This window comes from Ahaetulla prasina, chromosome 6, assembly GCF_028640845.1.
Source record: "Ahaetulla prasina isolate Xishuangbanna chromosome 6, ASM2864084v1, whole genome shotgun sequence".
Classification (NCBI taxonomy): Eukaryota; Metazoa; Chordata; class Lepidosauria; order Squamata; family Colubridae; genus Ahaetulla; species Ahaetulla prasina.
In genome coordinates, this window is record NC_080544.1 from 68973878 (window position 1) to 69036112 (window position 62235).

The window sequence follows — 62235 nt, forward strand, 5'->3', positions numbered from 1 at the left end:
GTTTAGCTTGAAGGTATCCCTGATTAAATAAGAAAAGATCTTTCCTCAAAACGATTGTCATTTCAATCAACAATGCTAAACAAGTGGAAATGGCAGTTCATTGCCCCCTATTGGAATGCCAAGTAAGTGCACTTTCTTGGAATTCCCAAGAGTGCATTTTTGGGGAAGAAAAGGAAGGTTTTCCTATATAGAAGTCTCTGAGGGGAGACTTAGTGCATCCTCTTCCAACAGCTGACTCTGTATGTGATACTCTTGGAAATGAATTGCTCCTTTAGTTCAAGCAACTGCCTATGTGTTTATTCCCGGCTCAGAAACCGTTCTGGTGATATTTCTTTCTAAATGTAGGAACATTATTCCTCTGTTTACGTGAAGCTGAACTATCAGTTATTTCTTGCTTTAAAAGTTACTATGAACCTACAAAGGAATTGTTCCCAATTGTGTTGATTATTGTAGTATTGGAACTATGATGGTACTATAAGGAGAAAAAAAAAGAAATGTGGAAAGATGTCTACAATTTGGAAAAGCAATGGAATAACACAGGAAAGAAATTGTTATCCCTGCTTTCCTGCAGGAACAGCAAAAGCAAAATACATCTTTCAATGGCTGTAATCCACATAGAGCATCATTGCCAACTCACTGCAATCCATATTAGAATTTTTGAAGTTGGCTTAGAAAAAAAGCAACAGCAGCATGGGAGCTGCCTAGGATGCAGTGTAGAATTGACTTAAATGTTTTGGCCTCCTTCTACTGTCTGTGCTAATCAGCAAAGAGAGTATGTTAGTCTAGTCAGTAAGCCAGATACAATGAGGTCTAGCACTCTTTCCATGAGCTTTTCAACCAGTTTTGTTGAAAAGAAATCAGTATGAGATACAAATGTATTTTCATCTTTTTTTTCCTTTTTTTTACAGCTTTAGCTTCTGGAACCAAAGGGGAATATGTAGTGATTGTTGTGTATGTCTTTGTGTAGAAATGGCTGTTATATGCAGACAGGAATTTATTAATTTTGTCAACAGGATACCTAATTTTATAGGCAACTAATATGCTTCATCAATGTTAATTCAGTTAAGTTATGATTGGCTAGAAAAGGAATATGAATAAAAATAAGTGAGAGAAAAGACAAAAAAAATAGAAATCCAGATGACACCTGAGTAAATGAAAAGGAGGGAAGGAGGGGGAAATGAAAAAAGAGGTACTATATAAATGTACATTAAGGATGATTTATGTCTAATCAGCAAAATAGAAAAGACATTGAAAAGAAAATGTGGGTTAATATAAGATTGGGGTTGCTCGAATACCATCTTGATAAAATAGTGAATTGAAAATGGACACAACAACGGAGAGGGAAGGGAGAGAAGAGTAGAAGGACAGGTAAGAAGGAGAGGAAAAGAGAGAGGAAGAGAGAGAGAGAGAGAGAGAGAGGAAGAAAGGGAGGGGAAATAAGAGTAGGAGAGAAAGTTAGAAAGAGAGGAAGAGGGGAGGATAGGGGAAAGGAAGGGGAAGGAGAGGAGGGGAAGGAGAGGAGGAAAGGAGAAAATTGAAAAGAATAGAAGAGGGTAAGAGGGGAGAAGGAGAGGAATGGTTGTTGTGGAAGAAGGGAGATATGGAATGGCAGAAGAGCAACTTTGAATGTATTTTAGAGTTTTAGGATGAAGAATGAACCAATATGGAAACCAAAAGATAATATGTATGATAAGAATGGTTAAAGAGATTGTACATTTATATATGTTTTATGAGAAATAAAAATATTTTTTTTAAAAATGTTAATTCAGTTAAAGTAGTTATTTTACCCTGATCTGCTTTATTGGAGAGGTGATGGTTATGGCAGGTATATATTCATAAAGCATATATTTAAGAAGTTGGGGAGAGAGAGGAATTGCCAAGACTGCCAAGATAAACTAGGGAGGCATTGCACAAGATTTTTTTTTCTTCTGCATAAGATGAAAGAGACATTCTGCTCTTTCTTTAAGAGCCAGTTTGGTGTAGTGGTTAAAATTCTGGCATGGAAACCCAGAGATTGTGAGTTCTAGTCCAGTTTTAGGCATGAAAACTGGCTGCTGCCCTTGAGCCAGTTAGTCTCTCTCAGTTCACAATGTTGTCATTGTGGGAAAATAAGGAGGAGGAATATATATCTACCTTGAGTTGCTTATAAAAATAAGGTGGGATAAATCTAATGTAATGTAATATAATATTCTATCTGGTGTTCCCTTAAATTTAAAATACTTTTCTTTCACAATAAACATGATAACTATAAAATTATAAATATTGGAAATAGGACTTACTTTCACATATTAATGGGACAGGAACTGGTAGTTACGAATGTTCTGGTGAACAGAAACTTTTGCATTCTACATGCCTGGCCTAATTGAAATGTCAATTAAGCATCAAATGTGCTTTAAAGCAGGGGTCTTCAACCTTGGCAACTTTAAGACTTGTGGACTTCAACTTCCAGAATTCCTCAGCCAGCAAAGCTTCTGAGAGTTGAAGTCCACAAGTCTTAAAGTTGCCAAGGTTGGAGACCCCTACTTTAAAGGATACAATTCAAGCAGGCTTAGACTGCCTGACCCTTATTTTATCAGAGGAAAGTAAGATCATCCCTGATTCTTATTGGGATGGCAGAGTGGGGAAGGTTAATATTTGCACGCCTTTTCTTAAATGCACTTGGAAGATAGCACAATACTTTCCTTTTTTTATACACACTCACTGTATTATCTAAAAGGAGTCAGGGTTTGGCAGCCGTAAAACAATAAATTTCACACTACAGATTATTAGAAAAAGGAGTGGTGATAAAATTGTTGAAGCCTTAATGGTGTTATATAAATCTGTGGTATCACGTTTTTGGCATTCTATATTTGTGCTGTAGTGCTGGAAAAGGTGCCAAAAAAAGAGCAATAAAAACTAAGGTGTTGGAACAGTTTCCTTAACAAAGAAAGGCTAAAATATTTAAGGCTTTAGAAAAATAAAAAAAATAAGATAATGTACTAGTAGTTTATAGAAATAAAGATACATGGTGTGGATAAAGTGGACTTTTTTTTCCTCCCTCAAAGTAGAACCTAGAATTTTCTGTGGGAAAGAATGAGCAGCAGGATACATAACAAACAGCAAAAAAATATTACTGCACATATGATTTAACTGACGGATCACCTGCCCTAATTTGTGATGAAGGCCACCAAATGGCATGATTCCAGAGGGATTAGAAAAATTTTTGGATGATAGAATATTTGTCATGAGGATCATGTGTGGGGAGAAACTGGGAGGGAGGCTATTGCATTCATGTCCTGCTTAGAGACATCTGGGAGGCACCATTCTGCTTCTTATGAAAATGCTGCATAATTTTTTTCACTTTCATTTAATTGTATGATTCTATCCCCAAAATCTGTGAATGCATAATTGTGAAAAGTTGGTTAAAACTAGTTAACCATGTTTCACATCAATACCTGTAGGTTTATCAATGGAAGTGTCTCATCTTCCCTCCTTTGCTAATTGATCTTTTCATTTTTCTTCTTAGGCTTATATATCACTTTCCAGTACTTTCCAGACCTCCCTATGTGATTTACAGACTCAGCATATTTCCCCAACAATCTGGGTCCTCATTTTACCTACCTCGGAAGGATGGAAGGCTAAGTCAACCTTGAGCCTGGAGGGATTTGAAATGCCAAATTGCAGGCAGCCAGCAGTCAGCAGAAGTAGCCTGCAGTACTGCACTCTAACCACTGCATCACTGTGGCTCATCATTATCATTTTAGCCATTGTCTATCCACAGCAGGATGAAGGCCTCTTCCACATGTTTCCATCCAATACAATCCTAAGCTTTCTGTTGCCAAGTGGTCCACAATACTTGCCGATGTCATTGATCCAACTTGTTTTAGGTCTCTTTCATGGATACTTTTTTTCAAGTGGGATCCATTCTATGACTGTCTTGGTCCACCTGCAATCAGTTTTTCTTGCTATGTGACCAGTTGTTACTCAAAAGTAACAACACCCAGAAAAGAGGAAATGCCAGATATCCTAATGGAGGAAGAATCAAGTGATTTCATAGAATCAATGAAAAATGGCAAAGCTTCAAGAAATGATTGTGTTACTGTTGAAATGCTGAAACTGGCAGTCACAGTTTACACAAGATACTAGCAAAACTGTAGTCAAGATGCCTCAGAGAAGAAAAGATACCAAATGCATAGAAAAATGCTGAAGTGATTCTTATACAGAGGAAAGGGATTTAAGATTTAAAGAATTATCTCCCGATAAGCCTTCCTTCAGTCATCTACAAGATTTTCATCAAGATAATAGCAAAAAGAATATTGAGAACATTAAATGATGCACAGCCAAAGGAACAGGCAGGGTTCAGAAATGGCTACAGTGCAATGGATCACATCCAGGTTGTTCGGCAAGTCATTGAAAGGCACAACTACACAATTTATTTTTTTTTACATTTATACCCCGCCCTTCTCCGAAGACTCAGGGCGGCTTACAATGTATAAGGCAATAGTCTCATTCTATTTGTATATTTTTTTACAAAGTCAACTTATTGCCCCCCAACAATCTGGGTCCTCATTTTACCTAACTTATAAAGGGTGGAAGGCTGAGTCAACCTTGGGCCGGGCTCGAACCTGCAGTAATTGCAGGCTCTGTGTTCTAATAACAGGCTTCTCTACTGCCTGAGCTATCCCGGCCCCTACAATGCCTCCGTGTATGGCTTTCATTGACTTGCCGAACAACCTGGACGAAAAAGCACTTGGCTCAGTATTCTAGCAAGCAATAATTAATGTCTTGCTCAGCCAAGGCATAGACTCTGCTTACATAAACTTACTACAATCAATATAAGAAAAAACAATGGTGACAATTTGCCTTAATGGTATTAAAGTGGAAATCAACATAGGACGAGGTATACAACAAGGCGATAGAATATCACCTATCCTTTTCTCAGCCTGCCTTGAAGAAGTATTTCATAAACCAGAGTGGGCAAAAGATGGAATAAAAATCAATGGTGCCTATTTAAATCATTTCAGATTTGCAGATGATGTTGTTCTCTTCTCATAAGACCCCAAAGAACTACAAAACATACACAAGAGCTACACAAAGCAGAACCATTTGGCTTAAAAATAAATCTGAGAAAGAGCCATGGATCTCACTGGAAGGTGATACAACACAGAAAATTGAACGGTGTGTTAAATGTGGTTAGCAGGCATTTGGCAAACTAAGCATAATTTTTAAGAACAGCCTCTTCCTATGTCTGAAGAAAAAAGTTTTTGATTAGTGTGTGCTACCTGCTCTAGCATATGCTGGTGAAACATGGACACTAACCTCACAATCAATACAAAAGCTATGAGTGGTGCAAAGAGCCATGGAAAGATTGCTCGGCATTACAAGACAAGATAGAAAGACCTGCACATGGATTAGAGAACAAACGGAAGTATATGGTATCATCAAGAGGGTAAAAGAATTGATTGTTATAAACAGAAATAAAACTCCAAAAACAATTAGGTTGTCTTTATAGGCTACATTAAGCCATAAATCTGTGATTTACATTTAAGCCTGCATGTTCTAAAATCCTAGTCTGTAAAATTAATTCTTTATTCAGTTGTGCAAACCCAGAAATTTAGGATAATAAAGTAAGTCATGTGTGATGATGTCATAGAAGCGTGACATCAGCCAGGACTCTTGGGATGAAAAAAAAACGGAATAATTCAGCTTTCTACCCCCCAAAAAAACACTGTGATATTATGAATTTTATGATGTTGAATGAATTTGTTTATCACTGCAGAGTTCCATATGTAGTTAGAATCCACACAGAGATATGCTTATCTTAGAAACACCATCCATTCCCCCTAACTATCTTGCCTGGAAATTAAGCCCTTATTAAATGTAACTTTTCTAAAACATCTCAGAACTGGAAATCTATATTGTACAGCATTAGTTTCTCGCAGTCTGTTCCATTAAATGAATATTTTCTCTAAAGCTGAAAAGCTACATTTTGAAATTAATGAGAACAAGGATCATTATAATCCTGTTAATTGAGAAAAATAGCTAAAATACTTATTTGCATTTTTAACTGCTATTTTCTGTGTGCTTATACAAATGTTCACACATCAGGAATATTCTTTATAGAATGATAAGCAGGCATTCAGAGTTTTGCTGTTCTAAGATGTTTATTGCTGAATTCATCCTTCTGGGATTCATCAACTTGGTAAAAACATCTGAACAATCATTATTGATTACCAAAAACTTGATTTTCAAGTGTAATATATGGATTCAGGATGTATTACTGCAATGAATACAAGCACAAGTTTCACAAAAACCAAGCATAAAATTATCTATCGTCATCATCATTTTAGCCATTGTCTATCCACTGCAGGAGGAAGTCTTCTTCTGCATGTTTCCAACCAATATGGTCCTAAGCTTTCTTTTGCCAATTCAGCCCACAATACTTGCTGATGTTATTGATACATCTTGTTTTAAGTCTCTTTTGTGGATGTTTTGTATCAAGTGGGGTCCATTTTATGACTGCCTTGGTCCACCTGCCATCAGTACGTCCTGCTATGTGACCAGTTGTTATTCAAAAATAACAACATCCACGAAAGAGGAAATGCCAGATATCCTAGTGAAGGAAGTATCAAGTGCCATAAAATCAATGAAAAATGGCAAAGCACCAGGAAATGACTGTGTTACAGTTGAAATCAAAGTTTCACAATTCATCTAAAGATGAATTCAATTTAGTATTATATGGGTATTTATTTATTAGATTTTTTTTATCCCATCTTTATGTCATCTTTCTCCAGGTTCCTATGAAAGAACCCAGAGGCCAATAGGAAGCAATCTAGATGGGAGCATGAACCAACCAGTTTCCATGAGAGCCTGGCTTAACAGATTCTTACACCAGAGCTAGAAAAAAGCAAGTGAAATTGAAGCAGGTCCGAGTTTCCTTCTCAAAAATAGACTTTTTTCTGTTGTTTATTCCCTTCAAGGCTAAACTGTCTCAGTTTTTTCAATCTCTCATATGAATCATTAATTTTAAAAAATATTAAGTTCAGGCCTGAATATTTTGCCCTTTTCTATTTATTGAGGATTTATTTATTGATTGAAAATTTATATAGCCACTACTTTATGGGTTATAATCCTAGGTGTTTTACAACAACATAAAACTGATACAACTCCACATATATCCCATCATAATACTACAACTTCTTTTTGGTACTCTTTGGCTTAATCAGTTGTACAGAATGCATGAGCATGGGTGTCTTTTGTTCCTTAGACATTTCTAAAGCTAGCTTCAACAACTGGCATCTGCCTTCCCAAGCAGAAGTCAAAACTATGTTGAATAATTCTAAGCATTATTTTATTAACATGTGAAATTAAGGCTATTATATGATAGCTTACACACCCTTTGAAGTCTTCTGTCTTTGGTATGGAACAATCCCATAGTGTTGGGCACTATGTTGTTTTCCAGGTTTGTTGGCATAGTTTGGTTAATCCCTCACAGAGTTCTGTTTTATTGCTTGTTATAGTCCATCAATTCCTTTTGATTCCAATTTGATCAGAATGCTGATATAACTTCATCTTCTAGCACTAGAGATTCTTGCAAGCAGAGAATATCTTCTAAGATATTATGATCATTGACATCTGTACAGTGAAGGATTTCAATAAGCTCTTTCCATCTTTGATAGAGTTTCTCTGAATCTGTTACTATCTGTCCATTAGTAGATACCAGTTCAAGTTGGAATCTCCTTCTGAGTCCAAAGATCTTTTAGGAAGTCTTGGGGGTTTTGTGTGCCTGCTTGTATCTTTCATGTCTTTACAGATGCCATAATACTTCTTGTCTCCTCTAACAGCACTCTGCAATTCTTTGTTCATTCCTTCCTTTGATCTTTATTTTTCTTGGTTCAGGCTTCTGTTTCGTTCTTCACAATTTCCATAATTTCTTCTAACATTCCATTTGCTTTCTTCTGTTTCTTGGTCTTTGAGCAGTCTCTTTTCACATTCATCCTGAAACATTTTCAGCTTCATTCTATAGTTCCTCTCTATCAGTGAAGCTCAGGACTTTAAAGCAGTGGTTCTCAACCTTTATAGTGCTGCGACCCCTTTAATACAATTCCCCATGATGTGGCGACCCCAACCGTAAAATTATTTTTTTAGGCAGCGATCTCAGCGCGCCTTAGCAGCCGCTGAAGGGGAAAAAAGCAGCAAACTGTTTTTTTGAATTTATCGCGCCTGAAGCTGTATTGGCTAGCGATCTGAACTGCTTGCGATTGCCTTGAGGACGGAGGCATTAAAGCGGAGACTCCTCCCCTATTAAGTTTATCACGCCTGAAGCCAGATTAGGCTAGCGATTGGGAGTGATTGCAGCTGGCTTGAGAGGGAGACATCAGAGCAAAGATTTCTCTCTTTTTTAATTCATCGCACCTGAAGCCGAATTCGTGATTCTTCGATTTGCAAGTATACTTCCATATTTCCGATGGTCTTAGGCGACCCCTGACAAATCATCATTCGACCCCCAATGGGGTCGCAACCCACAGGTTGAGAACTGCTCCTTTAAAGTAATTATGTTGTTTGACTTGAAAATGGTAACACATGCTCAAGATCACATCATACAAACTGGTTGGCTTTGTTCTTCTGTTTTAGCTTAACTTATAACTTAAGGATAACAAATTCAAAATGTTCCAAAATCTGCTTTTGGCTACATCTTTGCTCTTCTAACTAAGCCCTTAAATATGATAATTGGTCATAAGGAATTTTTTCTGTGCCATCGTAACTTCTAGCAGCTACTAAATGAATGGTTGAAAATCAAGGATTATCTGCAGAAATATTTATGGTCCCAAGCTACAGCAAAGTTGCTTGAAAAAGATGAGCTGGTAGTAGTTAAAGCTTGGGCACTCTGTGATCAATTATATGAATTTACATTTGATTAATGAACCTGGGCTACAGAAGCACAAAAAAATTGAACTGTCCTTCACTCACTCCCAAAAGCCAAACATCATTAAACATCCAGCTCTAGATAGAGGCCCAATATATATTTAGAAAGGATTCTTAAGTTAGCACACTCTCATCTCACTACACTGGCTGGCTAAATTAGGTCACTCATAATTGCTAATCCATATTGCCTATGTTTCTTCTCAGACTTTAGCTGGCCTGGAAGACTGCAAAAAGGATTGTTTGAGACTTCAGCCTTTTTCATGCTTAGCCTGAGTGGGCAAATTTAGTCAAGTATGCAAAACATCACAAAAATGGGGGAATGCAAATATTGTGCTGTTGCTGTTACATCTTGGAAGATGTAACAGTCAACTTCTAAAGATAGTTGACATTGCATTGTGAATTGTTTGAGATGACTTGGACAATGTCAAAAACTTCCATTTCTAAAGAGCATCCAGTTCATTTCTCTCCTTTTTTGCTTTTTTTTTATTTTCACTGATTTTCTATCCAAACTAGCTCACCCTAAAGCCTTGTTTTAAGTCCAAGCATTGGTTTGTCAATCAAGGAGAAATCCTTTTAGGGAATGGGCAAGCTTCACAAAGTAAATTCTCCGACAGCAACAGAGGTATTAGCAGGATTTATGTATGGGCAAGGATTTCATGCTGAAAGGGCAGCCAGAAAAGGAAGAGGCTTAAAGAGGACACGATCTGAAACTTAACCCCCCACTCTCTCTCTCTCTCTCCCTCCCTCCCTCCCTCCCTCTCTCTCTCTCTCTCCCCCTCTCTCTCTTTTTCCCTCCCTCCCTCCCTCTCTCTCATATCTCCTTCAGGTTTGGGAAATGAATCTGTCCTGGGAATTCCTTTCAAAACTGACTTGTAACCTGCTGTTAGGTCACATCACTATAGAACACCAACAGCATCATCCAGAAGCTTGTGTGTGTGTGTGTTTGCATGCATGTATGGGTGGGTGCATTTGGATATAGGAGGAAGCAAAAGGTGCACAGCATTTGTCCTTAGAGACAATATAATCAGTAGTTATAAGGGAGAAGAGGCAATGATCTGATGGGGACAATGGAGTTTCCAAATGTTCATAGTGCAGTTGCTCTACAAATGCTTCTTGTAGTCCAATCTGGGAAGAGACACACCACTGCTGTGCAGAAGCTGCGGGAAGACAAACAGGGGGGAAGCCTTGTCCTACAGCAAAACCAAGGTAAAAAAAATTGCATTGACTGGGGAGTTTGCAAGGAGGGGTAATCTGTACATCTCCCTTAGCAAGAATTATTTTAGAGAATGAGGGGATTGGGGAATCAAAGGGAAAAAAGCAGGCTGGGGTTGGGTTTTTGTTTTTGTTTTTGTTTTATTAGCTTGTTTTGTTTTGCATATATATCTGGCTAAACAAGAGTTTAACCAAAAAGGAGAATATTTCTTAGTCTTAGCTCCTTTCACTTTTCCTTTAAGTTTTATTCTTTTCTGCCAATCTTTGGATGGAAGCTACAGGTAGTGTGACTGCTGTTTTAGTAGTGTGTAAAGTGGCACATGGTTCTCTGTATGGCAATGGGCAGCTGGGAGCAATACAAGCATACAGCACAACATAGGGCTAAGTGCAAAAGAATGCATTGTAGCTACTGTTGCAAGGATTATGAATGCAGATAGTCTTAGCTCAATGGGAGATTTTATCAGAGCTACCGGATCGGTGCTGTATTTTTTTTTTCTATATCTTTTTATCTACCATCTGGATTTTTCCAGCACAGGCCTGACAGTCCTAGATTCTGTACCTCTAAAGTATGATGCAGAAATCACCCTTAATTTGCAAACAAAGCCAGTGTGGGAACAGCCTTAAATGGACAATGATTCAGTAATTCTATTTCCAGCTGCTGCTATAATAAACAAAGAGAAGAAATATTTCATGTGTCTTTATAAATATGACTGTATTAGTGTGCATAGTTGTGATTAATAAAAGGGATATCAGAGTACGACATTTATAGTTTCATTCAAATCAAAAGCCTAGATTGTATTTTGCAGAGGGTATAAATTTTAATAGTGACTTAGCAGATTTTATAGTTGCTGCTGCTATTTTGATTTTGGAATGAATTAGACAAAGCTTTTGTTCCTGTTCGTTAGTTCATGAATACTATTCACTGATTAAGTGACATGCCACTGAAGTTTATATAGGTTTCCTGTATTATTCATTTTACTTCATAATAACTTTCCTGATGAAATAGTTTAAGGTGAGAGGAAGTCCAAAGTCTCCCAGAGAAATTCATAACTGAGAAGGAACTGGAACCTGATTTTCCCTTTCCTTAACCATTAAGTCACATAAGTTCCTAAAGCTTGTCCTTTTATCCATTTTGTTATGGAGAGGTGCACAGCGTCCACAGGGTACAGTAAAATAAAAGTCTCACTTTTATTGCAGAGTTGTGGTTTCCATGTTGGCTTTTTTGACCGTACCTAGTGGATACCCCTGTAGGGGTGATATGTGTTTAAAAAGAATTAAAGCCATGGATGGTAATTCAGTGATTTCATCAGAGCTAATATTGCTGTTTTTTTGTTTGTTGTTGTTCTGAGAAGGAGAGAGAGAGAGAGAGACAGAGAGAGAGACAGAGAGAGAGACAGAGAGAGAGAGAGAGAGTGAGAGAGAGAGAGAGAGAGGATGATAGACAGACAGACAAACAAACAGAGAAATGGAGAGAGAAAGAATAAGTGAAGGGTGGAGGCTGGTTACACAAACTGAGTTTATTTAACCGAACAGAGCCTTAACATAGGGATTCTGTTCTGAAATAGACCACCGAATTTGTAGGCGAACATGCGCACACACAATGCTACATTTGTAAAAGTGATGTGCACATGCAAAACTATCCTCCCTCCTGCCCCACCTCTGCCACCTGCCCCAAGCTGGAAAGGTTTGCCTTAACACCTTTATTTTTAAGATTAACTTTGCAAAAAGTATAAATTTAACATTTTAGAATCACAGGAACAAAAGCACCAACAATTTGCTGCTGAATTTCAGCAACATAATCTGCAGAACTAAGGCTGGGGCCTTGGGCTGGTCATCCCATCTTTTATTAATCTTTAGTGGGACCACTCTTAAATCACCCGTGTATACTTTCAGACATGTAGTTGTGTATGATTATCAAAAACTGAGTAAAGTTTTGTCCTTTGTCACACTATTAAAACCAGAGCAAGGTGTCTTTCCATGCAGAGTTAAAACAGCTGTGTTCCTAAGACAACTTGTGTGATTGAAAGACTTCTCCAGTTGCTTTTTTGTGTTTTGTACAAATATATTATCTACAGAGCTAGACATGGCTTCTCTTGTGGATATAAGCAGAGGCTATGCACACAAACACGTGTGGAAACAACTGGAAAACATAGACCTTTCTGAAGGATGTGAGTGCTTTAATCGTTCAAAGAGAATGCTCTGTTCATATCATCTCTTTCAAATATCTTGCATAGTCCTAAACATTTTTTAATCCACCAGATAATTAAATTGTGAAATTCACAGCCAAAATTATGTCGAAATAATAGCACATGCATGAATGAGATGGTGGTCTCTGAATTTGATATATAAACAAAAATAAATAAATGATGTCATTCTTGCAAATGGGACATTATGTAGTGACACAAGTATTGATTATGGTACATGCATGTTAACATTTGTTCCCTTCTACCCCTCTGAACTGCTCATTGTTCCAACAAAGACAGTTTTTAAAGCAGACCAGTTAAATTCATGGAGAATAGAGCTATCAATGGCTTCTAGTCTTCATAGTTGAATCTTATCTCTGGAATCAAAAACAGCATTTCTTAAATTCCATTTGATAAGGATCAACAGTGGAAAAGAGCCATAACCTTCTTGTGAACTTCCTGAATGCTTCTGTTAGCCGCTCCATGATGCCATCTTTCATAGTAGGGATCATAAGCAGGAACCATCTCCTGTTGTGGTGATAGATTTATCTGAGTAAGGATGCTTTGTCCTGGCTTTCCTCTATGCTTTGCATTTGGAGAAGGTTCTCTATATATTCATGACATAAGGAGGATAGATCAGCTTCGAACAAAACTGTGGTTGCCTAGCCATTCCAGTGGCAGTATAAATAACTCATGAAGAAAGGCTCATGGAATACTATAGCAGAAAGACCTTTAGTAGACAAATCTACTAAAGTCTTCACATGAAGGGAATTAAAGCAACTGGCTAAGAATGATTCTTTATTCTGTTTTCTATTCTACTAGTAAACAGGAAGAGGAAGCAACATGCTGACTGTATATAATATGAACAGATTGTTGGTTTGAGACTGTTGTTTATAAAGAAAATGTATCACTTGCAGTGAATCAAACCATTTTGATGTTCCTTCAGCAGCTGATTCAACCATCGCTCCCTGTGGTCTGCCTGGGTCAGCTGCAGCAGGCAGGATCAATCAAAGCATGCCAGGCTATGTGTGTTTGTTGCCAAACAAGGAAAAGCCACAGCAATGGACACAGTGGAAGATTTTCCCTTGAGCCAACACATTTCAGCCATGGTCAACAGGGAGATTCTGTTATTGTGGTCTCTTGCCAGCCTTTTGATTACAGATACAAACTAATACAAACTAAAGTTAAAGAAAAAAATTAGCTTCAGGCATCAAATCACAAGAAGTTAGTACCAAGTTAACCAGGAACATTATGCAAGTTTATTTGTTAGTTAGATTGTAGGGATTTACATCAACTTCCACCACCTTGTAAATAGTTCCCAAGAATAGTTGCATAATTACTTATTAGAAATATTCATGCACTTAGTATGAAGGTGTCAACAAATCAATTTTGGGTATTACAGTTTGATTACAGTACTTATGAAGTTTGACACCATGAAGCAGCCAGTGCTCTTACAGTATTTCTGAATGCTCTGAAGTAATTCAGATTGAGCCTTACTGTAGTTAAACAAGCACATGACTATCACACGTTGCAATGATAATTTATCATTCATGGCCTGAGCTATGCCAGTCATAAGTTATGTAGTACCCAGAATGGAAAATGCGTTTTTGGAATGCTGCAGCTTCTCTTCGATGATTATCAGTATACAGTTCTTTGAAAACATATACTGCTTAATGCATTTCATTAGGGAGGCTGAGTGTAGGGATGTTATATTATTCTGTACTTTATTTTGATTTGTGCATTAAAATATAAGATTTAGAAACAGAAAAACACATTTTAGCACTTCCCATATGTTCTTCCAATGCACAGAGAGATTCTCTTGGTAAACTAACTCCCTTAATAGAAGGTTAAAGTGTATGAAGAACAATTGAGGGAGCTAGATATGTCTAGCCCAGAGGTCTTCAAACTTGGCAGACTTGTGGACTTCAACTCCCAGAATTCTCCAGCCAGCTGTGCTGGCTGGACAAGTCTGAGAATTGAAGTCCACAAGTCTTAAAGCTGCCAAGTTTGCAGACTCCTGGTCTAGCCTATCAAAGAGAAGGATTAGGAGGACATGATAACTGTCTTCCTGTACTTGAGAGGTTGTCACAGAGAAGAGGGGGTTAAATTGTTCTCCAAAGCACCAGAGAGCAGGACAAGAAGTAACAGATGGAAGGTCGTTAATGAGAGATCCAACCTAGAAGTAAGGTGAAATTTTCTGATAGTGAGAAGAATTAATCAGTGGAATAGCTTACCTCCTGTACTTAGTGGCTGCTCCCTCCCTGGCGATTTTCAAAAGTACACTGGACCACCATTCAACCAGGGTGGAATAAATTTCCTGCCTTTCACAGGGGATGGGACTAGAAGACCTTGAAGTCCCTTCCAGCCCTGTGAATCTATGTTTTATGCTCTGTGGCTACCAGTTTGCATGGATCTATCCTGCATGTACACAATTACACATATCAAACTTTCACATGGTCATAATTAAAATGCCCCTCCTTTTTTATGACCTATCTGTGCAACTTGATTGCTAACAAACCCCAACATTCAGAAAACTTGCCTATATTTGCTCAGCCTAGCACTATCACACTTTAAGGAGAGTGTTAGTTTTTCCGTCAGAAAATGATACTTGGAGGGAAGAAAAGCAGGATAATCCACCAATCCTCTTTCTTAACTTGACACCCCCCCCCCATTAAACCCTAAGGACAGCATCATTCCTTAGCCGTGTTATTGAGGAGGGATAGAAGTCAGTAATTAAAGCAGCACAAAATATGCCCAGCCAGGATAGAACTGCCATCTGATCTAGTCACTAAATAAGGCAAATTTAAGAAGTATAGTCCTCGACTAAAAAAAAATTGGCTTACCTCCAAAACAAAACAAATTTATTATTTTAATCAAAGATACCATTCTCCCCTGGTAGAATTAATAAAATAAAATTTGTGCAATGCATTTTGACTACCACAGTAGTTGTTGCCATACTTTCACTGAGGCCACACAAAATTTGGTTTTTGTACTGATTGTAGCATAGTTTGAACCTATGAAAGAAAAGGATTAGTGTAGTATACTTTTGCATCAGGAGCAGTATATAATCCTTTCACAGATTCCCCTTAGAAACCGCAATAAAACAATACATGTTGGGTGGTTTCTATTTCCTAAAGTCATAAGAGCAGAGGTGTTCTGTTAGTAAGTGTTTGCTGTATCTGCCCTGTAATAAAGTCAACAGAAATATACTGTGCCTAGCTTTAAAAAAATACCTTTCTTAAACACAGGGAAGTTTAACCTGTGCAAGCAGTGTGCAGATTGCCATGTGCCTCTCACTGTTAGGGAGGGCAGTTCCAGGAAGGGGTGCTAACTTTGGTATTCAGTATCATTCAACCTTTTAAGGATTGTTTTTTTGCCTGGTCAAGCCAGATGATAGTAAATCTGTAGTGAGCACAGAGCACCTCAGTTTTTGATTTACTGTTAGTATCCATGATGAGAAGTGGGTTGCCCTTCCAAATTAACAGAACCAGGCCGTTAAAGAAGAATGTTACTTCCAGCCAATTTGTAATAGCTTACTTCTATTTTGGGCACTCCTGTTCTCAGGTCTACCTACTGTGTCAATTTAGAGAGTAAAGAAGATGACCTTGACAATGTGTGTGTGTGTGGGGACTGACAAGAGGTGAAAAATATTTTAAATCCAGATAACATTTGGAAGTGGCTTAGGCTAAAACCAGGGTGAGAAGATACAGCAAATCAGATTTGCAAGGTTCTGTTATTAGTATAGCCAATCTCAGCAAAAGTAGTTTTAGTCTTCCTGGGGAATTGATTTCTTGATTGGTGTATTATTATTATTATTTATTAAATTTTTATACCGTCCTTCTCCCGAAGGACTCAGGGCGGTGTACAGCCAACGATAAAACAAAATATATACAATTAAAACAACATTTAAAACATAGCAGATTATAAAGGCTGATAAATTAAAAATTTAGATTTTAAAATTTTAAAATATTAATAAACCCCAAATTTAAAATTCAACACTATTATGCCAGTCCCGCTTGAATAAATAGGTGTGTTTTAAGCTCACGACGGAAGGTCCGAAGATCAGGCACTTGACGTAAGCCAGGGGGAAGTTCATTCCAGAGCGTCGCTGCTCCCAGGAGTCGCTGCCCTACTCCTGGGGGCCGCCAGCCGACACTGTTTGGCAGACGGCACCCTGAGGAGACTCTCTCTGTGAGAGCATACGGGTCGGTGGGAGGCATAGGGTAACAGCAGGCGGTCCCGTAAGTACCCGGGTCCTAAGCCATGGAGCGCTTTAAAGGTGGTAACCAAAATCTTGAAGCGCACCCGAAAAACCACAGGAAGCCAGTGCAGACTACGGAGTAGTGATGTTACGTGGGAGCCGCGAGCGGCTCCCGTTACTACTCGCGCAGCCACATTCTGGACTAACTGTAGCCTCCGGGTGCACCTCAAGGGCAGCTCCATGTAGAGAGCGTTGCAGTAATCCAACCTAGACGTAACCAGAGCATCTGGTTAGACGTAACCAGAGTGTACCCAATGGGACTGACAACAATCTTGCAAATCTGATTGTATTGAACTTAAAATATTTTCACATTTTGTTGCCCTTGCAAAGGATCTTTCATATCTCTATCAAGGTTATCTTCCTTACTCTTTACAGTTGGGATATAGCTGGTAGTATGGATCTTAGACATGTTCTCTGTGTAGACTCAAGAAAATTTTTCTGCCAGTGAAAACAGAGCTTGGGAAGCCCACCCGCGGCCCATTTTCGCTGGCAGAGACACTGTGGGCCGGTCCTTCACTCTTTCCATGGCAGCCCCTTGGTCGAGATCTAAGCACCCTGTGGGCCAGATCCAGCCCCCGGGCCTTCAGTTTGACACCCCTGCATTTGATCATTTGAATATATTTTCCAAGGCCTTCTTCACTACTTTACCAAGCGATACTTCATGGAGTATTTTTGACTACTTATTCCTTGTTCCTTCCTGTTGGTGGTTGTTCATAAAAAAAGAAACTGTCCACCACTAAATATCTTCATTGTTTATTCTAAGGATATAATAATGCATAATATATATGCATTATTTTGCTAGCCTGTCAGCATATTCTTTTACCAAGAAAACCACAAAGAGAGAAACATTCACATGCAAGTACATAAAACTGGAAATAGTATTACAAATGTTATATGTCATCTGATTTGGCTCTGAGATAGGGAAACTATATTTTAAGAGTAACCATTTTGTAATGAAAAGCAAGCTTGATTCAGTATGGATGCTGAATAGAATGCATTATGTAATATAGTCAACATTTAAACTATTCAATGTGTAACTTGCTACTGTATATGTGGCTATGTGTAACCAGGTAACTTGTATACACTTAAATAGTCTCCAACAGAGGAGGAAATATTGCTCCTCTGTGAGAATTTAGAGGAATGTAGATTCTGGTTTCAGTTTAGTTCAGTTTAGTTTTTTAAATTTTAATCTATGTATTTTTAATGTTTTAATATTTTAATTATTTTTAGGCCTTTTAAACTAATTTTTAAATTAATTTTTAACAGGGTTTAATCACCCTTGCCTCATTTTTAATTTTTATATGCTGTTTTTAGAGAGTAACATGGAGCAGCAACAGCAGGAATGTTTTCCTTCTGTGGTTTTATCAATGAACCAGGACTGATAAGATTGTTTGGACCTTTTACTTTTTCAGTATAAGTATTTTTTTTAATAGACCTGTGATAGTCAGGCAACAAATTGTAACAGGCAAACCTCTCGGAGACGACATGGCTGCGACAAGGCCAAGACAACCCCCAAAAAATTGCTTTTACCGGATAATGGACATTGCAAGTAAGACTCCTTTTCTCTTTTCTTCCCACTCCCTTCCAAACCAGCCTAGCCTCTTACTGGATTGGGAAGAGGATGATGGCTTCTCAGTGGAGGAGGGAGTTCCAGCTACAGTAGGAGCTGGTGGGGGGGGGGAGACGGACAAGAATAATATTAGCAACAATTTTAAAGGAAACTTTAAAGGTCACCAAGAATTGCCTACTAACAGCACAAACTGTCTCTGCCATAGTTGACCAGCTCCTGGAAGCAAATGGAGAAATTAAAGAACTAAAGAACTAATGGGAAAACATATAAATAAGCTAGATGAAGAAGCAAACAGCAAAGCTCACATTCCAAAGGTTACCCATGATGTTTGGCCATCCTGTATGGACTGGGGGTCTCAGGGCGGAGAGGATACAGTGGAAAGGATGGTCTTGCAGAAATGTGGAATCTTATTCCAAGTTGCTAACACCCCTCTGAACAGGGGCAGATGGCATAACAGGCAAGTGATTTTGATTTCTCTATCCCAACTCTTATGCTGCAGGGTATATTCCAACAAGTTAACAGAGATTTCTTGGCTCCCTGACAGACAAGGCTGAAAAAGAATATTGCTAACCTTTGGGCAGATTGTTTTGCCATCAATGCTATTCAGGCTTAAACCCCTCTAAAGAAACTTTGTACTTGGCCAAGACAGGAAACTTTGTATTTGGCCAAGACGGGTATTTCACACCACCCAAATTCAGTCCCTGTTAAAGTCTGGGTAGAGAGCCAAGACAGTGAGAGAGGTCGACATCCCTTGGAAATTGCAAAATACTAATGGCCAAACAAACAAGCCCTCAACTAACAAGGTTAGAAAACAATAAGGACAATAAAAAGGAATATTTAACCTACACAATGGAAAAGTTCAGTTCATGGATGACAAGGAAGAGCTAGTCCACCAGTTTGCACACCCTTTGCCCAGGAGACCAAGAGAAAATACTAACGAAGATTGAAATAATTGGTCATATGTTGAGGCTGGCAGAAAACTTGAATGTTTTGCTTCCTTCTGGCAGTTCCTATGTGGAATTGTTATCAAGTCAGGCTTCTGAAAGCACTCAAGCCCCAATAAATAAAAAGAGAAGACACACCAGTCCAAAACAAAAAGGAAAGGAAAGGGACATCTAACAGGACTTAACAGTACAAATGCTGCATAACGGGGTAAGTTCCCATTACTTGTCCCAGCTTCTGTCAACCTAGCAGTTCGAAACCACCTAAAGAATGCAAGTATAAAATTAGGGACCACCTTTGGTGGGAAGGTAACAGCATTCTGCGTGCCTTTGGTGTTTAGTCATGCCGGTCAAATGAACATGGAGACATCTTTGGACAGCACTGGCTCTTTGGCTTTGAAACGGAGATGAGTACTGCCTAGAGTCAGAAATGACTAGCACATATGTGCGAGGGGAACCTTTACCTTTAGCTTAGAACAACTAGACAAGGAGAAGGAAAGTTGGAGTACCTGCCCACCTAAAGAAATGTCAATCTTAGAACAAAAGCAGAGGAACACTGGCAATCAAGATAAAGAGGAGCAACAACAAGATTTGCAACTCACAAGGAAATACACCGAACCTCACAATAACTGTGTCTCTACAGGAAGCATAGTTAATATCGACCCAGCTCCAACGTCAAATTGACATCCAGCATTCTTACTATCTAGCCAACCAACGAAGCCAGACTACCTTGCCTCCAGGAAACCCATACAGATGGTGACCTGGAACGTGGCTGGCTAGAAAGAGATGGTTGATAGTGCACTTTCTCTCTAGATTCAATGTAATAGCCATTCAGGAAACCTGGTTAACCTGGTTAGTGGACGAACCAATACAACTTCCAGGATTCCAGGGATGGGCCTACCCAGCCCAAAAAACAAAGGGAGACTCTCTGATGGGTTATGCTTATAAAGCAAGAATTGCAATGTCAAGGGGAGAAACTGTACAATGAAGACAAGTATTCATATTTCCTAGCTGTTAAATTTGGATATGAAGAGTTTGAGTTAATACTGGTAAATGTGTATATTCCTCCAAATACTTCCTGGTATTATAACTCTGAATACTGGATAAAGTTATCCTAGTCAACATATCTGTATTGTACCTTCAGTCCAGTGGTGGGATTCAGCCAGTTCGCACCACTTCGGGAGAACCGGTTGTTAACTTTCTGAGCAGTTTGGCAAACTGGTTGTTGGAAGAAATCATTAGGGCAGAGAACCGGTTGTTAAATCACTTGAATCCTACCACTGCTTCAGTCCATAATGGTATTACTAGGAGATTTGATTGCTAGGTTGGGTTCTTCTTTATATGAGTTTGACCAGAAGAAGGGAGTCCCAGGGAAGTTTTTTGATAACCATACTCAGTGGCTTTCAAGAGACTACAAAAATAATGCTGCTGGCTTGCTCCTAGTCTCCTTAATTTTTTAAAGGTAATCTCCAAATCCTGGGTGGTAAGGATAAGAATGATATGAATCCTTACACATACCACTTGGCCCATTCAAGCAGTGTGCTGGATTTGTGTGTCAAAAGAGACAAAGTTGACCTCTTCTCAGAGGTTAGGGTACACTATAGTTTCGATAGCGATCATCAGCTTGTAAGTGTGACATTGCGAGGCCACTCAGATTTAAGACCATATAGCATGGCTGACAGATGGCTCACCAAAAAGGTAGAGATGACCCAAAATAAAAGGTTAATTTGGGCTAAAGTTAATACTAAGGCAATATCAGATTGCCTTAAAGCAGAGAATGCTATCAACTGGGCTAGAACAATCCAGTCATTTACTACTGACTGGCTGTCAGCCTTCAGTGCATTCTCTAATCTTTGTAATATCCTGAAGAAACCTAACAACTAAACCTTCTACAAAAAGAACCCGAGTGGGTAGATGCTATTGGTTTGATCCTGAATGCCAGTAGCTGAAAAAGAAATTGAAGGCAGCCATGAGGCTCACCCAGATGAATCTTACTGCTAATATACAAGCTGTGATGTTGCATATAAGAAGAGAATATTTAAAAATTATAAAATTAAAGAAAAAAAGTCCCACCATCTTAACTTGGGCAGAACTTGAATTGGCTGCTAAAAGTCATAACACAGCAATATTCTGCATTCAGTAGCAGGAGTTCTAAAGGAACAGAGATTTGCATTTGATATACCAATCTCCGCTGAAGAATGGGACAACTACTATCAATTACTGCAGGTTCAAGCCCGGCCCAAGGTTGACTCAGCCTTCCATCCTTTATAAGGTAGGTAAAATGAGGACCCAGATTGTTGGGGGGGCAATAAGTTGACTTTGTAAAAATATACAAATAGAATGAGACTATTGCCTTATACACTGTAAGCCGCCCTGAGTCTTCGGAGAAGGGCGGGGTATAAATGTAAACAAACAAAAAAAAAAGTCTGTTTGGCTCGACTGAATATGTAGAGAAATTGCCTCTAAGCAGTGAACAAGCACCCCCTGAAACCCTTCCTCCTTGACCACCGATCTCTGTAAAAGAGATACAATCTATTATTAAATGTCTTGTTGTTGTTGTTAGTTGCAAAGTGTCCAACCCATCGCGACCCCATGGACAACGTTCCTCCAGGCCTTCCTGTCCTCTACCATCCTCTGGAGTCCATTTAAACTCATGCCTACTGCTTCAGTGACTCCATCCAGCCACCTCGTTCTCTGTCGTCGTCCTCTTCTACTTTTGCCCTCAATCTTTCCCAGCATTAGGCTCTTCTCCAGTGAGTCCTTCTTTCTCATTAGGTGGCCAGAGTATTTCAGTTTCATCTTAAATGAAATTTAGACATTAAATTAAATGTCTAAAGAGCAGTAAAGCCCCAGGTAAGGATTTTCTACCAGCAGAAATATTTAAGAACTTCACTGATTGGTGAAGTCCATTATTGACAGGTCTATTCACACATATAAATAATACCTGCCATATTCCAGTTGGCTAACCCCATATATAAAAAGGATCCTAGTAATTATAGACCCATCAGCAAAAATATGTGTGAGGTTCCTTCTGAACAAAATGGAAATTTGGGCAGAGGAAAATCATATTCTTGTAGAAGAACAAGCAGGCTTTAGACAAAGCCGATCTACCATTGACAGCTGCTTTGTTCTGAACCATCTAATTGCCAAATATGCCTATAAGAGGAGACCCCTATATTCAGCCTTTATAGAACTTACAGCTGCATTTGATATGGTAAGTAGAGATGTACTGTGGCATGACAGGTTCAATCTTAAAATTAAACCTAGACTACGAATCCTAATTAAAGTCCTATATACAAATACTTATTTAAAAGTGTGGTATGGGGCTAAAAGAGCCCTGACTAACAGGATTCACACAAGGAAAGGGGTAAGGCAAGGGTGCATTTTAGTCCCATTACTATTTAATTTATACATCAATGACTTGCCAGGATTAACAAAAGACCCTATGATGCACATGCCAATGATCCTAAATAGAAATTGTAACACCTTGCTCTATGCAGATGATATGATCCTATTATCATACTGACATACTGACATACTGACAACAGGATTGCATATAGCTAATAAAGAGATTTAGCTACTACTGTCAGGATAACTCCCTAATTATTAGCAAATCCAAATCAAAAATTATGGTGTTTAGTAAACATAATCAGAGACATAGATGCAATTAGATGGGGAACCAATTGAACAGGTTAGCACCTTCATATACTTGGGTATAACTTTTTCCAAGGATCTTCGGCTTGTAACCATCAATGGAGCACACTTAGAGCAAAAGCTGACTTGAATCTATTACTCAAATTAAAGAATCACAGTTACACAGGCTCCCTAGTATCACTAATCAAAGAATATAAAGCTAAAATAATCCCTATGCTCCTAATCGGAGCTGTGGTTTGGGGTTTACACCCTATTACAGCTTTAGACCAAGCACACTTAGCACCCAAGATGTATTTTGGGTCTGGGCCATAAGACATCTGTTGCAGCAGTCAGAGTGGAACTGGGAATCTACACAATTCACACACTGTCTAAAATTAGAGCTTACAACTATTGGCTCAAAATTAATGAGATGGAGACAGATAGATTCCTTAAGCAATGTCTCCTGGAGCAGATAAAATTGCAATCACAAACCCTCTGGATTACTAAATTGACAAATTATATAAAGAGCTGTGGTCTCCCTGTCCCCTGTGTAATAGGAGAACAACAAAAGGTATTTGGAAGCCATACGGGTCTGGATGGGGAGGAACGGGCTCAGACTCAATCTCTCCAAGACTGAGTGGCTGTGGATACCAGCGTCCCAGTACAGTCAGCTGGTTCCACCGCTGACTGTTGGAGCCAAATCATTGGCCCCTATGGAGAGGGTCCGCAACCTGGGTGTTCTCCTGGATGCTCGGCTGTCGTTCAAGGAACATATGACGGCCGTCGCCAGGGGAGCCTTTTATCAGGTACGCCTGATCCGCCAGTTGTGCCCCTTCATAGACCGGGATTCTTTGTGCATGGTCATTCATGCCCTTGTCACTTCCCGCCTGGACAACTATAACGCTCTCTACATGGGGCTCCCCTTGAAGAGCACCCGGAGGCTCCAACTGGTCCAGAATGCGGCTGCGCAGGTGAGCTCGTGGCTCCCACATAACACCTCTCCTGCACAGGCTGCACTGGTTGCCGGTGGTCTTCCGGGTGCAATTCAAGGTGTTGGTAACCACCTTTAAAGCACTCCATGGCTTAGGACGGGCTATTTACGGGACCGCCTGCTGCCACTGATAGCCTCCCACCAACCTGTGCTCTCCCACAGGGAAGGTCTCCTCAGCCAAACAATGCCAGCTGGCGACCCCCAGGGGGAGAGCCTTCTCTGTGGGGGCACCTACCCTCTGGAATGAGCTTCCTCCGGGGTTACGATCACTTCCTGACCTCCAGACCTTCCGACGCGAGCTCAAGACTCTTTTGTTTCACCGCACAGGGCTGGCCTAATGTGTTAATGGTTTTTTTAGTCAGAGTTTTATTATTATTTTAATTAGTTTTAACGTTAGCCAAAATTGAATTAGATTTTTATAGTGTCTTTTAACTTTATTTATTAATATTGTTTTACGTTGGCTGTAAACCACCCTGAGTCCTTCGGGAGAAGGGCGGCATAGAAATTTAAATAAATAAATAAATAAATAAATAAATAAATAAATAAATAAATAAATAAATAAATAAATAAATAAAGAGTTGCCCAAAGAATGATGAATATAGAAGCGCAAAACGACTTAGCTATACTTATTAAGGCTGGTAGCCTGAAATGGCTGAGCAAATATAAGCGCACCTTCCAAATAGACAACTATTTAAAATCACAATTGCCAAAACTTCTCAGGGAGACATTTACCTGAACAAGATTCAAACAGCTTGATACAATGGTTAGATTTGGGAGATTCCATTATATCTCATACATGAAGAGGTAGAAGATCTGACTCATATTTTATTCGATTGCTGTTTATAAAAGGGGGCAACAGATAAATACCTTGATTCACACATTAAATGCATGGCCCAGTGGGAGGCCCATATTAAAACAACATACCTCATGGGTAGCCAGAATCTGAAAATGACAGCACAATCTCTGACTAAAATGGTCCGACTGAGATCGGCATATGTGGGCCTGATTGGGGTAGATTGCAGGGGTGATAAAGAAATATAATTTTATGTCATTTTATTCTAATTTACATGTTTATGTATTAAATTATTGTATTTTATCCTATAACTATTGTATTTTACCCTACTCTCATTTTAAACTGTTTGTTTAGAATTTTATTGGTAATATGTGTTTGAACCTGTACGTTGATATGGCCTATAGCTGCAGACCCATATCTGTGGGCACTCAAGCGTTGCCCTAGCTCAGCTGCAGCATGCATGCGCGCGCCCATATTTTCTGTGAACCAGTGGTGGAATTATTTGAATCCCACCACTGGTTGGAATGCCTTGATAAAGATGAGAATTTCCAATGGCAGATTCCTGCAAGTTGAATGAGAATCAGCCTGAAGAGAAAATATAAGTAAGGAATTGATTAAGGAATTGGAATAGTCTCCCAAAGGAACCTCTGGGAGAGCAGTGAATTTTAAGTGTGGAATGTATGAGGTAAGATATTTAATGATTTGAAACAAGAAACTAGAAATGAGTTTGTAAAGTAATGGCCACTGCTTTTGATAATTGAATTGAACTGAAATATGAGAGCCAAGTGAGATGGCATTTTTTATTATGGTTGTTTATTACCAATGGCCACTTCTTATTTAAGAAATCATGCCTTGCCTCCAGGAAAGCTTGCAGAATTTTGAGGTTTACAAAATTAGAAATAAGATTTTACCAAAAAAAATCTAGAAAGATAGAAAAAGAGAGTGAGGGCAGGGCAGGCAGGGGTGGGGAGGGGAAGAGAGAGGAAAGAAACAAGCAGAAATGAGAATTAAGCACACTCAATAATAATTAAATATGGAATATAGTTATGAGGCAACAATATAAACCAAAGTTAGGTCTAGATCCTATTTGTTTCTACTCACCCAATTTCACACTACTTCTGTCACTTAATTTATATTTTTTCTTCCTCCAGGGAATGTTTTTCGCAAGCAACAAGTCATTACAACCTGCTCACCTCAAGGTAGGTGGCAAACTAGTCACAAATGAGCCGATAGTTCCCTATGTTTCTGCTGTTAAGTTCGGGAAGTAACGAGGCTGGAGACCAGGGTAGTGACAACAGCTCTTTAATATATGGTGAACCCAGCAACCTGGCTGGGGAAAAACAACCCTTTATATACTGTTTAACCGGCGGCTTCAACCAATCAGCAACGTGCTTGTTTCCCGCCTAAAATATTTAAAGATACATAACACTCCTCCCCTCCCAGAAAACACTTTACCATTATTTACATATTATTTTTCGACGTAGTCACGCAAATAACCTGGGCGTCTCCTAATTCTTTCAGACCTGCGCGGTTCAGTTCTGGGTGGTGTTTTGAGCTGGTCGGAGGGGCTGTTTGCTCCTCCCAGCTCTTTCTCTAGGCCATCGGGCCCTGGATTACTTGCAGACTCTTTTTCTTGGCCATCCGGCCTTGGATTACTTTTGTAATTTTCCCTGCTGTTTCCATCGGGAACCTGATGGCGTCGCTGGACCTCCGGGACCTCAGCTAAGTCTTGCGCCTCCCCCGGGTTATGGTCAGCTGTGGGTTCAAATAAGGAGTGGTCATTATCTGTCTCATTTAGCTCGGGTTGTTCAGCTATTCGTTTCCTTATCTGATCTATGTGGCGCCTCCATACTCGGTTGTCTTGTAATTCGACTAAGTATGACTTTGGACCGGTTGCTTTTATGATTTGCCCTGCGAGCCAACTTGGGCCGTCCCCATAGTTTCGGGCCCACACTCGGTCGCCTATGCCCATTTCTCTCGTTTTTTCTAGTTCCCCCTTGTAACCCTCTGGTGTGTAATGGGGATTCAAACGGTCAAGTGGGCACCGGAGCTTCCGTCCCATCAATAGTTCGGCTGGGCTTCTGCCTGTGGCAGTGCTTGGGGTTCTGTGCTGTACGGCCAGAAAGAAATCTATCTTTGTTTGCCAGTCACCTGGCTTGAGCCTGGACAATGCCTCCTTAGCGCTCCGGACGGAACGCTCTGCAAGGCCATTCGACGCAGGGTGGAAAGGCGCGGAGAGGGCATGTCGGATGCCCTCCTCTGCCAAGTATTCCTCAAACTGGGCTGCCGTGAATTGCGGCCCGTTGTCGGACACCAGAGTGTCAGGCAACCCGTGGGTTGCGAATAGGTGGCGCAGGGCTGCGATTACTGCCTCGGCCGTAGTGGATTTCATGAGTATGATCTCTAACCATTTAGAAAATGCGTCGACAACCACTAGGAAGGTTTGGCCGTGGAAAGGGCCAGCAAAATCAATGTGGATTCTTGACCAGGGCCCTTGGGGTTTTCCCATTCCTGACTGGGGCCGTTGGGGTAGAGGTCTGGACTCTTGGCAAGCCTGGCATTTCCCTACCCTCTCAGCAATCTCTGAGTCCATGAGTGGCCACCACACATAGCTTCTTGCTAGCCCCTTCATCCTTACGATCCCTGGGTGACCCTCGTGGAGGAGGTCCAATACCTTTCCCCTTAATTTCTCCGGGATTACCACACGATCACCCCATAATAGGCACCCCCCTTGAGCCGAGAGCTCATCACGTTTTTTTACAAATTCCTTAAACCGTTCGCCCGGCGCAGCGGGCCACCCTCTTTGTACCCAACCGAGTACAGTCCTTAACATAATGTCCCGGTAGGATGCCCGAGCCACTTCCTTAGATGTGACTGGGCCAGAGTCCAAAGAGTCAATAAGCAGGATGGGCGTCCCCGGAGTGGGGTCTTCGATCGCCCCTGGTAGTGGGCATCTGCTTAACGCGTCCGCATGCCCCACTTCTTTTCCTGGTCGATGCTGCAGCTTGTAAGAATAAGCGGCTAAGAAAATAGTCCATCGAGTCAACCGTGGCGAAAGTGCCACAGGCGTTGGGCGGTCGCCTGCCAGTATTCCTAACAGCGGTCTGTGGTCAGTCACAATTTCAAAGTCTCGCCCAAAAACATATTCGTGAAATTTTTTCACCCCTGACACAATTGCTAGCGCTTCTTTGTCTAACTGGCTATAGTTCCTCTCTGGGGAGGACATCGTTCTGGAGTAGAAGGCTATAGGGGCTTCTGTGCCGTTTGGCAGTCTGTGGCTGAGTACAGCTCCCACTCCGTAAGGGGAGGCATCGCAAACCAGCACTAGTGGTAATGAGCTATGGTACTGGATGAGCAGGCTGTCGCTCGAGAGCAGGTTTTTTACTGCTTTGAAAGCCCTACTTTCCGACTTCCCCCAAGACCAAGCAGTATTTTTTCCTAGAAGCTTATGCAGCGGTTCAGCAACGGTCGCTTTGTTTTTTAAAAAAACCGCGTAAAAATTCACTAGCCCTAGGAATGCCTGAAGCTCTGTTTTGTTTTTGGGCGCTGGAGCCTTTTTGATTGCCTTGACCTTGCTCTCAGTGGGGTGAATTCCTTTCTTGTCTATTCGGTAGCCCAAGAATTCGACGGATTCTACCCCTATCTGGCATTTGTTCACTTTAACCTTTAGTCCGGCTGACCGGAAAATGCCCAGAACCTTTCTCAAACGCTCCCCCAATTCCTCTACGTTTTCGGCAGATATCAGTACATCATCGAAGTAGGGAACTACCCCTGGGATCCCTTGGAGGAGACGTTCCATCAAATTTTGGAACAGCCCCGGTGCCACACTCACCCCAAATTGTAATCGGGTGCACTTGAAGGCCCCCCTGTGAGTTACAATTGTTTGGGCTTCGGCTGTGTTGGCGTCTACGGGCAGTTGTTGGTAGGCTTGAGCCAAGTCTAACTTTGCAAAGACTTGCCCTTGCCCCAAAGAGTGCAGCAAGTGTTGCACCACGGGAACTGGGTAAGCGCTTTTCTGTAAGGCTTTGTTTAGCGTCGCCTTGTAGTCAGCGCAGATTCTAATTGACCCATCTGGTTTTACTGGGGTGACGATTGGCGTCTCCCACTTTGCGTGATCGACTGGTACCAAAATCCCCTGATTTATAAGCTTATCTAGCTCCTTGTCAATTTTTGGTTTAAGGGCAAAGGACTCTCCTTGCCTTTAACCTAATGGGAGCTACCTGGGGGTCTAAGTTGAAGGAAATCGGGGTCCCCTTGTACTTGCCCATGCAGTCCTTGAAGACATCTTCGAACTCGGTCATGAGCATGTCTTTCAGGTTACAGTCACTTCTGTAGATGCCAGTCACTCCCATGCCCAGTGCGAAACCAGTCTAGTCCCAACAAACTAGGCAGGGTCCCTTCGACGATCGTGATGGGCAGGGTCTTCTTGTGTGGTCCGTACTCGACTCGGACGGAGGTTGTCCTCGAACAGGGATGCGATTCCTTGGTAGTCGTGGACTCGTAGCCGTTGTGTTTGCAGGTGGCGCTTCGCGACTGACGGCAGTGACTTCGCCAAAGTGTCCCAGGACATGATGGTGATCGCTGACCCGGTGTCTACTTCGAGTCGGCACCGTACTCCTTCTATTTTGGGTTTGGTGAAGATCTTCTTCTCCACCCGGGTTGAGGCGCGGCCTATGACCACCGTCGTTTGGTTTGAATCCGCGCCTTTTTTGTTTGAGCCAATCGCGGGTCGCCTTGCCGATCCCGCGCTCTGATTGGCCGATTTGAATTTTCGGCGGGAAGGTTGGGGAGCTCGACAGACTTGAGCTAGGTGCCCCTTCTTCTCGCACCGACATGTTGCGTCCTTGAACTTGCAGCGCTGGCGCTGGTGTTGACCTCCGCAACTTCCGCATTCGTCGGTCCTCTTTGCCGCGTTTCTCGGTTCGGCAGACCCCTTCCTCATCCTCACCGTCGGATTCGGTCTGGATATCCTCTTGATGCACCGGGGTTGACTTTGTGCTCGCCTTTGGTGTGAGAGGCTTTTGCAGTGTTTCCGCCGCTTGGGTGGACATTTCATGCGCTCGGGCTTCGTCCAGGGCGTTTGCCAGCGTCAGATTGCTTTTCGATAGCAGTCGCCTCCGCAAACGCATGTCTCGGACCCCCCTGATGAGTTGCTCCAGCAGCACCTCGTCTAGGTCTCGGTATCCACAGTCTTTGGAGGCTTTCCGCAGGGCGGCCATGTAGTCGCCGATGGATTCGCCCTCTAGCTGCCGGCGCTCTCCAAATTCAAAACGCCGCACGTATTTGGACGGCGTTGGCGCGAAATGGTTTTTAAGCAGGGTTTGCAGAGTTTGCCACGATACCGATTGTATCGGCGTTGGCTCTGCCAGGGCTTCCGCGATGTCGATGACCTCGGGACCGCAGTGGCTCAAGAAGTATGCCCTTTTGCGGTTGTCTGGAACTCCTTGCAGTTCGTTGGCTTCTAGAAAGCTTTCGAAACGGGTCATATACGTTCCCCATTTCTCTTTAGCCGGGTCAAACGGTGCGGGCGGAGTGTAACTGGCCATCTCCGTTTTTCTGCCCTGTGTTTGCTGGGTTCGGTTCTTCCGTGCTTCAGCTCGGTTCTGGTGCTCCTTAGCCTCGAAATCCCACCTTCGTCGCCAGTGTTAAGTTCGGGAAGTAACGAGGCTGGAGACCAGGGTAGTGACAACAGCTCTTTAATATATGGTGAACCCAGCAACCTGGCTGGGGAAAAACAACCCTTTATATACTGTTTAACCGGCGGCTTCAACCAATCAGCAACGTGCTTGTTTCCCGCCTAAAATATTTAAAGATACATAACATCTGCAATTTTCATTCTCTATAATAACATAAAAAATATGAAGAACTTGAAAAGATTTGGAAAGCAATGGAAAAGTCTGTAAAGACATTATAATTCTGTTCATATATTTGACCTGAAGTGGAATTAAATTTGTGCCAAAGAGATGGGGTTATGCTTCCTGATTTTATTCAATTAGTTTCTAAGCTTCTCTATCCAGCAGGAAGTTAACAGAAAAGGATCATGCAAGACTGTATTGGCATTCAAGCATAAAGAAGGAAAACTTCCCCTTGAAAGCTTGCTGGAAAGATCAGGACTGATAGATTCTAGTTCACCTTCTAACATGTACGCTTTCAGTTCAACATATGGACAGTGGCCTTGTCACCCATGATTTAAAAAAAAAAATCAAAAGCTTGAAAAAAATCTTAAATTAATATGTTCCTAATGGGTGAAACATTAAAAGGGCTCCTATAGACCTGAATGATTGAAGTAACCAAAGCAGGGAAACCTGAAATTGTATTTTCTGTTAGAAAAAAATTCTTATACCAGCTTGTATCAGCTGCGAATCTTATTTTCATGCAGATGGGAGAATTGTCTATCTCAATGAGACCAAAGGCTTATTTAATCCAGCTTTCAGTCTCCATCCCTGATTTACCACATGCCTGTAGAAAGTGTAGCTTCATGAAAATTGAAGAGTTGTAGCTCAGTGAGACATGCTTATAAACAATACTGGGTTCCATCTCCAAAAACTTCAAAAGAGCTGGAAAAGCTTATGGTGGGAATCTTGGAAAGCTCTCACCAGCCATAGAAATCGATACTTGCATTGCCCAGAATTCCCAGATTTTGAATATATTAAAAATTAGGATCTTTGTGATAAGCTGACTGGGAAAGCCAGGAACTGCATATCCAAAGATATGCAGGCAAGCCCTATTAACATTTAAAGAGGTCTTGAGGCCAAATGCTAATTGAAGCACCCTGATTTTCTTTATTCTCATTGAAATCAATGACTTAGTGAAAAGGAGGATAAGAGAACTCAAATTATTGACATTATTACAATAATTACGTAAGTTATCAGTTATGCTAGTCTGAAGGAAATTTACTGATCCCACTGGATCAAACATTGAACCATATTTTGATTTCAAAAGGCTTTTTCCATTGATGGTCTGTGGTAATTTTGTCCCTTAAAAATATCCCATTGATAAAGAACTGTAATAAATTGTAAATTGCTGTATCCTCATTAGAATAAGCAGGACCATCTTTCACCTTGTTGGCAGTTTGGAATGTGTGTGTCTCTGTCTGTATGTGTGTTTGTGCGTGCACCAGCAGAATGTCTTTAAAAATAGCTCAAGACACAGTGTTAGAAGAAAATTCTGGTCTATTTTGTGGCTGAGTAAATGGGCAAATGATGCCTGGTTGAAGAGGAAATAAATTTTATTCGGTACCCAAAACAGCAAAAAAAATCAGCTATCGAAGGTAGACTACAAGGTTAGGAAGCTAAGGACGGTAGTACTTATAGTACAAAGGGCTTTAACTGAATAGTATTGGATTTTGATGTGAAGTACGACTAGCCTTGTGGTGCAACCAAAACAATCTGGAACTGAACACACTCAAAACTGTAGAAATGGTGGTAGACTTTAGGAAAAACCCTTCCATACTTCCACCTCTCACAATACTTGACAACACAGTATCAACAGTAGAAACCTTCAAATTTCTGGGTTCTATCATATCGCAAGATCTCAAATGGACAGCTAACATCAAAAACATCATTAAAAAAGGACAACAAAGAATGTTCTTTCTGCGCCAACTCAGTAAGCTCAAACTGCCCAAGGAGCTGCTGATCCAATTCTACAGAGGAATTATTGAGTCTGTCATTTGCACCTCTATAACTGTCTGGTTCGGTTCTGCAACCCAACAAGAAAAACACAGACTTCAGAGGATAATTAGAACTGCAGAAAAAATAATTGCTACCAACTTGCCTTCCATTGAGGACCTGTATACTGCACGAATCAAGAAGAGGGCCGTGAAAATATTTGCAGATCCCTCGCATCCTGGACATAAACTGTTTCAACTCCTACCCTCAAAAGCAGCTATAGAGCACTGCACACCAGAACAACTAGACACAAGAACAGTTTTTCCCGAAGGCCATCACTCTGCTAAACAAATAATTCCCTCAACACTGTCAGACTATTTACTGAATCTGCACTACTATTAATCGTTTCATAGCTCCCATCACCAATCTCCTTCCACTTATGACTGTATGACTATAACTTGTTGCTGGCAATCCTTATGATTTATATTGATATATTGATCATCAATTGTGTTGTAAATGTTGTACCTTGATGAACGTATCTTTTCTTTTATGTACACTGAGAGCATATGCACCAAGACAAATTCCTTGTGTGTCCAATCACACTTGGCCAATAAAATTCTATTCTATTCTATTCTATTCTATTCTAAGTATCTTAGATAGGTAAATTGAGGTGTTTCTGCCCTGGGCACATGTGAAATCCATGTGAAGTCCAGGAGAGGAGGATCCATTCCTTGTTTTGTGGTGTGTGTGTGTGTGTGTGTGTGTGTGTGTGTGTGTGTGTGTGGTAAATCTCTTCCTTGATGTGGAATTTTATTAGGGGTCTGGTCTCAAAGTGAAGTATTGTGATTTCCTCTTATCTTGAAAGGGTTCCATTTTATGTTTGCTTGTCAGTGCCAGCTGATTTCCTGGAGAAAGCCATTTAATCAATTGCAGCCCAAGTGTCAAATGCCAGCAGAAAAACCTTAAGCAGTTTATCCATATCTTTATTTGAGATTGTTGATAGATGACAGGTGGTTGGTGTTGATGTGTGACCTCATTAAGGGATGCGTGTCTCATAGGGGCTTTTATTGTTCCAACAACAGAAGGCATTTTCCTCCATTTGGAGGAGATAAGAAGTATTTTTCCATTTTGACTCTAAAAAACTTCTAATCCTGTTTGCAAAGAAAAGAGGAGCAAAGATATTGCACACTGGGTAACCAAAAGGTTTGCCTGCTTTTGATATAAACTTTATTGAGGCCAATGAACCAAAGATCAGTCTTGGTAGTACTGCATGTAATTTACTATAATTTTTAAGATTTCATATCCTTCCAAATGGAATATGCTTCCAAATGGAATAAGTTGAAGCTATTACATATCTATAATCTCGTTTCTTTTCTGGAAAGATGTACAAATGGAAAATAGTAATGTCTGTACCTTATATAAAACTCAATGTATGACAGGATGATTAGAAAGTAAAAGCCTACTTACTGTGGTCAGAATTGACAACTGACCTTTATTCTCCTTTCCAATTTATGAACCTTCAGGCACTCCATCCTTTGTTCCCTGCTATCCCAATTGCCTCACACTTTTTCAGCAACCTTTTTGCCCTGGAAACAAATCTAATAAGCATAATTAAGCTATATCTCAAAGAGAAAGGATTCACCTGTAATAGAAAGAAGTGGGGGAAGAAAGCCTTTCCTTCTTCAAAAGAAAAGGAAGGACTGACAGAGTAATTACTTGGTTTCATTGTTTGCAAAGGGACTACAAGAAATGCTAAAATAGATCAGTAAATGCCCAGAGGCTCTCAGCTAAATTTCCCTGTTTGATGAGGAAATATCAAAGGCACGGAGACACGGCTGTCATAACACATCTTTACTTCTAGCCAGCATTTTATCCTTTGCAGCTCTATTCTGAAAAAAAAATTAGCTGGATTGAGATTGCTCCATCCCCAAAACCCTAATATAACTTTTTTTGAAAACAAGAAGGTGGCATAGTTGTATAAGAAATCAGCTCCTGAGACGTAATTCTGTTTCTTTGAATATCAAACAAATGAACAGACAAGTGAACAGTAATGGAAATAATAGAAAACAAACAGGATCTGAAGGAACTTTAAATAGTTGAACGAAAAGTTGATGATTTTGTAAAATGAACATGTGAACCAGAGATCTTTTTCTGGCTTATGCATGTATGTATGTCTGTCTGTACAGGTTGCATCTACTGTGAAAATCTGAGGAGTCTTTGATGCTCTCTGGTTATGTTTCCCAGTTTGGACAGTGAAACGTCTGCAAGTAAACAACCAAGCTCAGAGAGCACCAAGGACCGCTCACTTCAACCCTGAGCTACAAATATTCTCCTTTATTGGTACTGTGAAAATCTCACTACAGAATACAGAATACAATACTCACTACAGAAGGCCTAATTGAACAGAAATTTACTCACACAAGTGTGCTGCTGCCTAGTTTTTCCCAAGTCTGCTCTTTCACAAAAGCACAAAAGTTGCCAGGCTCGTATCCCTGCCCTTTTCTATAATTAAATGACCTCAGGTTTGGAGTTCACCTAGGAAGTTGCATTGAGAAAAAAAGGGATGTGGAACTGCCTTTTCTGTGTATATTTTCACTTTTTGTATCTAAGGGATAAAACATAAAATATATATAGAGATATAATATATAAATATAGATATAGATATATAGATATAGATATAGATATAGATATAGATATAGATAAAACTCTGTGCAATCTGAAGTGTCTTTTCCAAAACTCAATGACTACAAAATTATGACTTATTTTAGGAACCCAGGTGACAGTAGAAGTTCACAGTAGTAATTCTACTCCACAGTTATTCAAGAAGATCTCCTCTGAGAAAGGTATGTGGCTTTATAAAAACAGGCTGCTTTAAAAAGAGAGCGAGAGATTAGATTAAATCATACTATATTAGACAGCTGGCATTACACAGTACTTGCATCAGAAAATCCCTATTTTATATCTGCATATTGCTAAGAAATCACTAGCTGGTTTTAGCCAAACAACTCCCTTTCAGCCTGAATTCTCCTTTCTGTAGTATGAGGACAATAATGACTTACTTTATAGACCAGTCATAAAGCTGACAAGAAGTAATGTACATGAAATGCTTTCAGTAATTGAGAGCACTATATAAATTAACACAGCACAGAAAAGGAGCTAATTCTGAGCAATTCCCTCCTTTAAAAAAATCTGGTTCTAAAGATTTATAGGTAGCCTATGTTTCCCAATTAAAGAAACAAATTAGCCTCAAACTAATTTGCAGATAGATTATTATCTTAATAATAATAATCCTTCTCATTAAAAAAGCAGTTCTATGAGATGTGAGCATGTTCTTCATAATAAGAAAATATTACAATGTTTCCCTTAAGTAAATTTGACTCCTGGTAACTATTCACATGGGTGTATGAAAGTTAAGGGTTGGTTAAGCTGTTTGCTTTATTTTATATTTATTTATTTATTTATTTTGTCACACAGTATATATAAGCATAAGCATGAAATAACTATACAATATATAAGCATATATATAAGCATGAGTATGTAATAACTATATTAATTGGATAAAACGAAAGGAAACAATAGGACAGGAATGGTAGGCACGCTTGTGCTCTTATGCACGCCCCTTACAGACCTTTTAGGAATGGGGTGAGGTCAATAGGAAATAATCTCTGAAGTGGAGAGAGCACACAGCTTTGTGGGGGCCCTGTGCTAATTGTACAGGTATCTGATGTGATTCTGCTTATCTTCACCTATTGCTTCCTGTCTGTTAAGAAGCTTATGATCCATTTACAAGTGTGTTCAGATACGGCTAGCTGGTTTAGCTTAGTTAGAAGAATGTCTGGAATGATAGTGTTGAATGCTGAACTAAAGTCTACAAAGAGGATCCTTATGTGGGTCTTTGGAGATTCAATATGTTGTAGGATGTAATGGAGAGCCATATTAACATATTATAGTGGGGACAGTGACTGTAGAGTCTAATAGCAAAGAACTACAACTGGTTCTCCAGCCTGGTGTTTCCCAGTTGTGTGCACCAAATCTTCTACAATTTTCCAAGCTAGCATATTAGTGTATGCACTTTTTCTGTCTATCCAACTTGTTCATATTCTTTTCACAATTTCATAGGTTTTCAAGTGAATGAAAAAAGCAGGCACCACCCACCTGGACTGAAAGATCAGCATGGTAACTACATTATATTGTCTGTCCCATTTCTACAAGCCTCTGTAATTAATTTATATACTTCAGTAATTCAGCAAGTCTTATATATTTTTTAAATATATCAAATATCTCAGTAAATTATGGTTTAATCTGTTAACATGAGCTATAAAAAATATTGACTAATGGTTTATTTGAATTAGGAAACCTGGTTTTTCAATCTTTTTTAAAAATCCTAATATTTATTAGAATGTCCTTCTCAATATATGAAATGAGCAAAAGAAATATATGGAGGAGGGAGAGAATTCTTGGCAGAGATCACCAATTTAAAGATATATATTTTCCCTTTGATTCTTTCTAATTCTTTTCTGTTGGTAATGAACAAAAGTATGGTTTTCAGTGGACACGCTTCTGTTTTAAAAATTCCACTATTGACAAAGTCAGCATTCAAGCTTTGTTCTATTTTGGAGTGAAATGGAACTATTGGGATCAGGAAACTGGAAATGTCCATTTTGGCCAACAACTCTAATCCCCTTCATTGCAGGGATCCAAACTAAAGCATCCATGACAAATACTTGAACGTATCCAAGGAATGGAAGATACCAACTCTCCAGATTAATTGGCTCCTCTGATTCTGCTGTTAGAAATGTTTTACATTCATTCACCATATCCTTTCCTGTCACTTAAAATCTTTATTCCATGTCTTATATTCTGGAATGATGAAAAACGCAACTTGGCCTTCCATATTATATCCCTTCAGATATTTGAGGAGTGCTATCATAGTTCTCCTCCACTTTCTGTTATAAACATTCTCAATTCATTCAAACTCTTGCCATAGATGTTTTGTTTGGTATTCTTATTTGCTTCCACTGAACTTGTTTCAGTTTGCCTGCGTGCTTCTTACATACGGATGAACTGATGCAATAGTTGTGAATCTGGTCAGTACAAAATGATGACTTCCTGTGATTTGGAAGTCTCCTTCAGTTGATAGAGCCTAAAATTGCTTTTGCAGCCACATCATATTACTGACTCAAATCTATTTATTAAACTACTATTTCAATCTCTTTTCCAAGAGAATTACTGCCAAGTCAGCCTCCCCACATTGTATACTTGTGCATCTGATTTCTGCTTCTTAAATTAAAAGTAGAAATTTCTCTCTCAAATTTCATTATTATTTTAAGCCGATCTCTCCAAGCTATGAAATTTATTTCACATTTTGATTCTTGCTTTCTAGAATATTACATATCTACCAATTATGCATCAGCTACAAATAAGCATTCTCTCTACCACTTCATCCAACTTATTAATAAATTTGTTGAACAGCACAAGGATGAAACTTATGGCACCCCATTCAGCACCTTATTTCAGTATGATGAGGAACCACTGATGATCATTCACTGAGTATAATTTTAAGGCAGCTACATATCTGCTTAATTTCTCTTCATTCAGCCTACACCTAAGTAGCTTATTAATCATTATGTCATGTGATATACCATCAAACACATTGCAAAAATCAACATGTTACATCTTCAGCAATACCAGAATTTATTTTAAAAAGATAATGATTTTTATCACTATTTGATAACACTATACAAAACTATACTGACTTTCAGATAATTGCTACACTATTTTCAAGATGCTTACAGAACAATCTTTATAACATCTGCTATAGCATCTTTACCCAGCGGTGGGATTCAGCCAGTTCGCACCACTTTGGGAGAACCGGTTGTTAACTTTCTGAGCAGTTTGGCGAACTGGTTGTTGGAAGAAATCATTAGGGCAGAGAACCGGTGGTTAAATTATTTGAATCCCACAACTGTCTTTACCCATATTGAAATCACTCACTCCTGCCCCAATTTTATTTTTTCCGACCAACTTTTTCTGTATATATGTCTCTCTGGGTACCAGCAAGAAAACTCTCTGAACAAAAATCAGAATGGGATCAAATGTGGCAGGCACAGCAGAAAATGTCAGAAAAAGAAAAAAAATGAGTTTGTAAATGGGTTAGTCCAGCCACGAACTACAGAGAAGAACACTCCAGCAAATCCATCATCAGTTCAGCCTTATGTCAAAGGCTCTTGGGCAGTGAATTGGAATGGTGCCAAATGCTCCCCTCCTCCTGGCATTTGCAGCCTGCCCTGTGCTTTTTTGTGCACAAATACGGGTAGGCACACAAACAACTGAGGAAAAAAGCAGAAGCATGCACACATTCATAGGAGGCCACACAATTCATAATTACACTAGAAAAACAAAATGGCTATGGCTATATATTGCTGGTAAAGGAATTCCATGCATAATGATCTTCTTGCTTTCCCTACCTTGTTGCAGAGAGAGAGACAACATCCACCATCTTCCAGTTGTCTGGCATCTTACCAGTTTTCTGATATTTCTTAAGATAGTACATACAGTTTCTGCCAGACCATGTGCAAATTCCCTTATAATATGTTGGTGTTGCTTTAAGGGCAATTCCCAAGAGCAACTCTCAACTCAAATGAGCTATGTATAAAAATGGGGAAAAAGTTCAAAATTTGTTGTTCATCTTTGAATGTTGCCTGTATTTAGTGACAATAAAAAGCTTCCTGATAATCAGGGGATGTGTATTACTTACAGAAAGAATATGAGACATTATGCCTTGAAGATTTAAACTTGTTCCAAATAAATGGATATTCCCCGATTATGTTTTTCTCAGTCTTCCTCCTTCTCTTTCAGCCTGTTTTTCCCACATGTCTGAGAGAAGATATAGCAATAGCAATAGCACTTAAACTTATATGCTATTCCATAGTGTTTTATAGCACTTTCTGAGTGGTTTACAATGTGAGCATATTGCCCCCAAACTGGGTCCTCATTTTATTGACTTCAGAAGAAAGACTGACTCAACCTTGAGCCCATCAGGATTGAGCTCAAGGCTGTGGGCAGAGTTAGCTTGCAATACTGCATTCTAACCACTGCATCACCATACCCAATTGTTAATGAACACAGAGTCAAAGTAGGAGTTGTTGCTTCTGCCTTTTATTTCATGTTAGGTTTGATTATGTTAATTTTTAGTTTGGGTTGAGCTAGTAGCATTTGGCCGATTTGTTCACTTAAGAACTGTTACAGTTATTTTATTTTTATTCTGAACATACCTGAAAAGGTTTTTGTTTGTGTGTGTTTATTAGCTTCTTTTGCCAACAACAGCTGTTGGCTTGGTTACAAACATGGCACAAGCTTTGTGGGTCACAACTGTTCATTTGCATTTTTATTTTATAAGACATCACCAGGAAAGAAATTTTGTTTTATTTCTCCATTCATTCCCAGGTTCTCAAATTATTTGAATGATGTGACGCACACACATATAATTAATCATTACCCATGGTTAATTTCATATTTTCTTGAAAAGAAGACACCAGAAATGGAATATAAATTTATAATTTAAGTTTATTTACATTTGTGTACAGGCTGAGCAAAAGAGAATTTTATAGTATTAATAACAGATTTCCATTTTCCACTAAAGAAACCAACGCACTTAATAGAAAATATCAAATCTTCTTCTTATTTTTCTAGTTGCTATTAAATATGAAAAGAAAAGTAGGTTAGTCTGGTCTTTTCACTAAGCATTAGAAGATGATGGCCAAATTTCATTCATGCAACAACCTGAATAAGAACTTTAATTCCCTTTTGTACTGCAAAAGTCCAAGGACATGCAGAAAATGTTCTTTGCCATCACCTAAGTCAGTGTTTCTTATCCCCCAGGAACTTTAATACGTTCAGGCTCCCAAAATCAGAAGCCTGAGATTTGGAGTCCATGCATCTTAAAAATTGCTAAGGTTGAGAACCACTGACCTAGGAAAGAGCATTTTCTGCACGTCCTTGGACTTTTGCAGTACAAATCTGAAAAAAAACAAAAAAACATAGTGTTATCTGAAATTTTGCAACCCAGGTCTGGTGTAGTTCTACAAAGAAGCAAAGCAGATTTTAAAAGGCAAACAAAAGTTGTCAGAGGAAAGCGGTGGGTAGACAGCAACTTTTAAAAAATTATCTGGATGCTGTTGTAATTTCAAATGCTTTACAACCCTACAGGGGATGGAGATCCAATGTAGAATTTAAGAAAACTTTTTATGTTCCTAATCTGATCTTTCCCAGTGCTACTTTTGTAGAATTAAATTCCTTTACATTTGGTGTATGTTTTAGCTGAGATAGCAAATACTGTAGTACGATGAGTTTTTAATGAAGTATCAGAAACTGGGACAGACAGTGCCTGCCAGAATTTGATGTGGCCTTTGTTTGCTCAAATGGAACAATGCATTTATTTATTTAGCATATGGCATATCATACATGGACTAGTAATATATATTAACATTTCACCTAGATTAGTAAAACACAATAAAATACAAATGTTGAAAATATCTATGTTCAAATACCAATATCTAGGCCATCTAAACATTTAAGCGCAGCATTATTTATATTTTTTTTAAAATGCACTAGCAATGCACTAGCAGCCTGGTACAGAATTCCAGCTATTGATGGTATCTTTATATCATTGTCTGACTTTTTGTGAATTCTGCTGCTGTTTGGAGCCTTTTCAGTTATAGTCTGACAAAGAGCAAAACAGACCACCAATTTAAAGAATGACCATGCTCCCAAATGGTAAAAAGTAATTTTCAGAGATATGCAGAGTAGGAACCTCTTAAATGCATAAATCTGCTTTAGCTCTCTTTAGGTTACCGTAATAGCTCTCTTCAGTAAAAGGCCATATATACAACAAGCTTATTAAAGAGACAGATGTCTGGTGCTGAGTGCTAGTTAAGACAGACAGATGGCTGCTCAGCACATTAGGCGGCTCACGGGTCCATCCTTTCTTGCTTGAAGTTTTGCCTTCACTCATTGCAGCCTAGAAATGAGGTTAAATCCTAAAATATCCTCCTTCAGTCACTATAGCTTTCTTCGGCAGCACCTGTACTTCCCTGTAATCCCAGGAGAAAATTTGCTTCTTAACTTTAAAATACGGAATGGTGTAACTCTGGGAAGCTCCAATCTGAAATAATATATTATTGCAGTTTGGGCTACACAGGGCTGTCATCTGGAAATTTCTGACTAAATTATCTGAGTAAAGATATTTGAGAATATGGACGTTCCCCCAAGGAATATCTCTACTTTGAAAATTGCAGTGGTTGCCAGGTGATTGTCAGCAACCCGAAGTGCTGAAAGCTCTACATACTTGAGGATCAAGATTTCTGTTCCCCATGGGCTTTGCCTGCCCAATGAGATCAAATATGGCAAACCTACACTGGCTCCCTTCTTTTAGAAATTGCCATTTACAGAACCCAAGGAGTTGAACCTGGGGCTCTCTTTTTGGGAATAGATTTCTTCTAGATCTCATACTGCTAAGTTTTAGGCAAACCATAAAATCTAGGCTTTTTAAGGTAGCTCTGGGAAGAGGTTTTGTGTTAGTAGAGCACTCCCATCTTGTAGTATATTTTGATGGGGTATTTATTTATTTGTTGGGTATTTTTATAACATCCATAAGTACTTAGTGAACAGTGTATTGTCTGGGTCAATATACTTTATACTCAGAACTAATAATAATAATACTATTTAGATATGCATCATCATAATCTTTCAACTTCTAACCTTTGTGTATACATTGTAACTATAATATATTCTATTATATATAGTTACTATTTTCCCAATTTCTACTTTCTACCTCTTTTTTCTAGCTCTTCATAAAATAGCCAGCACATTATGTATTCTATATCTATGGATGGGGCTTGTTGATGGGCATAGTTCTCTTTGCAATGTTTGATTACTATGTTTTTTGCTGTTACTTATGTTATTTTGTTATACTTACCAAAATACATTAATAGTTAATATTTTATTTAAAGCAATACAAGCTACTTGGAGTTCATTATATAGGAACAACATATGACTCCCAGGCACTATTCAACTCAAATGAGTTTTTGCTAATGCACAACCTTTCTTAAAGATCAACTCCCTCCCATCCACCCCAAAACATAACCAATTTTTACATTAAGTCCAAATTTGTGGTGATAGTTAAAATTCATATGGGAGGACTGGAATCTTAGGACAATTTAAACTTATTTCACAAGATCTCAGGGGAGAAAAAAACATTAAAAACTCATGACATTGGATAATTCTCAGGATGGCTATTATCTAAAGGTAGCATGGATCCTAACTGCTGGATTAGATTATGTGTGTTTTTACAAGTCCAACCCAGGTTGAGCCATCTCTGCAACAGTGCCAGCCATGCAAGAGTGATTTAGCCCCAAGTGTTCAGAAGAATACATGCATCAAACAAAAGTCCTTGCTACTCATAAATAAAGTAGAGTAACAATCAGACCAGCAATCAAATAAGCAATACCCCAATCAGAAACTGCCAAAGAGCCATCAGTAAACAGCCCAACTAATGTATGTCTATGACCACTCCCACTCAAGACATCAGAATATAAACTGGCAGAAAGCAGCACTCCTTACTAGCACTGATGAGGTTACCTAGTTAGGGTAATGATACATTTGCAAGAAAACAAGCAAGCTCAGCGGATCCCAGCAAGGACCCCTCACAAAGTAGAGTAGCTAAGTGAATAAGAAAGCAGGGTTCCTGTCTTTTTTATAAAGTTGTAGAAATAATCTTATTTGATCAGTAGGTGTTTTCGTACTTTTGTATCTAGCCTATATCCACAGTAGTACTTACTTGATGCAATAATGACTTTGTACTAACATTGTTAAAAATCATGTTAAAATTTTTTATGTTAAAAATTGTTAAATTTAAATTTTAAATTTAAATTAAATTTAAATTATGTTAAAAATGTTAAAAACTATTGTTAAAAATCACTAAAATCATGGCATCCAGCCCTCTCAATTCCTGGCAGATAGATGGTGAAGAAATGGAGGTAGTGACAGATTTTATTTTCCTGGGCTCCAAGATCACCACAGATGGGGATTGCAGCCAAGAAATTAAAAGACGCTTGCTCCTGGGGAGGAAAGCTATGGCAAATCTAGACAGCGTACTAAAAAGCAGAGACATCACCCTGCCAACAAAAGTGCATATAGTCAAAGCTATGGTTTTCCCAGTTGCAATATATGGCTGTGAAGGTTGGACCATAAGAAAGGCTGAGCGCCAAAGAATTGAGGCCTTTGAACTCTGGTGCTGGAGAAGACTCCTGCGAGTCCCTTGGACTGCAAGGCAAACAAACAAGTCAGTTCTAGAGGAGATCAACCCTGACTGTTCTTTAGAAGGGCAGATCCTGAAGATGAAACTGAAATACTTTGGCCACCTAATGAGAAAGAAGGACTCACTGGAGAAGAGCCTAATGCTGGGAAAGATTGAGGGCAAAAGAAGATGGGACAAGATGGAGTCACTGAAGCAGTAGGCATGAGTTTAAATGGACTTCAGAGGATGGTAAAGGACAGGAAGGCCTGGAGGAACGTTGTCCATGGGGTCGCGATGGGTCGGACACGACTTCACAACTAACAACAACTAACATTGTAAGACATAACTCCCATCACCTGACACAATTCTGCTTAGCTGATATCTAACCTGAATAAATATAAATGATACTATTTGCAGACAAAATCTCACAAGTATGTCAGCTTGGGAGCAAGTTACCTCATCTACTTTGCCCTAAGCAAGGCCACTGAACAAAAAACTGCACACATATTAAGTAGAAAGCAGTATACATTAGCTTCACTGCTCTTATTGCCAGATTGACCCAAACATATCAAATATCCTTGCTTCGTCATATTTGTGCCTAATTCTATTTTTTTTATTTATTTATTTATTTTGTCATACAGTATATATAAGCATAAGCATGAAAGAACTATACAATATATAAGCATATATATAAGCATGAGTATGTAATAACTATATTAATTGGATATAACGAGAGGAAACAATAGGACAGAAACGGTAGGCACGCTTGTGCTCTTATGCACGCCCCTTACAGACCCCTTAGGAATGGGGTGAGGTCAATAGTAGACAGTTTTTGGTTGAAGCTTTGGGGATTTTGGGAAGAGACCACAGAGTTAGGTAGCGTATTCCAAGTATTAACAACTCTGTTACTGAAGTCGTATTCTCTGCAATCAAGATTGGAGCGGTTAACATTAAGCTTAAATCTATTGTTTGCTCGTGTATTGTTGAAATTGAAGCTGAAGTAGTCTTTGACAGGAAGGACATTGTAATAGATGATTCTATGAGTTAAACTCAGGTCATGTCGAAGGCGGCATAGTTCTAAATTTTCTAAACCCATTTTCTCTGTTATTACTCTGTTATTCTCTGTTATTTACTCTGTTATTACTGCTGCATCTTTAAGACTTGTTAGTTGTGTTATTTAGGATTTTACATAACATTTTATTGTGTTAACATAATATGTACAGTGAACTAAAAAAACCAACCCAATAGAAGCCCTTATTATCATTCTAAATTAGATTTACTAGGTTATTGGCTTGTTCTTTCTAGAATAATTAATCTAGGGAGATCAATTGCAGAAGAAGGTACAGTTTCTACATCCGGTCATCCTAATTATTCCTGATTGCATGTTTATTTCCAGCTTATCCATGGGACAAATCATGCTTGAAATCTATGCCTTTGGACCTGAAGCAATTTGAAAAATTGGATGCATATGCAAAAAAGGTAAATAAATTCTGAAAGTAATAACAGCATGCCTCAAACAGAGTTGCTACCCTTTCTAGATATAACCCATAGCCCTAGATATATTAGTGTTTACTGCATTGCATAGATTCTGGTGTTAATTATTTCCAGCAACATAATGGAATTCATGTGGAGTCTAGTTATTTAGTTTTTCTAGCTATTTTAAATTATGCTGATGTAGTTATGCTGACTAACTGCTTTATTCTGTATACAATATATTGTTATTTCAATAATTGCGTTATGTCCAAATTACCAGCAGGTTTGACAGTTAGTCAAGAGTTATAGAGCTGCTAATAGTTAAGCTGATAATCCAGATACATGGTGAATTAAAAACTGCACAATAGTGTTGATTTAATACATACTCTCTCACACACACACACAAACAAGTACTGTTTTGGAGACAGATGGAAGTAATTTGAACTGCAGCACAAATTCATAATATTGGATTCTGGGAATTATATGTGACTTGTAGAAAATAGGTGCTGCAGTCATCATACTTATGACAAATTATAAAGTACACTTTGCTTTTGATGGCTGCTATCTATTGCTTCAGACAAGTTCCACTTGAACAAAATATAGTATACAAGTGATCCATCTGAGAGCTTTACTGTATCTGTATTTGTGCACCCGTGTTGTATCTTTTATTGTATACTGAGGTCATTCTTTCACAATTATTTTAAGGAAACCATTTCCTCTTCTTGAAGAAAAATGCAAACTTATTCTAGTCCAAAATGGTAGCCCAATGGAAGTTGTATTTTCAATGAGAAAAACTGCTCAAAAAATATCTGATATGCATACTACCTTGAGTGTCCAGTTGCTTGAGAAGTGTGAGGGAGACAGAATAAATGTTCCATTGATGGATCCTGGCAAACGTTCCCATCTGATGCTGTCTAAATGGGCTTTTTCTATAAAAGTGAGCAAAAAGCGTTTATAAGAGCTGAGGTCCAGCATGTTTTACAAGGATCATGTTAAGAAAGAGATTTTTGAAATATATGAGTTCCATTCTAATTAGGTAAAACATCAACCATTTCCAAATCATATTGCTAAATTTTAGAAATACAAGAAACTGTCTTAGAACAAGCTAAAATCATTTTCCCATCTATCCTTGTTTGGACTGCATTGACCATCAGCAAGTCTCCAATTTCTACTATCTTGAAACTGGAAAGCTGAAGAACACGGTACATCAGCCTTATCTGTTAGCAGTACACAATAGGAAATTTCCCTGCTCTCCAACCTATTAACTGAAGATGCCAGGACCAAACTTAAACATTTTTGCCTTTGTGTCATATATTCTGTCATTTTGTTAAGGTATTTTCCCTAGACATTTTTCTGATCTTCCTCCTTAACAATTTTCAAATTTGCATCCATTTTTATCATTAAAGTCACAAGACTATAGAAGCTTTTGAAGAAACATCTCAAATCTTCTAAATTCCCTAGATGTCTCACTTTCAGGGGGACCCTCAGGATTTATTTCCATTTTTGCAAAGAAAATCACATTGGTAACTCAATATAAGTTGATAAATATTTATTACAAATACATTCACAACCCAAGATAGATGCCAATAAAGGAGAATATCTGTAGCTCAGGAATGAAATGAGAAGTCCTTGGTGCTCGCTGAGCTTGGTTGTTTTCTTGCAGACATTCTTTCAGACAATGAAATATCTCCAAGAAAACAAACAAGCTCAGAGAGCACCAAGGACTCCTATCAATGAGATATTTCTCACGAATGAAGGTGAATACACATGTTCCAGGATAATGTTGCATGATTCAATCTGGGTCAGTCACCAGGACCAAATTCTGAGCTTTCAGACTTGTTTTGGAGCCCATCTTCAGGGAACATCTCTCTAGCAGAGTGTGTGCTATTCTGTGTGTGGTATTCTGTGTGGTGCCTATTGTTTGTAATGTTTTAGATGTTGATTGGGGTGTTGATGTCTGGTTATTAAGTCATTGGCTGTCGCTTGCTTGTGCTGTCCTCACTTTGATAAGTACTTAATAAGAAGGTGGCAAATCAACATTCTTGTTGAATGACAAGGAGCCCTGTCAATCACTTCCCTGTTTTTGTACCCGCTCCAACAATCTTAGTAGCTGCAAAATTTAATATAAGTTATTGCCATGTGAGGCTACCAATGAGATTGAGTCTCCTTATCTGTCTGCTCACTTGTGTTCTTGCAATCTGGTGGTTAACTTCCTCCCTGTATAATCCCACATAGTCACAGGGGCAATCCATGCAGGGGATTTGTTAGTTTATATTGGAAGTATTTCCCACCTCCAAATGATCTTTACAATGCATAGTTTATCCTCATATGTTAACCTCTGGGCGGTGTACAATGCCCACTTGCAGATCTCAGAAATTGTGTTCTACAGCTTCCAAAATGTTTTTAATGTACGGCAAAAACCATGTGGTTGGTCTTGTACCTTGTTTCTTCCTTTCTCTTCCCACCGTGTTGCAGACATCTTGTAATAAATAATTGTAGGTACCCATTCTGCTTGCCTGACCCAGATTGGATCCATGAGATACTTCTGATTATGCAGCTTCCAAATTTTTGGAATATAGTCTTGGTCAGTCAATAGAGAAAAATACAGATTAATAAAATCTCTGCTTTGGCCTGACAACTGAGCAAATCTGGCTTTCAATAAGGATACATTGTGAACGAAAATAATTGAATTGTAATCAGTTATAGCTACTCACTCCTGAATAAACTGTACATACGTAACAGTAAAGTAATCCTTCCTAACAGTGTATTTGAAATTTAAGACATGGGTGGCAGTCAAGTACAGTATAGCAAGACTAAGGGAAACCCTGCTCTGTCTTATGCTTTGATGTTTAATTAGGCTCCTGTACAAATATATAAGCTTGCCCTCCCCCTCCAATCACCAATCACAAAATTATCTTACATCTAAATCAAACTATGAACTTTTGTGTTTTCTTTGACAGAAGGAAATTGTGTGATCAAATGTGCATCTGCACAGCAGAGGGAAGTATTTTGCAAACTGTTTCCAAAAAAAGGTCTAGAAAATAAAGGATTGAACTCAATTAGATCTTATTGTCTTCTTTCTGGGCATGGACCTGACAAATAGAGATGCATGGACTTTCTGAACTGAGCATTGGGGAAGGAAAGCCAAGTGACTGTTGGTTTCAAATTAAAACAATACCTTACTATCTAACATCCTTAAATTACAGATGAATACCAAAAGCAGTGTGGAAGAGTTAGTGCAAAACTTGCTCCTTGTAGCACATACTAACCTGGAGAAAGTTAGGGCCATTTGGATATGGATATGCCACCACATAGGTAAGCAGTCTCTTTCTACAAAATGTGTGGGTAAGGCTCATTGTTTGTCTCGTATTTATGCCTGCTGTTCTGTTCTGACAGCCTAGAATGGGAATATAGGCTAGAACAAGGTTCTCAACCCTTTTTTGCTCATGCCCCACTTTTGAGACAAATGTATCTCTGATTGTCTTGGGTTCTTTTTTAAACTACACCGAATATGATTGACCTATACTCCAAAGGTCTAAAGACCACTGGAACCAGGACTGATGGTTATTTATATATGTCTGTAAGTTTTGAGAAGCTGCTGTATTTTGGGGGGAAAAACAAGATATATATAATTGAAACACAAAAATATGAGTGCTTCCTATTGCCTCTATCTTATCCTATACAGTAGTTTTTGACTTACAACCATTTGTTTAGCAACTATTTGGAATTACAGCAGCACTGAAAAAAGTTACTTATGACTGGTGATCACATTTACAACAAGTGCGGTATCCCCATGGTCATATGATCAAAATTCAGGCATTTAACAACTGGCATGCCTTTCCAATGGTTGCAGCATCCCAGACTTACATGAGTGTCATTTGCAACTTTCCCAACCAGCTTCCAACAAGCAAAGTCATGGGGGAAGCCAGATTTGCTTAATGTCCATGTGATTCACTTAACAACTGCAGTGATCCACTTAACAACTCTGACAAAAAGTTCATAAAATCAGGCACAACTCACTTAACCATCATCTTGTTTAGTAACAAAAATTCTGGCCCCAACTGTGGTTTGCCATACTGCCGCTGGGGAGAAGGTTCAAATAGAAAGGGAGGAAGGCAACACAAGTGCCTGCATTTTTTTCCAAGCAGCCTGCTTTCCCAGAAGCTCCCTCGTAGTTACTGTTAAGTTGATATTTATTGTAAACTGTATTGTAATTTTCAATTATTTATGCTGCTGAAATTAGCATATAGAACGAGATGAGAAAAATATGATAATTTGATCACATGCTTAGTATCTGAGTGGCCCTCTCAGAAACTACTGTGGGCTCCTATAAATGTGGCATGATCCTGGATGGGAGAAATCATATGGCTCGTGTTGCAAACCACTGATCTAGAATATCTCCTTTCTGAGGGAATACATATCACAGGAAATATCTGACTTCAAATACTTTTCCAAGAATTGCCTATCATCAGGAAAAATATAAAATATTGCTTTTCTTGGATATCCCAACTTCCTTCTCTCAGCTCTTATATGTGTTTTGCAAAACTGACAACTATTTTTTTTCAGGAAAATATTTGGAAAAATTGAGTTATGAAAAAAAATGTGTAAAAAAACTTAGGAGAAATGCATACAAAAAGCATATGTGTAGACTAAACTGAGATGGAAACTTAAATAAAACTTATTTTACCAGAATTAAACGTATCATTTCTTATTATAGTAAAGTTGAAAAACTGGTAATTAATCTTGTACATTTTAGCTTTTTATCCACTCGCTGTTTAAGGTAGGTCTACATGATCTACCTTGGAACAAGTACTAGTAGGTAGTTCTAGAGTACAGAAACTTTTATAACTTCACGTTGCTTGTTTTATGCATTACTTGTTCCATTGTTCCTCTAGAATATGATGTCGTAGGTTTCTTCAATAAAGAGAATCAGTCTTTCAATCCCCAAGATGTCCTACAGAGTGGAAAGAGCATTTGTGAGGGATACGCTCGCCTCTTTGAACAAATGTGCAGGTACATCAAGTTCCGAAATGTTTGGCCATATTCAGTTGCTTAATCACCTATGTATCTATTCCATCTCCACTTACCCGTAGTAGGAAGCTTAAAAATCATTTTGAACCTATGTTGTTGAACGGCAAGAAGTTCTAAAAAGGTTAATTTTGCTTATCGTTCTTCCCCAATATAATTTATTTTGCACCATCTGCTGAAACTCACATCGTATTAACATAACGGCAGATGTGAATATGGGGATAATTTAGTTAGAAGAGGTACTGTGTTTTTCTCAATATTTGAAGGTCAAAAAAAAAAAGGCTGTGGAACAGGGTTGCCTGCAAGAAAAGAATTGTGAATCTGCATCCACTCTCCATTTTATGTGTAAGGCAGAAGGGTAGAATTAGGGTGTGCAAGTTAGTGTATTAACAAAGAGACCAATCTATCAATATGTAGGAGTTTTCTAATAATTTTATTTTATACAATCTAATTGATGGGAGCTTAGCTATTTTGAAGATAGTCATAACTGGAAGTAACCTGAAGCTCTGTATTTCTGTACTGCCATCAGATTCTTAGTTTAATATTGAACAAGGCTTTCTTCCAACACTGTCTTTATTCATTAGAAATAAACATATAATATAATTGACATCTAAAGTCTGGAAATATATTTACAAAAATATCTGATCAAGGCAAAATATCTGGCATTAGGAAACAAATTATGAAATCTCATTTAAAAACCATTTTGATCAACTGAGTAAATGAATTCTTGATAAAACCAAATTACCTGGAAGTTAAATAACTACTTAAAACAAAATATGATTGAAGACGCATGTTGATGTGTTAAAATTCTTACAATATATATTAATAACTCTAACATTTACAGGCATGTTTGACTGTAGCATATACCTATATTCATATTTTACCACGAACATTCATGTGCAGTCAGATCAAGCAAAAGTTTTGTGTGTGTGTGTGTTTATGCACACATACATAAATAGACACACACATACATATACACACATATATTTTTTTTATGATTGTAAGCCTCCCAGTTATCTTGTTGGTAAGATGGCCAGCAAATAAATAAATAAACAAACAAATGAATAAATCACTCCAAAGCAGGGACATATTGGGGAACAAACAAATTTAGAAAAACCATAAAAGACAACTATATATTTTCAACAGGTTGCACTTGCATGTCTACTTCTTATTCAATATGAAATTTAGCAATGCATTAACAACCTTTTCACGAGAAATAAAATTGTGTGTTAAATAGAATTTTCCCCTTAAATTGAGGCAGATTTGGATTCTGTCCTCATAATTTTATTTTAAAAAAAGGTGAAATAGAGCTGCTCAACTTTTTTTTCCATACAAATGGCACTTGAAACTTTATTCCTTCTACATGTCAAAGTAGTGCCACCCATCTCAAATAAGGAGGGCATGTGGAGAAGGGGAGCGTTGCTTGCTCCCTATTTGATCTTGGATACTACGACATTTGTTAGGTCAGCAGAATTCTAATTGGGGTCATTGTAGAACGTCACCCATAATGACTATAGAGTATTTACAACAGTATCATGCTTAATTGTAATCATGGCCTATAATTGTAACTATAATTGATTATGGAGCAAATTCGGATAACACAAACAAATCTCTCTTATTTTGGCCATTCATTATATAACAGTCAACGGAAAGCATAACTTGTCCGATTTAGTAGAATTTAGGTGAAGAGTGTTTAATGTCCAGACATGAGAATAAACTTTTACCCCTAAGATTTTGATTATCTATTACATTTCCTGATATTTAAAACTCTCACAGATTTTAGCTTAGATGCTGAATGAAGTCCAAGAACATTGACATTGTGATGGTAGGATCTTTGCTGAAACAGCTGCTTGATTTGGCAGGCCTGCAAGACAACAGTTGGGAGACAAAGAACAGTCAGGGAGTATAATAAATTTTCTGAAGAATTTGAGCCCAAGCCCTAGAAAGCAATTTACCGCCTTGTTCCAGTAATTGGTAATGCAAAAAATAGCTGTGGAAAAATACCGGTTTTACAAGGCACCATCAACTTCTATTGTTGACATAAATATTATGAATTTCCTTCTCTAGCTCATTATAATACTGGTTTTGTTTTGTTTTTCAAAAAAAAAAAGTTCAACTGCCTGTTTGCCATTTCAAATAGAAGATACCCCAAATTCCAGACCTTTGCTGACTCAGACAGCTGTCTAGATTGGCAATTCTACAATTTGCTACAGTAAATTTAATTGCCTAAGGGCAATTCTAACTGGCAAACAAACTACCAGCTTGGCAAAGGAAAGTGGAAATGGGCAAAAATGTTTGTATCTCAGCAGTTTAATCCTAAATCAGTTATGACTCTAGCAGTGACCCAAAAGGAGATATTATAGGAAAGAACCAGCCATCCAGCCAACCAACCAAGTGACCATTTGCTTCTTTCATTGATTATGCACACTTATCTTGTCTCCAGCTACATGATTTATCACTGCCAATTGTCTTTTATCCCCTTGCCCTGCTGAAATCTCTTGCCCTTTTCCACAGGCCTTTGTAGTTTTGTTCTCTCTTTTTTTGTTGTTCTCAATTTCTTTTATTCAGCTGAAGTAACCAAAACTGTCTACAGTATTGAAGGGAAAGGTCAAGCCATTCAGGTAATATCATGGTCATTTGTAGCTTTTTCCAGATTATTTTCTATTCCCCTTTTAAACACAGACTAACTTCTTATTTGCTTTTAATCATCTCCGTGCATTGAGCAGATGCTTTTACTGAACTGTCTACAGTGATTGTATCTGTCCGCAATCAATTCCAATTGTTTCTTTCATTCTATGTTGCTGCAAATTTAATTTCATCTACCAACACACTGCTCAAGCTATTGGCTTTGTTAAGGGCTGAAGGAACTATTCCCATCCCTTTGCTAGACACTGGTTTCTTATAAATGAATGTGTAAAAAAGGATGAATGTACAAAAACTTAGGTTAGGTAAATTCTACACACTGGATCCTTTCACACTGTGTCCTTCTTTGGCTTTCCACCTTGCTCCTCCATTAATTAGTTATTATTTCCTGGACACAGAACATACACAATCCAGTGGGATTGTTGGAGATTTTTGTTCACCCTTTGATTTCTGTTTGGTTTTTTTGTGAGTCTATACACTTTTGGCTTTCTTCAAATCATTCTGGCTCTGCAGACTATGACAGGAACCAGCTTTGAATGGATAGATCAAATACATCAGAAACCTTGCGGCCATATTCTGCTTCAGCTGTAGCATCCACAATACTTGCAAAGAAAGCACATTATAATGACCTAACCAAGATGTGGCATGTCTAAATGAATATATTGTATTTATAAAAAAATGTGAAGTGCATCTTTGCATGCTGCACTTGAATTCATTTACTATGTAGAAAATCGTTACAATGGAAAAGGTTTATAAGATATTAAGTAATCAATATGTAAAGTAACTAGATTATTTTCTACCGGAGCCTTTAACAGATTTTTGGACTTTTTTTCCCTCTTAAAAACAAAACACAACTTGATGTCAACCATTAATTTTCAAATATGCAAACCTTTAGGAGCAATTGAATGATGCATCACAAAATAGTGCCAAACTTCTTAATACAGTAAACGTATCTCCCTGCGGCAACATTCTACCTACCACACTAACAACATGCATTATTGTACCAACAATAATGCAAGAAAGGAACCATCTTCTTGGAATGTTGCATGGAAATTAACAATGACTGTAAAAGAATGACATTTTTCCAAGATGCACATCTTTAGTTCCCGAGGACTCTTTCTTATCTTCCCTCAGAATTGCAGGGGTACACTGCATGAATTTATCTGGTTATTCTAAAGGCTATGGCTACAAAATAGGACAGACCTTTGAAGGAGAGTACACCCATGCCTGGAATGCAGTTTACCTTGATGGAAAGTGGCATTTGGTGGACAGCACTTGGGGGAGCGGCTCAGTTGATGGATGTTGCAGCAAGTTTACCTTCAGGTGCATGTCTCTGGTTCTGGTATGCTGCTGGGGGTGAGGATGGGGTGAGGGCAGGGAGTAATTACGTACATTACCAATAACATTATGACCCCTCTCTTTTTATTCTAGATACAATGAATTTTATTTCCTCACCCACCCTGCACTCTTTATTAATAATCATTTCCCAGGCAACAACAACTGGCAGTTACTCAAACCAATAGTGGCATTAAAACAGTTTGAAAGTAACCTGCTATACAAAAGTGACTTTTACATGATGGGATTGCTGGTGGCCCATCCAGAAACATCTATTATTCAGACAGGTACAATCATACAGCTTCTTGCCCCATGCCAGTATTATTATTAGATATAACATTTCTAGCTTTTGGAAGAAAAAAAATTACAGCAAAATTTAAAACTGAGGGCGATTTTAATTAATTTTAAAAAATTAGTTTGGTAGAACTAACCTGTGGGTCTCAAATTTCTACAGTCGTACTTACTTTTGCACTTATGCCAAGTATAATTTATGCCAAGTTCAAAATGCCACTACATAATTAGCCTGAAAGGGTCCCTAGAACTTTTTGCATATTTCAATTTCAAAAGAAATACAAAAAAAGAAAGGTTAAGAATACAAATAACTTATAGGTGCAGGTTAATAAGCTTGATATATAAATAAACATAAATAAATATTAGTTCATAGGTTTTCTGATATTTTCAGCTTTTCCTTCAGTGTCAATCAGCAGTTTAACTAGACTAGGGGTGTCAAACCTGATAATATTGCAGACCATATCGTGATGTATCTGGATATTTATTTATTTTTTTGCCCTTGCAGGGCCAGGGTGGGCATGGCCTACACAGGCCAGATCCAGCCCACAGGCCACATGTTTGACATGCTTGAACTAAACAAACATTTTCATTTTAGAATTTTATCTTTGGAACTCTTAACTTTCTTTGAAATCCAACAAGTGAAAGGGCAGGCAGATCAACTATAAGTAAAAAAGCCATATATGTTTTTATCTTACCTCAGAATGATGAGCAATTCTATTACGCTAGTAATAAAATAAAAACAAAAAATTTCCCAAGGTGAAATCTACCTATCTTCAATCCTGTTGCTGTTTTATTTTGAATTTGGATATGACAGAGGTTTTGAATAATTTCTAACCACAATATTCAACTGCAATATACTCCTTTTCATTGCCAAAGTGACTGACAGCAAAGCTGAGTTCAGATCACTTTCTACAAGCTTTTTGATTGATTTGCATTTCTCAATAGTAAGACATATTCTAACCAGCTTTCTTTATTTGCATGTTACAGTAAATGGAAAAGTCACAATAGTAGTGGAGAGCCATTCTCCGATGCTGTTCATGTCTGAACTGAAAAGGGCAAAAGAATACAGCCTGATGACTTTGAAGAGGAATGGGATGGAACTGGAACTGTACCCACAGAAAATGGGGAGTCATAAGCTCCAAATCTATGCCAAATCACCTAAAGCCCCTGAAGAAATTTACACGTGCATCCTAGAATACAACATTGAGTGCAGTTCTATAGACAGGAATGTTTGTTTCCCAAAGGAACTCCATCAACCAGTTGGGCCCAACTGGTTCACAAAAAAACAGGGGATCCTCAGACCTTCACAAAAAGGTCCAGTTATTCATACTAATGATGGCTGCTGCAATCTCAGCTTCATCCTCAGTAAGGACTTGAACATTTTAGCCTCACTGCACTCAGACAGCGTAAGCCTCAGTGAAGATGAAGGAAGACGACATATCTTACAACAACGACAAGGAAACCAAATAAACTTTAAGATCCATCTTCCACATGCTGGGAATTTTGCTTTCCACATTTTTGCTAAGAAAAAGTCAGATCCTGGTAACTATAACTATATCTTTAATTACCTCATCTGTTGTCCAAACACTAAGGTCAAATGGCCAATGTTCCCCCAGAATTATAGTAACTGGGCAGAAAGCTATGAATTAGTGGAACCTCTGGCTGCACTTCTACCAGCCAACTGCAACGTTAAGTTCAAACTTAAGCTTCACAGCATTGCCAAAGCATTTGTTCAATGTGAAAAACTTTGTCCCTTGTCTCTTAGTAAGGATGGCTACTGGGAGGGATCCTGCAGTACTTCCGGCTGCAGAGAGATATATGTGACGGTGCTGGAGAATGCAAACCACAAATTTTACTCACATATTTTGAAATATGAAGTAGAATCCCAGTAATAGGCTATTTGAACTTTTCCCATCTGCCCACATGCACAATATATGATTTCACTATAAACCATTTCACTCTGAATTATTTATTTCATGCTGTTGGATGACAATACTCATGCTATTGAAGCAGCAGCAAAATAATTTAACTTGATCAACCCCCATCCCTTGAGATTTTTCACTGATATTATATGATGCATGCGGTTTATACAAAATGTAACTTACTCATTAAAAACCAAGAAAAAGTTTTCCATAAATAATTTCAACACTACAAAATTATTTAGATTCCTAGCATATAAAGAAGCAATTTTACACATCTGCCCACCCATGTTGCCATAATTTTGAGATATGACTACTGATTTGGAAAGGATATGTTCAACATTATCAAGTATAATAAAAGAGGACTATAGAATTCATGTTGGGTCAAAAAGAGAAAAAGACCCATTTTTTTGACTGTCAATACAAAAGTAACTACAGAATTGGAAGAAACATGAAGAAATATGCTTTTACAAGACTATAATGTAAGCTTTCTTGTGTGCACATCATTGTCTTACAAATATAAAATACTGAAAAGTTTTATACTAGGCCTTAAATGCAGGGGTGAAATCCAGCAGGTTCTAACAGGTTCTGGAGAACCGGTAGTGGAAATTTTGAGCAGTTTGGAGAACTGGCAAATACCACCTCTGGCTGGGCCCAGGGTGGGGGTAGGAATGGGGATTTTTCAGTATCCTTCCCCTGGAGTGGGGTGGGAATGGAGATTTTACAGTATCCTTCCCCTGGAATGGGATGGGAATGGAGATTTTGCAGTATCCTTCCCCTGCCAAACCCCCCAAACCACACCCACCAAGCCATACCATGCCCACCAAGCCACACCGACAGAACCGATAGTAAAAAAAAATTGGATTTCATCACTGCTTAAATGCAATTAAATGCTCATTTTTATTCACTGGGTTAGAGCACCTAGTGAACGTTTTTTAATAAGAATCACTAATCTCTATGTAATTTATATAAAAAATTATTTACTTTGGGAAATGCTACTTCATGAACTACACATTGAAATATCTCAGGATAACATAAGACAAACTAGATCAGGAATTCCCAAACTGTGGGCCGTGAGGGAACTGCAACTGGGCTATAGAAATGTACATGTGCATTCTCATGTGCACGAGCAGCAGCAGGCGCGCATGCACCCTGCTTACTCCAATGTGCGCATGCACATGTGAGCTTACCAGCCACTTACACGAACCATCCTGTTTCATCCTCCCTAGTCCGCAAAGCCGGAAATGCTGGGGAACTCTGAACTAGATTACTACATAATTAAATACAATAAGTTATTATTGCTCTCTTTATATAGAAAGAGATTTTTAATCTATGGTTTTGCTGGGGGCTGGCGACCCCCAGGGGGAAAGCCTTCTCTGTGCAAGCACCTACCCTCTGGAATGAGCTTCCTCTGTGGGCTACGATTACTCCCCGACCTCCGGACCTTCCGCCGTGAACTCAAGACTTTTCTGTTCCACCGTGCAGGGCTGGCCTGATACATTATGGTTTTAATTGGGGTTTTTATTACGTTTATTATAGTTTTTAAATGGGGTTAGCCTAATGGAATGAGATTTTTAAATTGCTTTTAATTCTATTTATAATTTGTTTTATGTTGGCTGTAAACCGCCCTGAGTCCTTCGGGAGAAGGGCGGTATAAAAATCAAATAAATAATAATGATGATGATGATGATGATGATGATGATGATGATGATGATGATGATGATGATGTAGTTCACATTCTACAGATTCAGGGACAGAGCAGATGATCATTGCCATGAAAAATACCATCATTGTTTTCAAACCAGTTCTCACTACTAATTTAACAAGGATTTCCTGACCTGACATTCTTCCTTCAATTTGAACAATTTGAAAAGCAAAGAATTTGTGCTATGTAGAAATTTTGGGGGTTATCTTAAAACACATTTGGAAGACACCAGGTCAGGAAAGGATTTTTTAAAAACTATAATGCTTGGTGTATAATCACAGAAAGTAGTCCAGGGAAACAGCAGCCTAACTTTGAAGAGTAATAAAACCCTATGTAGAAAACAACAAATACAATTTGAAATGCATTAGATGAGGATGACAGTATTCAAAATAGGCAACATTCATCTATCAAAGTCTTAATTTAAAAAAAAATACTTCAAAAAATTCCTACAGAAAATCATTCCAGAGGGGTTCATTTTGAAGGTTTTGATTCTTTGCCAATGTTCTTGTTGTGTAAGCGAAGTAGGGAAAGCATATAAAGAATTCCTAGAATTCTTTCCATCCCCATTAACAATGGGGACCACAGGAGCTGCTCCTTTTTTTTATCCTGTGAAAGAGGAAGCATAGAAAAGGTTGTTTATGAGCTGCTGAGTCACATGACCCACTGCCCAATTCCTCTATCATTAGGGTTCACAAGGAATATTTTCTGGATTTTTGTTTCTTATATAGCCCCCAGTCATATCCTGGCAGTGTGTGTTTGTACGCCTCTGAGACAGTCTTGATTCTTGGCAATTGCTTAAGCATGTCCCTACAGTTTTCTTTGCAAAGATTTTAGAAATGGTTTGCCATTACCTGGTTCCTAGGGCTGAATGTGTGTGAGAGACTGGTCCAGGGTCATCCAGCTAACTTTGTGCCTAAGGTGTAACTATAACTCAGTCTCCCATTTTCTTAACTACTGAACAAAATGTCTCTCTTAGCTATATCTAGCCTTCTTTGTATCACTTCTTGCCAATATTCCACTGGACTGAATAGAAGAAAAAAAGGGCTGGGTTGTGTGGGGCCCAAGGTTATCTAATCTCCTATTCTAATTGTGACAATATGCTCAAATCAGTTGTGATGCATGAAACATCTTAAAACAGCTAGGATTATTATTATGTATTCTTTCCTTTATTTTTTTTATGCATGTCTTGAGAGGAAAACTGCAAATACTGTTGTTTGCCAATGTAGGATTGGAAACAAATTCTAATTGTTACATAAAGGCAGGACCAGAAGCAGTGGATGGAAACCTAACAAGGAGAGTATCAACCTAGAACTAAGGAGAAATTTTCTGACAGAACAATTAATCAGCGAAACAAGAAGTTGTGAGTGCTTTAAAACTGGAGGTTTTTAAGAAGAGACTGGACAAGAATTTGCCTGAAATTGTATAGGGTTTCCTGCCTGAGCAGGGGGTTGGACTAGAAGACCTCCAAGGTCCATTCCAACTCTTTATTATTTATTTATTTATTTATTTATTTATTTATTTATTTATTTATTTATTTATTTATTTATTTATTTATTTATTTATTTATTTATTTATTTATTTATTTATTTATTTATTTATTTATTAATTACATTTCTATACCGCCCTTCTCCGAAGACTCAGGGTGGTTTACAGCCAAGTTAAAAAGACATATACAAAAATTAAAACACAATATTTGAAATTTAAAAATCTGAAACCATAAGGCCGAATATTAAAATAACAAGAAATAAAACCACTCAATTAAAAATTACTCTTAGGCCAACCCTGCTCATTGAAACAAAAAAGTCTTGAGCTCGCGCTTAAAGGCCCAGAGGTCGGGAAGAAGGCGTAGCCCCAGAGGCAGTTCGTTCCATAGGGTAGGTGCCCCAACAGAGAAGGCTCTTCCCCTGGGGGCAGCCAGCCGACATTGTTTAGCTGACGGCACCCCGAGAAGACCCTCCCTGTGGGAGCACACAGGTCGATGGGAGGCTATTGGCGGCAGTAGGCGGTCCCATAAGTAACCTGGTCCTATGCCGTGGAGCGCTTTAAAGGTGATCACCAACACCTTGAATTGCACGCGGAAGACCACCGGCAACCAGTGTAGCTTGCATAGGAGAGGTGTTATATGGAAGCTCCGAGACGCTCCCTCTATCCCCCGCACAGCCGCATTCTGTACCAGTTGAAGTCTTCCGGTGCTCTTCAAGGGGAGCCCCATGTAGAGAGCATTGCAGTAATCCAGGCGGGAGGTAACGAGGGCATGAGTGACCGTGCATAACGAATCCCGGTCCAGGAAGGGACGCAGTTGGCGGATCAGGGGAACCTGATAAAAAGCTCCCCTGGCAACGGCTGTCAAGTGTTCTTCCAACGACAGCCGTGCATCCAGGAGAACGCCTAAGCTGCGAACCAACTCCCTGGGGGCCAGTGACTCTCCCCCCACAGTCAGTGACGGAACCGCCAGCATCCACAGCCACTCCGTCTTGGATGGGTTGAGTCAAAGTCTGTTCGTCCCCATCCAGACCCGAACGGCTTCAAGGCACTTGGACATCACATCGATGGCTTCGTTGGGGTGATCCGGGGTGGAAATGTACAGTTGAGTGTCATCAGCGTACAGCTGGCAACTCACCCCAAAACCACGGATGATCTCCCCCAACGGTTTCATATAGATGTTGAACAGGAGGGGCGAGAGAACCAACCCCTGCGGCACCCCACATGTGAGGTGCCTCGCGGTCGATCTCTGTCCCCCCGCCAACACTGTCTGCAAGCGGTCGGAGAGATAAGAGGAGAACCACCGAAAAACGGTGCCCCACACTCCCAGGCTCCCCAACCGCTGCAGCAAGATACCATGGTCGATGGTATCAAAAGCCGCTGACAGATCAAGTAGGACCAGGATAGAGGAACAACCCCTATCCCGGGCCCTCCAGAGATCATCAACCAACGCGACCGAAGCCGTCTCTGTGCTGTACCCAGGTCGGAAGCCAGACTGGCACGGGTCTAGATAAACAGTTTCATCCAGGTACTGAGGGAGCTGATGTGCCACAACACTCTCAACAACCTTCGCCACAAAACAAAGGTTAGAGACCGGATGGTAGTTCGATAAAATAGCTGGATCCAGGGAAGACTTCTTGAGGAGGGGTCTCACCACCGCCTCTTTCAAGGCTGTGGGGAAGATACCCTCCTTCAAAGAAGCGTTAACAATTCTCTGAAGCCAGCCTCGTGTAACCTCCTGTGTGGCCAGTACCAACCAGGAGGGACACGGGTCCAATAAACATGTGGTAGCATTCAGCCCTCTTGTTCTGTTTCCCTCCCCCCAATACTCCCAGCAAAGAGTCAGTCAGAGGCCTTCTTTTCTCCTTTTATTTACATAGATACATGTCCTGGCCACGTCTACCCACGAGCGTGCCAAGTTTCTGGAGATAACGAGGAAATTATAGATAAGGCCAGAATTACTCACGAATATATTCTTCCCTCCATTGAGACAGTTAGCCCGCGCCAATTCATTGCTTTGTCCAAGACAAAAAAACCAGGAAGTCCCGCCTCCTATTTATAGTCTCTGCAGATGTCACTGCATGACAATTATGACTTGGCTTTCCCCCAACACTCCTTCTGCTGCGCACGCCGATCACGCCTGCGCAGCCTTGCATCACTCCAAAACTGTTCTTGGGGCGTTGCCAAATCAGAAGAAGGTTCCAGGGAATCAGGTCTTGCCGGCCCCTCCTCCTCCCTTTGAGTGGGTGCCAAGGAGGGAAAGGGCTCAAGAGAAACAGGGCTTGCCAGGTCTTCTCCCTCACTTTCTGAATCATCCGAGTCCAGGAATCCGGGTCCAGGAACCTGGGTCACAACACCTCTCAGTATCCTGTCCATGTCCTCAGGAGTCACAGAATCGAATTCCCCCCAAATAATATTCTCAAGAGCTGCCTCCGCCGTCCCACCCGAATCCACCCAATCAGCGTCCAGCCCGTCCCAGATCTGAGCGATTTTATCGTGCAGATACATTCCAAACTCCTCAGCACGTCCTTGCAAGGGGTCCTCCCGAGCTCCCTGGAAAAGCAGAGAGCGGGTCACCCTAAACAAGGCGGCTGGGCGGTTATCTGCCGATGCGATAAGGGCGGAAAAGTATTCCCGCTTTGCCATCCCTATCGCCACTAAGTAGGCCTGAACATAAGACCGTACTAGTGTTCGGTCAGATTCGGAACGGCTGGCCCTCCAGTTGCTCTCTAGGTGTCTTTTCCGGCGCTTCATCTCTCTCAGCTCCTCAGAGAACCAAGGAGCTGGTCGAGAACGGCGCCGGGTCAGAGGCCGCAAAGGCACGACACGATCCAAAGCCCCCACCGTTTCCCAGGCAGCGACAAGTTCTTCGGTCGAGCTGTGAGCCAGATCCTCAGGAAACGGCCCAAGCTCCGTCAGGAACCTCTCCGGGTCCATCAGGTGCCTGGGACGGAACCAGCGAATTGGT

At 39.3% G+C, this 62235-nt stretch overlaps 1 protein-coding gene and 1 long non-coding RNA gene across 4 annotated transcripts; one reads left to right on the plus strand and one right to left on the minus strand.

Moving 5' to 3' along the window:
• The first annotated feature begins 9756 nt into the window (after positions 1-9756).
• Positions 9757-59263, plus strand: KY (kyphoscoliosis peptidase). Of its 2 annotated transcripts, none has more exons than XM_058186984.1 (10): positions 9757-10110; positions 25640-25687; positions 34864-34938; positions 36215-36271; positions 44788-44870; positions 48071-48179; positions 49760-49877; positions 53670-53858; positions 53967-54157; positions 55149-59263. In XM_058186984.1, exons 1-10 carry the CDS (start codon positions 9963-9965, stop codon positions 56051-56053), a joined length of 1923 nt encoding a protein of 640 aa, XP_058042967.1. In that variant the 5' UTR covers positions 9757-9962; the 3' UTR covers positions 56054-59263. The 2 variants fall into 2 exon arrangements, with proteins under 2 accessions (XP_058042967.1, XP_058042968.1); XM_058186985.1 differs by lacking the exon at positions 9757-10110 and adding an exon at positions 17778-18109.
• Positions 39744-49874, minus strand: LOC131200353 (uncharacterized). Of its 2 annotated transcripts, none has more exons than XR_009155596.1 (3): positions 49740-49874; positions 45690-47444; positions 39744-41187 (listed from the first exon to the last, which is right to left on the minus strand). It is a non-coding gene; the product is annotated as an uncharacterized LOC131200353 (long non-coding RNA). The 2 variants fall into 2 exon arrangements; XR_009155597.1 differs by lacking the exon at positions 39744-41187 and having other exon boundaries at positions 44955-45793; positions 47305-47444.
• Positions 59264-62235: the final 2972 nt, after the last annotated feature.

Excerpts from the sequence above, each read along its gene's own strand:
- KY (XM_058186984.1), top strand. The coding sequence starts at position 9,963 with ATGGGGACAATGGAGTTTCCAAATGTTCATAGTGCAGTTGCTCTACAA. Across the intron at positions 10,111-25,639 it reads TGTCCTACAGCAAAACCAAG|GGAATGTTTTTCGCAAGCAA; the intron begins GTAAAAAAAATT and ends TTCTTCCTCCAG. Across the intron at positions 49,878-53,669 it reads CTCTTTGAACAAATGTGCAG|AATTGCAGGGGTACACTGCA; the intron begins GTACATCAAGTT and ends ATCTTCCCTCAG.